This window comes from Schistocerca cancellata, chromosome 6 (assembly GCF_023864275.1).
Source record: "Schistocerca cancellata isolate TAMUIC-IGC-003103 chromosome 6, iqSchCanc2.1, whole genome shotgun sequence".
In the NCBI taxonomy this organism is placed as follows: domain Eukaryota; kingdom Metazoa; phylum Arthropoda; class Insecta; order Orthoptera; family Acrididae; genus Schistocerca; species Schistocerca cancellata.
This window is the reverse complement of record NC_064631.1, coordinates 494318506-494390594: the sequence shown is the minus strand read 5'-3', so window position 1 is coordinate 494390594 and position 72089 is coordinate 494318506.

Genomic DNA, 72089 nt, shown 5'->3' with positions numbered 1-72089 from the left:
GGGCACTTTTGTCCAATTAAAGGACATGTAGAGGAAGACGGGGAAAATACGTTATTTCTCCTTTTGCCACTGTACTCGAAAGGTAACAGGTAGGGCTAACTGAAGAATAACAGTAGGCACAGCACTTCAGTTGAAATGAAAAGGAATATAACGTTTTTCCACTACCAGAAGGAACTGTAAGGAGGGATTTTATCGTACAGCTGCCTTTCAACCGAGTATATATATATATATATATATATATATATATATACTTTTAAAAAAATCTCACAGGATAGATAAGGATAGTTCTCGGATAGGACAAATTTATTGTCTGTAATATAACATACAGTCACCATTGATGTTTATTTTACAATTTCCATTGCCAATTTTAGCCCATATGAACAGGTACTCATCAGCATTTAATTTCTTCTTCTTTCTAGTACTCAACACAAATGGCATACTTGGAACAAGTGTACCATAAGGCTGTTTAGCCAAGAGTCCTGTTGTCTCAGCTATACTCCATGTCTTCCAAGTCAAAATGTTAGCATCTGGAAATCCTTCAAGGCCACCATAATCTGCATGATTGCCCCATACAACAGCAAGTGTCAGCCATGTACTACCTCCAAACACTGCTTGAACATCACAGGTGAAGTTCAGATGGAGTCCACGAAAAACATTTGGACCTCCAATCAATTGTTGTTTATTAAACTGTCCAGCCAAGTCAATATCAATGGCCTTCAAACTGCGATACACAGGAACGCTGCGCCGCCAGCGACGACGCCATGCACGTCGCAGAGGCATTGCTGTGGCACGTTAACACAAGTGTGTGAGTGTATATATATATATATATATATATATATATATATATATATATATATATATATATATATATACACACACTCATTTAAAATATGGGAATTATGAACTTAGCTTAAGACGAAATTTACGTTAGGCCACAAATATATTTAAAACTGTGGTACTTCATACTCAAATTCTGAATTGAGCACCACATACTCGGATATGGGAATACTTAAGTAAAGGACCTTATTAAATTTTTCATTCTTAAATCTATCGCTAAAAGCATCCAGGTCGGTTAAATGCTTGTACAACTGAATATATTCATAGAACATCAAATAAACACATAGGAAACAATATAGAAACGTTAATTTAAACATATGTGATGTTTATGTATGTCAAATATATAGTGAACAGCGGAGTACATTTTTTGAGCGTTATCCACCTTGTACATAACACGTTAGGGAAGATGTTCCTAAAGAGACTCTAGTGTTTTGCCATTCATGCATTCATGATACTACAGTCGGGAAAAGGAGAGCCTTGAACTGCCTACTTCTGATGAACAAACCACATTTCTACTCATTTCAAAGAAACGGAGTCAATACTGGACTCTGCCGTGATATATAAAGTGTGTTACAATTACCCATAGTAGGAAAGAAGTTTGAAAGAGATTGAAGAAAATAAGAGCACCCATATTAGAAGAGCACGGTAGTTCATATTATTTCGTATAGCGACATACACATATGCGTTAGGAATTTCGATGGCGATCAAAACAGATGCCCGTATTAGAAAATTCTTTACAAAGAATGAAACAAACATCACGTAAGATCATTAATGCAAAGAGCTGCTACCATATCTGCAAAATACCGTGAAAGAAAGATGAAACGTCGCAGAAGGAGGAACGTTTGGGCGATCTCATCAGGCTCACAGAACAAAAAAACACGAAAATGTCAGGGACCTCTTGAAAATGTGTGAGAGGAAGAATGCCTTCCAAACGTCAGCTAGAAGACGTAAACAGAGCGCTCTGGTGGAGCATCGACGGCTTGCGGGACAGCTCTGAGGACGATGCGAATACGCAAGCAAGTAAACAAGTAAGTTAGCGGGCGGAAGGAAGCCATCAATAAACTCCACGAGAGAAAGCGGCACACTAGGGCCAAACATCATATAAAGCTTATGGAAACTATATCAGTGTAACAACACTGACGCTGCAGCTTCAGTATTTGGTACATCGCTGCTGCTACATTGTTACTAGCAGGTGGCATCTACACTGTGCCTCTTCACATCGATTCTGGAGTGGATCACTTGCAGCTATATGAAGCAAGGCGGGAAATCTTTGCATCGTCCGACGACATAAACAAGAATCGGGGTTTTGGAGGGGGGATACGCTAGGTGGTAATGAATTCATCCTGCGCATGCAGATCAACCACACTGTGGTAAGGAAGATTAGGTAATTTGTGGTAAGCTTCTATGGGACCAAACTATGGAGGTCATCGGTACCTAGACTTATACACTATTTAATATAATTTAAACTAACTTACGCTAAGGACAACACACACACACCCATGCTCGAGGGAGGACTCGAACCTCCGACAGGGGGATCCCCAAAAAACGTGACAAGAACTATGGTCCTGAGAAATTTGGACTATAGAGCAACCTCCTAAGCATCGCTGTTGCGAGAATTACGAAGACAGTATTAAACATTATAATAAGTGCAGAGGTATTAAGCAGCAATTCTTCATCCGTCCCTTTCGAAACAGGAACGGGAAGAAATTGTGATATGCTGGACAATGGGAAGCGGTTTCTGCAATTAACTTAACAGAGGCTTGGAAATTATCCATGAAATAGCCATTTTATCATGCTACTCTCAAAAGAAAATACGTTAACTAGATTATTTGAACTTAGACATGAATTCATTCAGTTTTTGAAGATTCACAACCAAACTGATTTGTGTGCGGAATTACAAATGGTTTTAATTTTCTCTTTAAATGGCCAACATGAAGAAAGGGAGGTGGGTACTAAACTGTTTTATGATCAACGGTCGTGTAATTGTTCTTACCATGATGTGTAATGAGTTGATTCCCTGGTTAACAGTAAACGATAACTTGAAATTTACGTCCAGTAAAACCAAAAGCACAGTTCTCTCCCCACGCTGACGCTCCTAGCGTATCACAGTTTTCGATAACAAAACTGACAAGTAGATGAAAAAACATTTGAAGTCTGTTTGGTTTTAAGATAACTCATCTGCACTTGAAACACATTAGGCTCCCAACAATATAGCGTCAACGCAAACTCACTTAATCATTTGAGACCCAAGAAAACACTTACTTTAGGAAAAACACTTAGCTTCAAGGTAGATTTAATTTAAAATTGTGCATCATTTGACCAACATCATTTAAGTTAATGTGTTTCAGGTTTCACGTGTTTCAATTCAAGATATATTCCGTAGAATTGTATAATAAAATAAAGAAGACTGACATAGTAGATTAAAAATTGTTGCAAGTACTCAAAATATTTGGAAAAGCGAAAAACTTAAAAGTGACAGACGTCCGTTGTAATTCATTGACTACATAACAAAGCGGACAGAACAGATGTGAACAACTACTGCGGTATCTCTCTCCTGCTAACAACTTGTAAGGTCTTCTCAGAAGCTCTAAAGAATAGTGCGGAACTACAAGAGAATCCACTATTCAGGGAACACCAAGAGGGTCCAGGAGCGAGCGATCATGAGCTGAGCCATTGTGAATGAACTCCATCCTTTAAAATCGTCGACTTCACGAAGGTGTACGACTTAATTGATTGAATCACTGGACTTCAGATTCTTGCAGAAGTCAGCTTAAATAACAAAAAAGGAGTTTAGGAGAGACTGATGCAGGAGTGAGAACTGTGGCCTCTTTTGATTAACTGAGGGTTAGCAAAGACGGTCCGAGTAAGCCGAAAAGTAATAAACATATTTGGAGTAGTTCACACGGTAAGGTTAGCCTACAAGTAAATCCGTCATCCAATCGACTTTCTAGCCTTATCAGCAGGTGTTGTGATCTGTTGAGACTCCATAGATCAGGCAGCAAAACAACATTAAGCCCCGAAGACAGAGGCCGCGAAGTTTGGGTTTCAAATTTCTTGTGAGAAAACTCAGTTTATGACAGACGTAAAATCAGGACCAAGAGAAGTAGGACTAGAAAAATTGTTCAGGCAGAAAATTATAAACCACCAAGTGAGTGGACAGAGCCTAACACGTCCGAAAAACAAATTTTGTGTCACGCAGTTGTAAAATATAAGCTTACTAAAGGCATCTACAACGAGGAATCGATGTCTTTAAACGCCAGAATTAAACATTAACGCACTGTCATCGGGTCGAACGGTCTGTATGTGACAGTGACTCTTACAATGAACAAGAAAGGTCTAATGGAGAAACCTGACGCCGAAGATCTAAAGACTGTGTGACAAATCCTGGGTCCCGCGAAAGAAAATAGGGAGTACAGAAGGCGTTACAACCACCAATGATGTAGGCACATTAAGAAAAGTGACATGGAGTTAAAATCTTCTGGGCTATTAGGCCGCGTCATGTTTCTTCTAAAATGTTCGACGTTTCGACCCCTCTGTTGGGATCTTTCTCAGGATCTTTTGGTGTTCTCTACTGCTAGAACAACAGTAGTGAACATCAAAAGATCCTGAGGAAGATCCCAGCAGAGGGGTCGAAACGTCGAACATTTTTGAAGAAACATGACGCGGGCTACTAACCCAGAAGATTTGAACTTCAGTGACAACGGCCACGACAGCCTGCAGACTTACATAAGTGACATGATTCGGAAAACAAGGATAGCCTTTTATAGATAGGTGACGTGAACTAGCTTAGGAAAGATAAAGAAATTAACGCATCTTCAAGATAAGGAAACGAAAGGGCGTTGTTCACAGAAATTATGTGACCCCAGGTCTAATGGAACTGAAAATCTCTTCTAAAGATACCTAGGAGCCTTTTGCTCACAGGACACTCACCGCAGACAGATGCCTGTCGTGAGTGAACCCCGTGCTCGGCGCTACAAAACGTACAACTCGGTTACCTGGGTGACCACGCTCAGACTCGAATGTTTGACTCGACCACTGCCACTGCGTGAACCGTCGGATCTCCACACAACGCCAACCCTGGAAGAACTACTTGAAAATTCTGTTCCTAATCCACTGATTCCCAAAACCGCTCGACCTGGAGCACTTAGAAAATTTCAAACTGCTAACTGCTCGCTGCCAGATGTCATCACACGAATCGTGCAAGCAAATATTGGCGCATCCTCTCCCTCCTTCAGACGGAGGAAGATCACTCTCCCAGTGGGAGTGGGCTGCCGCCAAAAATTACTCACTCCCCTAGTATGTCTTCTGAAATCACCATCTAACTCCCTGTCGTGAAGCGCATTTTCGGCATAGGCGAAAAATCATTTCACTTTGGAATCCAAAAAACTCAAATACGAAACAAAAACACAAAAAAACACCAGCTGCGCTTGTGGCACAGTGTTCAGCACCCAGCAACGTGGGGTTAAGTAAGCCTCCGAGGGGAAACGTCTTTCAGTCGTATATGATCAGATTCTCTTAAAAAGAAGAAGAAGCCCCTGAAAGCCCGACAGGGAACAATTACCAGGGTACCAGATTATTCAAGCGATGAAGCTCGATAGTTGAAAAAGGGCTGTCAAGCTATCATTGGGAACAGTATACCAGAGAGCATTAGCGGCATGACTCTGCCCCGGGGTGGCGAATACTCGTCGTCCCCGGTCTTCCGCAAGCTCTCCCATGACGTGAAAGCAGTTTCCAGACCCAGTGAAAGCCCTGTAATTGTGCCTACAGTGCGAGGCTTCCACCTTTCCGGAACTCCAGTCCATTAGGCCAGCTCCTGCAGTGACTCTCGGAGCAGCGTGTATCCCATTGTGGCAACACAAACAGATCACGAACTTCTAGTCAACACAAAGAAAGACCTGTCATCTCTAATCATCCTGTCTAACTAGATACCGAGGCAATCAGTACACCATCAATTCACAAAAGTCATAACTGCCTAGGACCTTCAAGTTTACATAATAACACGCTAAAATGCACACATTCTAAAGAGTTGAAATAAAATGTGGCTAACTCGCAGCACTTGTCTTCTTTCGTTACGCTCCAAATATGGGTGGGGAGTATCACACTTACGTTTGGTTAGTGGACCATGCATAAGCAAAAATTAAATGAAAGAAATTTAGGTATTAGCTCAGTTATCGCAAGTATCAGTTGAAAGTATCGGGTCAACTTTTACCCAACCAAAAGTAACAAATGAATTGTGCCCCGCTCGACAATATTCTCGATCCTTAGTAAGGCCAGTGTTTAAAATTTTAAATACAATCAAGGATCTACGACGGAACCTCTGAACCACTTCAACGTTTGGTATCCCATTAGAAATGCAAAAAAAGGAAAAATGGACATAAATGTTTAATTTGACTGAAGGTCTCCACAGAGGAATTTTCCTGCAGGAACACGTTTAGTTATGGTACTCTCGCCAGCACTTATAAATGCTGGAGATATATAACATTTTTCATTCATAGGCTGTTATTTTTCAGCAACTGTAGCATATGTTTCAGAACACAATTCAGTCATTAGTCGCAAATATACGTTTACCTTACTTTATCGGCTTCACTAGATTAGTTTTCAATCTTCAGAAGCTTAAAACAGTAGGGATATTGTAAATCTTTAGACGCTGTCTGTATATTTATGTACAGTATAAGAAGGTTGTCACAGAGACTTACTTAATATTGGTCTAGCAGACGCCAATATCTTCTTCATAGAAGCACAGCGTTATGATATGTACCAAAGTGAACAGATTGTACGTCATTATTGTAATATTGTAAACAGTGGTTGACAGCTTTATAATTTACAATAATTGAATCACATCAATCTACATGTGAAGCTGTTGCACCAGCTGGAAGAAATATATCGAAATGCTTGTAATAGGTATAACTAAGATTTAAGAAAACATCGCTTTTAGTACTAATTCATAAAAGGAATGTGATAATTTCCACGTCTTCTAAGAGATGCAATGCAACAAAACGGTGTCTATTTTTTAATACAAGTTAATCATTCAACGAAATTTTGAATTTAGACAGGAATCTTCATAAATTTGAAATTCTTCTAAACGGCTCATAGGGTGGACAAGGAGAGGATTTAAGACCCTCTTTCTTGAGCACTTGCTGAACAAAGCCGTGGGAATTCATATAAATCACCTTATGTAGGACATTACAAAATCGAGAAACACGGTTCATCCTCCACTCTTACCTAAAATGGAGATGTTGCAGATAGTTGACAAGGATTCGTGATGTGCCCTTCGAAATTGTCATAATAAGGCTTATTCAAAGAACAGTGCCATTTAAACAACGAAATACATTATAGACCGTACGCCATGCGCTCTTAGAAATTGATTGAAAGGATCAGCCTGAAAAATGACATCGATACGCAAATATTTCGGCATACCTCGATATCCTTCGCACAGCCATACGAAAGAAGCAAGTATCAACCATTGCCACTTTCAAGATTCAGTTTTAAATAAGTCATTTAATCCTTCACCCTTTTCGGAACCAAAAACCTTTTATCATTTTCTTTTGTTTTTCCTTTATCGTATCAAAAACAAGGAACTCCATATTTTTATATCTTCCAGAGCACTATGAATTAAACAGAAACGATTGTGTGTACGTTTGGGAAGTTTTCTGTTAATGCCTCAACTTTCTCTCGTATTAGGAAGTTGCGTGTAACGTATACTCAGCCTGTAGCGTTATGTTCACTAAAACTCTTTATCGGCTTAATTCAGAGCTCAAAAGTTGGAGACGTCTTTGTCACTGTCCGGAACTTTAAAGTAATAATAATGAATAAATAATAAGCAATAAAAGGATATTACCTTTGCGCTACGCTTATGATAGCGCCAAGAACGTTGGCGGTAAGAGCGCTGTTTATAAGGGCGAAGGTTAAAGAAGAAAACGTGCTATTGTTGTATAGAACACCGCGAGAATTCTAAACGAAGTGGTATCATCAATCATCAGAATTCTGACCGTAAATGCAGCAAAAAAGCCAATTTCTTTGCTACTGCTGGTATTCCTGTTTTCAGTCGGCTAGTTTCTGAAACTTCCGACAACCGCAGGCGTAGGTAGCGTTTGTCCGATGGAGGTTTGCTACCTTGTCTCTACAGGAACAATAACAAATCCTCGTCCTCCTACATTCATACCAGTGTAGTTCATGAATGCAGATATATTTATGAAACCTACTGTCATGGAAGTATTTTAATGATGCCAAGAGATGATGTACCTCATTCCTGACGACTTATTTTCTGCTTTCCCATAATTTGCATATGTTGTATATCTTTACTGCAATTGAAACTGTATAATTTACTGTAATCGTCATCCACCAAAGCTCGCTTACTCCCATGACACTTAACTTATTATGTCTTCCAAAGCAACAGTATGATATTTCAGTTGTCCATAACAACAACTTCAATATAAACAGATAATGTCATGAAATGTTTGTGTGTAATTAGAGTGATATTAACACTAAACTGAGATTGGAGGGCTAAAATGTTGTTCGGAAAGAAATTCTTCGTTGTTGAATGCTAGTCAAACGAGAATAAATATCTTCACGAACTGCATCGAAGCACGAAATACAAGTATAAATAATTGATGCTCAGCAAATTCGCTTACAGGTGCCGGAGTCTGCTCAATACGCGATTGTATGTGCCTGCAGCTGTTATTAGGAATCCTGTGAAAAAAGCCTCCATTCTAATAGATGGACGGTACACGTGTGTAAGCTAGCTGCTACCACAAAGGTCATTGGTCGTAAACGATACATAAACAACTCACTTCATAAACAGTACTCGATTACCCCTGTGCTTCTCGACGTGTGCAGGCCTGTGAACAAAAATAGACGTCTTGCCGCTGAAAGGGACTGATTTGGAGGGACAGGTGCCTTTTAATAGAGCGACTCGTAGTGGACACACAGAATCGCCTGTGTTCCCTGTTGGCACGCTGACGGTTCACATGCACGGCAGAACGCAATTGTTTTGTTTCACGTTTGTGACTGGGAACGAGGAGTTATCTCATTCCATAATAATGTCCATTGTCAAGGAGTGCGTTAAGCCACAGCGGACACTACAATGTGCAATGGTTAGGTATTCACCGGATCTTAATCCCATCTACAAACAGGCAGCTGCAGACACAAGCTTAGTTGGCTTCCACTCATCCTTTACGTCCTGCAACACAATGGGCGTTGAAAACAATAGAAGTGCTTCACTGTCCTATAATGGTGTACTGTGAGAAGGTAACAGCTATCTTTGGTGACTGATTGCTGCCAATCTTAATTATTTTAATTGTCGTTTCGAAGATGTGGTTCGTAAAATATCGTCTTCTCAGAAAAGGCTGTTGTAGTGCTTTCAACAATAAAATGTGTGTCTCTAAATTTAGCTTTGTGAGATTACGTATAATATTATTTGTCTCCACGAGGCACCCTTCGACACGCAAGTCGCCGAAGTGGCATCAACTCAAACTACTTGCACCAGGCGAACGGTCTACTCGACAGGATCCACAAAATATTTCCATTATTTTACCAGGCACCCTACCGTGTTCGACGCAGGGTACTGTTGTCACTTCCCCCTCACCCGTTCCAGTCACAATGGTCCCAGGGAAGAACAACGGGCGGCCGTTGTGGCCGAGCGCTTCTAGGCGCTTCAGTTCAGAACCGGGTAGCTGCTGCGGTCGCAGGTTCGAATCCTGGCTCGGGCATGGATATGTGTTATGTCCTTAGGTTAGTTAGGTTTAAATAGTTCGAAGTCTAGGGGACTGATGATCTCAGATCTTAGGTCTCATAGTGCTTAGAGCCATTTGAACAATTTTTTTTAAGAACGACAGCTTGTAATCCCCTGTGCAAGCTCGCTTCTGTATGCAGGCTTTTCGGAAAGTGAGATCTGATAGGTCGCGAAAAGGAAACGACAGTGAATATGAGATGAAGCTAGGAAATGTCTGTAGTATGGCTGTCGATCGTGTCACGGCGCTCTTTTTAGTTCTGAGCACGCAGTGAGAACGTAAAAAATGCGTACAACAATAGTGTCTCCTACAAAATATGGGTATGCACTGTGGGTTTCCTCATGAATTCATGTTACCACACATAACGTACCTGTCATGCATTTCCTTCTCAGTTCTCGCCTGCACACTGCTGGGTCAACGAGAACGCTTTTGTACCGTTTTCGATGGGAATTGTTTGATCACCTACCATACACCCACGACTGGGCTCTCTCTGACGTTCATCTCTACACGCATGAACAGCTGTCTATGAAGACTACATCCTGGCACAGAGAACCAACAAAAGACCAGCGTAGAGTAGTGGCGGAAAGACCAGGCGGCTGCTTTCTATGATTAGGGTATTGGGAAGTTGGTAAAACACTACTACAAATGTCTAAGTCGGAGCGGCGAGTATGGAAAGAAGTAACTAGAAAGTGTAGCAAACTATCGCAAATAAAACTTTCTTGATTTTTGCTGTGGTTTCTATTTCGTGACCGATCGGATCCTACTTTTGAATGGCCTCAGCGATTTCTCCAATACATCCGCCGAAGGAAGCAATATGTTGGTCCACTCTTCTAGCGACGTACGCTCTCAGATAATTAGCAGTAAACTAGGCAGTGATTCGCAGCCCTTCTCTTGTAGCGTTTTCGCTGTAGTGGGATGAGCTCCTCCATGAATCTTTCGTGTTTACTACATAAACCTCTAAAGAAACACTATTCTCTTCCTTACATCTTAGCTATTTCGTCTACTAATCCTACCTGGTACGTATCCTAGTTTAACGGGTAGTAATCAAGTACTCGTGGCGCTAGGCTTCGTGTCAGCTACCTCGTTCGTGGCTGTAGCGCCCTTCCTTAGAATACTGCCAATGAAAGTCAGCGTGGCATCTGTTTACTTCCGGTTAGTTTAATGTGGTAGTTCTGCTTTTAATGGCTCCGTGTGCACGTTATCATGTATTAAATTGATATGACTGCCTCCAGTGATTGTTCGGCAATCATGAAGTTATACAATAATAGGTCTTTTCGCCTGTGCACTTGTCAACTACCAGTCGCTGGACCAAATGTCAATACTCTACAGGTCTTCATGCACGTGACCATAATTTTCAAGCATTTTGACTTCTCACTATACAATTGCATCACCCACGAAAAGACTAGTGCAACTTCCAAAGTTGTCCCACTCTGTAAGTATTTTAAGTGTGACCCAAAGGTAATATTCTTTTATTGCTTGTTATAAGTTCATCATTCTTACTTTAAAATTTCGAACAGTGACAAATACATATGTAACATTTTAGCTGAATTTTAGGTAGTGGAAGCCAAAAATACCTCGAGGAAGTAACTCAGGGGGAAGAGATATTTTTGGATGAAAAGTTGTAGGCTAACATGCAGGGGCAGATCAGAATAAAAGCTCCAGTTTTCAGTGATAGACTGTATCAGCAGTGGCTTTGGGGGTTAACCTAATCTGTTGTGAAAATGCAGTAGCAAAAGACTTCACAGACTGTACGTTTCTCGAAACATTAACGTTTCAACCAGACTGATATACAAGGTAGCTTATCTACTAGCGTGTTGTTCGACCGCACCTGCTCACAGATTCTTAGTGGAACCAAAAGTAAGTGACTTCGTTTAGTGACTCCTCGAAAGCATCGTACGTGATGCTACTGTCAGACTTTGCTTTATTGCAGAGTTTTGTGGGAACTCAGTAGATCTGTCATCTATTATCTGCGTAGAATGAAACGCGAGGTACCTTCCTGCAAACGTATTTTGGGGCTAATGGTTTCCTCTTTCATTCAGAGGAACCGATCCAACGATCCTCGCCATCAAGGTTAAAACGTATAATTATCTACTGAGCTGAAGTTCATTAAAGTGAACATCATACAAAATACTTCCGTACCTTTCGTAAACAAATAACTTCTGCTACCCAACCACTCTCTCCTCTTCTATTTCTGAACCTCACCCTCTCTGCCCTTTCGCCTCGCTGCCTCGTCTTCGAGACACAAATCATCACGCAATTTTTTTAATACAAACTTAGTTATGATATGAAGTGTCATATTTAGTATGGAATTATACCTAATTGGGTTTCCTTATTTTTAAGCCATAAAATTATAAACAATTTCCACCATTTGGCTATCAAGTTTCGGAGACAGATCTGTTGAAAAAAGGGGGGGGGAGGAGATAGACTTTTATACGTGTCTTACAGACCTGGAAAAAGCGTCTGATAATGTAGCTTGGCTTGAGTTTACAGCTATAATGTTGTTGTTGCTTAGTAATCAGTCCAGGGACTGGTTTGATGCAGCTCTCCATGCTACTCTATCCTGTGCAAGCTTCTTCATCTCCCAGTTCCAACTGCAACCTACAGCCTTTTGAATCTGCTTAGTGTATTCATCTCTTGGTCTCCCTCTACGATTTTTGACCTGGCGCCCTCCTATACTAAATTGGTGATCCCTTCATGCCTCAGAATGAGGGAAAATAGAACGGATTTGAAAATCAGACAACTTATAAACTCATAATACATAAATCAGAAAGCGTCAGTGAATGAGAGAGAAGATAATACACCAGAACAGGTAAAGGGCCTAGGACATGACTGTTGTGTGTCTCCTATACTACTGAATCTGTACCTAAATATACGATCTACCACTGCGCATATCACAACAAAGGAGTGGCAATGGAAGGACGGAGATATCTATCAAGAAATTAATTACTCGTTATGATGGATAACATTGAAGCTATAGGGGACATACGCGGTAAGGAATGAATGTCCGTAAAAAGAAAACTCTAGTAACGGCAGTAAGAGAACAAAGATGATGCTAAACGGACATGCAGAAAGCTTTATATATCCCGGAAGAAGGATAGATACCGACTGAAAGAGCAGCATTTAAATTAAAACCAGAATGTCAATGGCGAAAGACTCGTATTATAAGACAATTTTCTGTAACAATATTGATAAACATTTGAGGAAAAGACTAATAACATGTTTTGTATGGAGTCTTCACCTATATGACGCTCAAAAATTGAACATTTAGGAAGAAAAACAGAGCAAGGCTTAACATCAAGTCTTTCGATTGAACGACACTTTGACAACCAGCGTGTCCCAAACTTACCCAAAATACCCTACTGTGAAAAGTTTAACGAGGATTTAGAAGCACATATCGTTTCTGGTGAATCACTGTGGAGAGACATCTAGATTAAATGTAGATTGAAGATTTTCCGTGGTTTGCCCAGATTTCAATACACTGAAATTTCTGTTTTCAGGCATGTGTTTCACTACTATGTCACAAGACCAACCGTAGAAGTGCCGAAAGCGTGACATCGACTTCTCTTGCCTCTGGTGTACTGGCCACGTTGGGTGTGGATTTCCGGTTGGTTTCCATTTATGCGATCCTCATTTTTTCTTGGCATCTGCTCGTCACACTATTCTTCAGAAATTAATAAATTACGTAAACAACATGATATACAACAGATAAAGTACACAAATTACCTACCATTGGATTACAGTGATACAGTAAATGTAAAATGTTAGCGTAACCAGTGAGATCGAAGTGTGGTTTATGACATAATGAAATTTGTGGCATTTCTAGAGAAGCAGTTTTATCCTGAAAGTACAGGAGTCCACTAGTGCTTCATACTATGTGAAGATATGTTGCAATTTTGTCGAGATGCCACTGGAATTGAACCATGCATCATCTGTTTGAAAGATCAAAGTTTATTCCATAAACAGCAGTAGACAAGCAACAAACTGTCTTCCGTCCATTAGCAGTGGGTGGTCAAAAATATGAGCTCACAAAAAACACAACACAACATGCTTAATACGGCGTATGAAAACTTTTGGCATTCAAAACAGCTTTCTGCCGTCTTGGAATAGATGAATAAGGGTCCTGTGTGGTTTTAAAGGCAATCTTGCACGGTGAATCTTGCCAAATTGCGGCAAAATCAGGTAAAGATGATGTAGCTGGATAGCGATCATCCCGGCGGAGGGTCGAGTCCTTCCTCGGGCATGGATGCTTGTGTGTTGTTCTTAGTATAAGTTAGGTTACCTTAGTTTAAGTAGTGTGTGAATCTAGGGACCGATGACCTCAGCAGTTTGGTCCCTTAGGTATTCACCTCTTTTTTTCATAGCGATCACATACACTTCTCTACTGACCACAGAGGCTAAGTTGTCTTAAGATCAGATAGTCAAGGAAGATGCGACAGTTCATGCCTCCTGTTCACAAAATCAGTGCAGCGCGATGAGAGCTGTGTGAACAGGTTCCTTGTCGTCTTGGAAAAGAGCATTACAATTGGGGAGCAAACTTTGTACCACATGATGGGCCTGGCCAACCAAAACTGTCACCCGACTCTTAACACTAATACCACCTTGCAGATTAATCATGGGGCCTATTGAATACAACGATGTAAATGCCAAAATCATCACTCGATCTTCAACCCTTTTCATGATTGGTATGTAAAAGCAGCCACAATTGGAAACAACGTGAAACAACGTGAAACAACACTCATTAGACCGAATGACATTCTTACTGATAATTGTATTACAGATGAGTGCTTTTGTAATTCCAGTTCGTCCTAAGATTTCCGGCATATGGAGGACTCTTCGTGTCTTTTTTTTATTATTTTCTTTACTTGTCCTGGCTGCAGTAACTTCTGCAGCTGCCGTCTCCTTATTTTTCGTCTCATCTTCTTCAGTGGCCGTCTGTCGCAGTCATGCGGCACACACTTCCGTCCACATTGTGATTCAGCGTATCATGTTTTTCCTTTTACTCTGTATTCAGAGTAATTGTTCGATACGGTGTTTCTCGAAACACCGAACACTTGGGCAATCTCAGTTGCGAAAGCAGCCCTCATATGATCACCAACAATTCGTTCACGTTCGAATTGACTTACCTCCCGCATAATGCATTCACAACTACACAGAACACTGATCAGTCCAATCTCTGTACGTCAGTACTGCCGTTGTTCACATTGCCGGCGTGAATAAAAGATGAGTCGTTACTGAAGAAGATTTCGATATCTCAACAGCTTCACTAAGGGAGCACCATCGTCGTAATATAGCTGACTGGTCGTTTCTTGAAGCTGATCGCTTTGGCGTTGGAGAAACAATAGACGCCTGTCGCTATTTATGCCTTTGCATGAAAAATTTTATCGGTCATCTTAAGGAGTAACTCTACATTATTATGACTTTCGTTATTTCCTTTCCCTTTCGTCCCCTGTCTCTATTGGCAAATGAAATAAAGATTAAATCTTCCTTCTCATTGAATTTGCCATCTCTCGCGGTATTTCCATTGATTAAAAACCGTCCCACGATTTTTCAATGACTTCCACACGTCTCATCGAACTCGTGCTTCAATGAATTCTTACAAGGCTACTACTTCCCATTTAAGCAACTACTGTTGACAAACTGAGCTCATCCTCCTTTTGCAAATACTTCCAAGATGACAGACCATTAAGTCTAAGCTTCAGTTCTATAGCGTATTTATGATCTGGGATGTCACAATACGTTCATAGCAGGTCGTTTAGCCGTTCACGGGTATTGATCAACACTCATTACAGCTTTTGGCGAGCACAGCGCAGTTTCTTGGCCGATCTCCAGTTGTTCGAGAAATGTTGTGCCCCGAACAAGAAAAGAATGTCCCGTGGCAGTGCCAGAGGACATGTAAAGCGATTCGAATACTTAACAAGGGTTAAATCGATTGAGGCTGCTGAAATGCATGTCCCTTTAGCTATAAATAAAAGGCTGAGGATTTGAATATCTACCCACTGACTACATCGATGAAAATGCCGACTTAAAATTTAGTATTTCCACACCGGAGCTGTGGTCTGAACTCACAGTCTAATTATTCAAATGACATCAAGGAATGAGTGATCCTCATTCATTAGTTGGTTCTAATTTGCACTGAAATCACTGATCAAATATGTCCGTGTTGATTACAAATAAACTTGTTTTTCGATAAATTCAACTTTTAGGAAACGCGTTTATACTTCTTTTACACCTGTACATGCCGACGTTATGGTAAACTGGTAAACAGTGAGACATCGCAAATTATAGCTCTCATTTCACAGTGAAGACAATGTGGACTCGTAAAAATGACAACTTCTAAAAGAAAAACGGCTGCGCTGCAAACAACAGGAAATCACAGACTCCGCAGCACTTTGTGACAACGGAGCCAATAAAAAAGTACCTCTTATAATGCTGCCAACCGAGATACGCCTGGGTAAGAAAAAGAAGAAAATATTGTGTTTGCTTAAGGAAGGACCTATACATGAAACCAATATACTGAGTCCGTTGGCACCAAGACGTGTCGTCGTTATGTGAAAATTCTACCACTTCTGTTTGATACTTTCTTAATATTACGTAAAATGTCAAATTTTCAACCGCATTCGCCGTAACGTAAAAGCTAGAGCCGGTTTTTGTTCTTCTACGCATTGTCAACAAAGATTTCAACCATATGATAATATAGGTCTTGCAAGATTGCCAGGTTTTTACTGTTAACTGTCAGGGGCGATTCTAGAAGTCGATCAATGGGGTGGGGTTGGGGGGCTAATGGGGGAAAGAGGGGGTTTGGGAAAAAGGAATACCGCTTAACAAAAGGAGGGTTGGGGTCCTTCACCGACAAACTGGTGAAATTTAGTTTTGCTTAAAGCAGTTTTTGGTAACCGTTTTGGAGTTCATGGTGAAAAAGTGTTTTAATAAATAATAAGACGCCCATTTTAGCTTAATGATATTTATAGGTATAGATAGTGAGCTATTTGCTGCTCTTATTCCTTTGTTAAAATATGTTTGAAATACATTGTATCCTATATTACTACATAATTATAAAAAATGATTTAATCTGTTGGTGTAATATATTCACTGATTCCTGAAATCATTCTATGCAGTGAAATATGATACTCAATTTGGAGGGGGGGGGGGACTATAACCCCCATAGATCCCCCTCCTTTGCCACCGCCCCTGTTAACTGTCTTCATATATTGTGTGTCTCCCAAAATCAATCAGCGGATTCCGTAATAAGAAGCTACATTTCAAAATATGACTAACTTCATCTTCCTCATTATTTATGACCATCTTACTATCGTAATATAGTGTGAGGTGGGTATAACGTATTTAGAATGACGGTACTGTATCGATGTGCGAATGTAGTCATGTTACAGCGAAGGCTATATCGAATTTTATGACTTATGTAAGAAAAGATACTTCGAAGGGAAATTCAAGGGCATAAACATTTGTGCCGCAATCCACTTTCACGCCGTCAGAGACAAATATTTCATAAACGTTTGTCATTCACCATCAGTTCTGACCAACCTCCTTTCCAGCAGGTGATCCGAAATGCTGTTGATACTTTTTCGTGAGAGATTCTTTGTTCCCTAGTTTCTGAATAATTCTTAAATACGTTTCAGCGCAGCCTAGGACGACGCAAAAGGATTGAAATTTTTGTATGACATCGCCCTTGCTTTTCTTTTCTTTTTAGATATGAAATATATAGCCAGGCTAAAGCCGTTACTTGTAATAAAAATAACTTTGCAAGTGAATACAAACATTACCGCAATCTTGGTAATGCAACAACGTGTTTAAGAAGACTGTGATCAGTGAGAGACTTATGATAATAATTTATCTCGTGCATTTTTTGTGTCGTATTTGATGATAATGTCTTTTTCATCCACTGATGTACGGCGTATGTGTACTACGATTTTAAAAACCTTTTTCACTTCCTCCCCACTCTTCGGTGAATGTATTTATTTTATATTCGTCTCTCTTTTGAACCTTACAGTTTTCTGCTGCGGAGATAGTTATAACTGACACCAGTAGAGAGTAAATACAAAATTACACAGCTGCTGGCACAAATATGCTGTTTATCAAAATATTTAAGAGCGGTAGGCAGTCACCTGCGGAAACGTTTATAAAAATTACACTCTGACAGATGGCATAAAAATGAAGCGTGGAAACTTGATTTTTAAGTTTCCCGTAATACTTTAATTACGTTGCTTTACTTATTATTTCAACTGCAATACTGAACACGGTCTCTCATTGTTATGTAGCCGATTAGCTGACATATTAACGAGTCATTAATGATTATTTCGTATACTGGAGAGGGCAGTTCTTGCACAAAATCCTGCACCGCAACTGGACTGATATAGAAGCAGCATGGCTCAATATTTCTGCATGGGACTTACAACTAGTTGTTGAATCCATTCCACGTCGACTTGCTGTGCTACACCTGGCAAAAGGAGGTCCAAAACCATATTACGAGGTATTCCCAGGACTTCTGTCACCTTGGTGACGTGAGATGGATAGTAGCAATCTTCGTGAGCAATGTTCCACATGGTCATATCGCTTAACCATCTTGGCGGACCACCTGCCGTGTGGAAATTCCCAGTGGTGCTTGCTGCTGATAACGGTGTCGCGACATTCAGTGTCCAACACCTGTTTCTCCAAAGACTTTGTACGTGCTTGGCGCACTTACTCGTTTCTGTTAACGTGCCAGTCTCACAGAAGCGGAGAAACACTGTTGTAAACATCTTACGGTACGACTGCTGTCGGTAGGGGTAGTTATTCCCGAACCTCCATGCCAATGCCCATTCTTTGTCATGCAAGCCTGATCTTGGTACATAATAATAATTTCCGGCGAATAGCTAGTATAGTAAATGATCTATTATTAAAGGTTTAGCATGTTACATTTAATATCCTCGGTCTTTCCTCTGCAGTGTTGTGTAACTACTACCATCTCGTTTACGTCTACATTGGGCTACATCTCATATAATGGTGTTAAGACAGATGCAAATTTCCATTATACACCCGACATTAATTCTTACATACGTAAGTTTCGAATATGATATTACTCTCAAAAAATGTTCAAATGTGTGTGAAATCTTATGTCATCAGTCCCTAAACTTACACACTACTTAACCTAAACGATCCTAAGGACAAACACACACACCCATGCCCGAGGGAGGACTGGAACTTCCGCCCGGACCAGCCGTACAGTCCATGACTGCAGCGCCCTAGACCGCTCGGTTAATCCAGCACGGGTGATATTACTCTATAAAAATTTCTTTTCCACCTAGGTTCTTGCCGAGAATATTTCCATTAATTTACTTAAGAGTCTTATTGCTATCTTCACTTGAATGTAAGCTGCTATCATTTCTGTAATCTTTAAGGGAACCGTTCCTATAAGCCATATGTATCATACGTTGTCATATGACGTTAACATGTTTTATTTACCTTAATAAAACACATATCTATCAGATGTACTCGAAAATATGCGTGGTATATACGAAAATATCGTTTGTTATTACATTTTACACGTATTGTATATTCGCAGATGCAGTACTTGCATTCTAACGAAAGCCGAATTTTGTGTTGTTTAACAGCGGTTAATATGATATGGAAAATGAATCTAATGCACCTACTCAATTTACTACAAGTCCAATTTAAAATGATGCGTAAGTTTGTTTGAAGTAGGTAGTATTTACTACATGAAAACTGTTGTTTTGAGTGCTAGTATAGATTCATTTATATGATTCTGGCGCACCTGTGACATTGTCTTACAATCTGATGTAAAACAAGTTAGTTCCAGGTCAATATTATGTACTTAAATGTATTTCAATTCGTTACACCTAATTACTTAACATTACTAATAATACAAATTTTGTTATTATTCCGAATTACACTGTATACAACTTAGATGTAATCTGCTGCCATTAAGTCACTGAAATTAGAAGGTACGTTACCATTTCGCTGTTTGTTGCTACCCAGCAAATGTCTACTGGTCTTATTATAATTATCATTACCAGTTTCTGTATACATCACATAATATTTCAACATAGTAGGGTTCGCATGTGCGGAATTCGCTATAAATATCATGTGTGCATCAGGTCTCTTCAGTACTTCGTTTACTCAGCTGATAATGGCTGGACGTCTCTGGGCCGGAATATCGTGGCGGAATGTTGATGGGACGCGGCTGCAGACCCGAAAACTACTGGAAGAATACTTCAACAGTTATTCATCTTCTTCAGTTACTGTATTGTAACTGCAATTCCACCTGATGGCACGTAGTTTACCTGTACAACCCCAGCACATAACATCAGTCAGTATTCTGCCTGCTCTGTAGCGGGCATATTACCATGCTGTTCACATGTGTTGCGTGTCAGGGATAAAATCCACTAGTTGGTAATAAGCGCTCTTCATATACAGCTACTAGATGAAGTAATGCTATTGTACATTGTTTACGACGATCTCATATATATAAGTAAGAACTACGTGGTTCCCACTTTTTCAGTGGCATACTGACACATTGCGTAATATGTTCTATTTGGAGTGTAGATTTTTAGGTGACAAATAAATTATCATCGAGCTGTCCATCTACAAAGGAGATTGGCTATGATCGCTATTATGCTCAGATATGTATTTTATCGATCACCTGTCTGCCTGGTGATTAGACACAACAATATTTGTCTTGTTTGGTATTTACTGACTTTGCGTAATCTTCGTCATAATTACAATTTGTGTCACACTACCCTCTCTCATGCACAGTTTCAGCTGTTTCAGCTGAAACTACTTATCAATGATTGTAAGTAATTTTTACTGCCTTGAATAATAAGAGATCATTTTGAATCAAATAACAGTGTGCAAAACGTCTCGTCTACAAGGGAAATCCAGATAATGCACGTAAAAATTCTTAACGTACAGAACCTTCTAGAATGTCAGCTACATCACAACCACGGGAGGTTCTTAGATAGGCTATCTGCGGTGCCCTGATGTTGGTCGTGCTTCCAAATTACGAATGGGACTTAGCCACACCTCATGTTACTCCGAAATGTTTTGCTTTTATGCACTAATTTGTTAACTTTTAGTATTCTCCTTTTCCGTACTATTATTGAGTATTGATATGCACTTCCGACAGTTGGAATGTCACATTCCCACCAAGCTCAATATATTTGATGTTTCCGGAGACCACTTTGTTCTTTCATTCGAGATACTCTTGGATTCTCTGGAATTCTGACATGTTTGTAGCCCTTGCAATGTTTCCGTAAACAGATTCCTGGAAGGGCCGACAGTTTTCACGTTCCCGTCCCTGAAAAACATCCGACTGCACCCTCCGCCTTTGAGGAACTCTGTTCCAATAAATTCACCCTTTCGCGTTCGTCCGAGCTTCAGACTCTATTACATTGCGTTTTGCTGAAGTCTGCCAAATAAACGAGCGGCAAAATAAAGTTCAACGACTATGCTATCATATAGGTCTGTTCTCATATATTTAAAATTATATGTTTTTTCTTCCGCTGCTGCTTAGTTAACCGTCATTTAGTTTATTATGTTTCATACGATTGCTGAATTTCGGCTTTACATTCGACTATATGCGGCTGAAAGGTAGTTCCCAAAACAAGAGCACAAATGTTCAAGCACCCATATTTAAATGTCTGCTAACTAAGAAGCTGTTTTTCATAAAATTTTCTTAAATTATATCGATAGTCTCTGTCACAGATATGTTAGATAGTGGTGAATCCCAATTGGTTCGGATCCCAGACTGACAAGCCATATTCAAGTATTGGTCGAACAAGGTTCTCGTAAACTACACCCTTTGTTAATGGACTACGATTCCTGAGAAATTTTGCAATAAATATCAGTCTTACAACTGCCTTATTACAGATTAATTCTATATGATAATTCCGTAAGCATACTCCTCCATATTTTGTGGAAGTAACTACTTCCAATAATTATTTTTCAACGGCGTATTTGTAAAATAATGGCTCTTTCTGTCTCTGTACTCGCACAACAATACTTTTGAAGGTCAATTGTAGCTCCCTGCGCCAAGCATCTGTCCTCTGCCTGTGTTCCTACGTTTGACTAAAATTTCGTTGCTACATTTATCATGCTATAGTATCAACCACGAAAAGCCTCACAGAATTTGTGACCGCTACCGGGTCATTTACATATACTGGGAATAGTAATGTGCATGTCCACAATTCAAACCGTCTCTATATTTATATACTAAAGTTACCCTTTAGGTTAATATATACATAGACCTAAGCTGTTTGTACTACATGAACCATTCCCCACATTTGAAGATCTGTATAGTCACTCAGCCTGGCTATTAAAGTTTCATGTTTCTATAGTGAACGTATGCCTTTATCAGATGAATAACTGACCTTCACAAATTAAGATTTGATGACATCACGGATGTACGTTACTTTTGTTTAACCACCATACGAGCATTAGGTTCCCCAGACCGGTTTTGGTCGCTGGTAGCACATTCATAACGTTAGACGACCCTGTGTGCACAATACTGATTGTAAACAGAACATTGTTTCTTCTGTGTGGTTTCCTTGTATCCGTTCTGTAACTCGCCGCTTTTTTGCTGTTACAAACTGTTTGAGAGCTAGCATCCCAAAGATATTCGTGCTCACATGTGGTTCATCTTCGTCGAAATGTCTTGGCTCAAACTCGTCTAGGGATTTAACAGCACGTATCTCATTACACCCGCTAAATTAGACACTTGTGTCCCTTTGGTTAAATTGTCTGGCTGATGACAAGTTTGCGAAATACAAAGTTAACATAACGTATAATACCAGTAATAATAATGTTGTTGTTGTGGTCTTCAGTCCTGAGACTGGTTTGATGCAGCTCTCCATGCTACTCTATCCTGTGCAAGCTTCTTCATCTCCCAGTACCTACTGCAAACTACATCCTTCAGAATCTGCTTAGTGTATTCATCTCTTGGTCTCCCCCTACGATTTGTACCCTCCACGCTGCCCTCCAATACTAAATTGGTGATCCCTTGATGCCTCAGAACATGTCCTACCAACCGATCCCTTCTTCTGGTCAAGTTGTGCCACAAACTTCTCTTCTCTCCAATCATATTCACTACTTCCTCATTAGTTATGTGATCTACCCATCTAATCTTCAGCATTTTTCTGTAGCACCACATTTCGAAAGCTTCTATTCTCTTCTTGTCCAAACTATTTACCGTCCATGTTTCACTTCCATACATGGCTACACTCCATACAAATACATTCAGAAATGACTTCCTGACACTTAAATCTATACTCGATGTTAACAAATTTCTCTTCTTCAGAAACGCTTTCCTTGCCATTGCCAGTCTACATTTTATATCCTCTCTACTTCGACCATCATCAGTTATTTTGCTCCCCAAATAGCAAAACTCCTTTACTACTTTAAGTGTCTCATTTCCTAATCTAATTCCCTCAGCATCACCCGACTTAATTCCACTACATTCCATTATCCTCGTTTTGCTTTTGTTGATGTTCATCTTATATCCTCCCTTCAAGATACCATGCATTCCGTTCAACTGCTCTTCCCAGTCCTTTGCTGTCTCTGACAGAATTACTATGTCGTCGGCAAACCTCAAAGTTTTTATTTCTTCTCCATGGATTTTAATACCTACTCCGAATTTTTCTTTTGTTTCCTTTACTGCTTGCTCAATGTACAGATTGAATAACATCGGGGAGAGGCAACAACCCTGTCTTACTCCCTTCCCGACTGCTACTTCCCTTTCATGTCCCTCGACTCTTACAACTGCCATCTGGTTTCTGTACAAATTGTAAATAGCCTTTCGCTCCCTGTATTTTACCCCTGCCACCTTCAGAATTTGAAAGAGAGTATTCCAGTCAACATTGTCTAAAACTAGAAACGTAGGTTTGCCTTTCCTTAATCTTTCTTCTAAGATAAGTCGTAAGGTCAGTATTGCCTCACGTGTTCCAGTATTTCTACGGAATCCAAACTGATCTTCCCCGAGGTTGGCTTCTACTAGTTTTTCCATTCGTCTGTAAAGAATTCGTGTTAGTATTTTGCAGCTGCGGCTTATTAAACTGATTGTGCGGTAATTTTCACATCTGTCAACACCTGCTTTCTTTGGGATTGGAATTTTTATATTCTTCTTGAAGTCTGAGGGTATTTCACCTGTCTCATACATCTTGCTCACCAGATGGTAGAGTTTTGTCAGGACTGGCTCTCCCAAGGCCGTCAGTAGTTCCAATGGAATGTTGTCTACTCCGGGGGCCTTGTTTTGACTCAGGTCATTCAGTGCTCTGTCAAACTCTTCACGCAGTATCGTATCTCCCATTTCATCTTCATCTTCATCCTCTTCCATTTCCATAATATTGTCCTCAAGTACATCGCCCTTGTATAGACCCTGTATATACTCCTTCCACCTTCCTGCTTTCCCTTCTTTGCTTAGAACTGGGTTTCCATCTGAGCTCTTGATGTTCATACAAGTGGTTCTCTTATTTCCAAAGGTCTCTTTAATTTTCCTGTAGGCAGTATCTATCTTACCCCTAGTGAGATAAGCCTCTACATCCTTACATTTGTCCTCTACCATGCCTGCTTAGCCATTTTGCACTTCCTGTCGATCTCATTTTTGAGATGTTTGTATTCCTTTTTGCCTGCTTGATTTACTGCATTTTTATATCTTCTCCTTTCATCAATTAAATTCAATATTTCTTCTGTTACCCAAGGATTTCTACTAGCCCTCGTCTTTTTACCTACTTGATCCTCTGCTGCCTTCACTACTTCATCCCTCAAAGCTACCCATTCCTCTTCTACTGTATTTCTTTCCCCCATTCCTGTCAATTGTTCCCTTATGCTCTCCCTGAAACTCTGTACAACCGTTGGTAATAATAATATCGAGAGCTAAATTAACGACCCATAAATGATGTAGGCAACACAGTTGCGATTTGGTTAGAATAATTTTTATTCAGAAAGCAAACTAAGAGAGAAAGTGGTCGTATTCAGAGTTACTGTTACACTCGAGCGCATATCCATTTTACACAGTTCGATCATTCACAATCTCATCGCAAAATACAAGTTATCTGCGCGAGAAATTAGAGTTCACACCAGGCCTGCTCACCGCTCATAGACTAAGTCCCGCGATACCACACAAATCGAAATTTTCTAAGACGTTTCACTTCCTAGCTCCCTAAAGACCGACTGTCCGCTTTCGTGTCTCAATCCGAACTGTGCCCTTTGGTGTCTGCAGCCGAACTGGCCGCTTTCGCTTCTGCACCAGCACTGTTCCCTTTGGTGTCTAGACCAGCACTCTTCTGTCCGTCCCCGGCCGCGTTTCCTGCGTGCCGAATATCGCTCAACTGACTAGGGCAGTTCCCTTTCCTGAAACCGTCCACCCCATTGGCTACAGCTTGTCTACATTATTTTACATTTGCACATATTTAAATAAGCAAAGCTTGACCACTTCCATGTTCTAACTAAAGTAACAACGATATCCATTACATAATAAACCTTAAATTCTTTTCCATAAGGGCAATATCACTTCCATCTTACCTTTGAATGCCATGGCCAGTAGCCTTACACCAATGTGCTTTCTGATAATGCACTAAACTTTACACCAAATATTCTGTTACCTAATGATTCAATATGGTGTCATGCTGTCATTGTTCAATGTGTTTTGTATGGAGAAAATGATGATCTGATGCTTAACTGAAAATACTGATAATTTAAATTTACTATATCTTTGAAACAAATAAAGTTACAGAGTTGATATTTACAACATTTGTCATTTCAATGGTGCGCTTTTATATGAAACGTCTTCGTTAAGGTCGACTAAAGCGTTCAGATCTCAGCATTCAGGTCTTTGTTACAAAACTTGTGAATTTCACTTTAACAGTAAAGACTAAACTATTATAGATATGAACCATATTCAAGTTTTATTGGGATCTCCATGAAAATTTATGAAGAATGGCAGATTAAAATTACAGTGGCTCCATTCCCTGCATTACTACAGAATTAAATAGTTTACATAAATGCCCCCTTTATGGCCGATCTTAGTCCGCCATAACACGTGACCGCAATCGGCTTCTACTGGGCTTCCCCATGACGTTGGTTCTCGTCTGTCTCACTCGCACACTGAACTGAAGTGAGCCACCATCTAGTGCAACACAGCTGATTTTTACAAATATGCTCTTCATGTAGCATTGTCAACGTGTTCAATGTGTACGGTCCTACTTTATGATGCATCAAGGGAGAGAAGGATATGTTTTAGGATTTACTCAGTTTCAAAATAGTGAAAGTAGCTTGCTCCTCGACTCTACATATTCTAGAGGACTTTAACACTCGGGTTATATCACATTAACATTTGCCCGACTTGCCTGCGTTATCATAGAGTGCGAAAAATGAATTAAAATAGCCAGAGACTTCTACAAGTCTGCTGTTTTTATAGAATTTGAATTTAAAAAACCATATTTTCGAGTAAAGGATCAGGATGGTTTGCGAGAGGCAAAGAATAGGGCTCACCAAACATCCAGGAGGTGTGCAAATTACTAGTGGCTGCATTTATATGCAGAGATACAGAGAGTGACGGATTCTGAGGTCACTAAGGCGATGTTTGATGGTATTAAGTAAGGAATTAGTCCAACCATTAGAAAAACAGCTCCTCCGAAGTCCGAGGCAGATGAAATCATTACTGTTGAATGCAAGCAAATGGAACGCTGGGTTGAATATTACCTGTGTTGTATACAGCTGAAAATTAAGTTAGCAGGGATGCACTTGACGGCCAGTTATGGAAAATTAGATGCGACGTCTACTACGGAACATTTCAGTAGAGCAATAGAGTCATTTTCTCACAAAAAGGTGCCAGTTATAGACGTTATCCCTGCAGAGGCTATTAAGTACAGTAAGTCTGTCCTTAAAACTCCTATACTCACTTCTCACAACCAGCTGAATAGAAGGTTACGTCCCATTGAGTATGCGGAATTCGAAGATTGTTACTCTGTATCAATAGAAAGTGGATAGAAGTGACTGCAACAATTACCGGAGCATTGCACTGCCAGGTAGGCATACGTAAGGGTCATCCTAATGCGACTGCAAATCCTAGCTTCCAGGGTCTACACAAATTCATTGGTTCAGACTAGGCCGATCAACTGTGAATATGGTCTTCACTCTATGGCAGTTGCAAGAGAAGGGTGTGAGTCAAGTTACTGTAGAAAATAAGGTGCCCACTTAAACTACTGCGAATAACTGTCTCTCTCCACGAGAAAAAGTAAGCAACAATCTGATTCAACGGCAAAACATGGGAGGAATTCGTTGTTAATACGGATGTGTGTTACTTCCTGCTCTGCTTTTTCCTTCTACTGAGATTTGCCTGTGGAGGTGTGAGGAGGGAGTGTATTGGCATTCTATTTCCGGAGGGAAATCATTTTAACATTACCCGCCTCAAGGGAAAGACCAAAGAAGATACAGTTATTATTCGTGAGTTGTTGTATGCAGGGGATGCAGCTCTGGTAGCGAATACAAAAGATGAACTGCAGTATCTAATCAGCAAATCATTACCCGCATGTGAAACATATGGCCTCACCATCAGCCTCCAAAAGACTAAGATCATGGCGCAGGGCACCACCAATATTCTATCCGTCAACACTGACGGCAGTTCTCTCTACTTGAAATCTACAAAATATAGCAACTTGTCTGTGGACAATGATATTACAAACACAATAGCACAAGCATAAACTGTCATGACTAGATTGAAAAATATAGTACGGAACAATAGATTGCTCATAATAAAAATTAAATTACAAGCATGCAACGCTTGTGTTATCAGCACTCTGCCCTACGACTCTGAGTCATGGACAACATACTCTTGCTAAGCGCGAACCTCGACTGAACAGTTTTCATCTGCACAGTCGCCGGAAAATACTTCAGATCCCTAGGAAATATACAGTACGCAATACAAGAGTGTTACAGCTCTACAGCTCGCAAACACAAGCAGCATTTATGCAGTCCTGAGCCTCCGACTGCCGGCCTTGGTGGCAGAGTGGTTCTAAGCGCTACAGTCTGGAACCGCGCGACCGCTATGATCGCAGGTTCGAATCCTGCCTCGGGCGTGGGCGTGTGTGATGTCCTTAGGTTAGTTAGGTTCAAGTAGTTCTAAGTTCTAGGGGACTCATGACCTCAGACGTTAAGTCTCATAGTGATCAGAGCCATTTTTTTTTTTTTTTTTTTTTTTTGAGCCTCCGACTTCGGCTGAGGCATGTGAGGCGCATGGATCCTGAGCGAATTGCGAAAAAACTGCTCTGTGGAGAACTTCAGCAGGTTGTGAGGCCATTGAGAAAACCGCACTTTCACTTCGAGGAAGCCTGCAAGAGAGACGTGACCAAGGCCAGCACTTATTCAAGTACTACTGATGACTATGTCAAGTGACAACTTCCTGTGTGCAATGAGATCGCAGACAACAACATATCAGAAATAGGACAAGACGCAGGGGTACAGCAACTTATTTTCGGAGTCCCTCATGTTTCATGTGGTTAAACTGCTATAGGGATTATCAATCTGCAGTGGGACTTTCAAGGCACAGTTGACGTAGCAAACTCTAAACCAAGTGTGCTACACCATCATCCTTCGTGGATGGACGCATGTCACCACAGTCCTCATGTGAGTTTATGAGGCATTGCTGCTCTCGATGGTATCAGCCTTACATCTGTTTTGCTTATAGTACAGGGTCAGAGGTTTCACCTGCACCACCTGTCACTGACACAGGAGTTGCATGGGTACCAGGGGCCTTAGAAAGTGTTATGTTCTCCGACGAATTCACGTCCACAAATTATGGCGTAATGAATTGTCATAGTATGCATTAGTGAGCCACAGAAATTCCTAGGAGGGCGCATTCTGTCGATTGTCAAGAGTTGTGGTGCCTTAACGTGTGGTTGGAAATCCTTGGGGATGAAATCATTGGTCCACACTACTTCGCAGGTACAATGACAGGTAAGATGTATTGAGCTGTTATAGCCAACTAGATAAGGTACTCTCCTTAAAGATGTTCGTCTAGACATTAGTGACTATATGTGGATGCCCCACGAAGAGGTATTAATTTCTCTTTAAGTGCCGAAAATGTACTATACTTCTGCTAATGAATCAGTTGTAGTTAGTGCAATTTTCAGTGTTTCGTGCACTTCATTGAACGATTATTCAAGGAATTTTCTTTTTACAAGTGAACATATCACAAACCGATGTGTTGCCTTTAAATGTATGACTTCTATAAATCGCCGACATTTCATTTCTCAATGTATGCTGGCAAGTAAACGCACTCGAACTTAATGAAAATTTATTGACTCAAGTGACTCGAGAAAGTTCTCTGAGTGAAGCAAAGTTTTGGGTTAATCATTTAGTGCATGAGGGGTTTCGTTGACTGATGAAATTACCATACACTTCTTTGGCATCTGCTGTCAGATTAAGTTCAAGAAAGTATTTTTGAAGAAGCAAAACATTCATCTTCAGATACTTGATACCCTGCTATATTCTCTCGTATTTCATAAACAGCTGATTCATAATTAACTAATGCATTGGATACAGTGACAAAATTTTCTGTCTGCAACTGAACTGTGTCAACAAAATATCAACACGATTCATAATCGCATAGACAAAATATAAAAGAAACAAAAACTTGTGGATTGTGAAGTTAATTGCCTTAAGCAAATGATTGTAATATTATCCCAAGCATCCTCTTCCTTAGCCTTATCAAATCATTAAAATGAGTATAACCTGTTTCCTCGAACACTGTTTACAATGCTAGACAGGAAGATCCATGTAGTTGAACTAACTGAAGAAATTTTCTTGTTGCAGTAATCCACGTCCCTTCGCTTGCCTGCCGGGATAAATGTTGTAAATCCAGCAATATCTGCATAGAATAACGTAACAGAGTTTACGTTTTCACTATAAGCATTCTGAATAACCAAACTCAGTTGGTGTTCATAACACTGAGTGTACATGTCATATGGGAAGGTAATCTATGTCGGTGTCTGTACACCACCGCCACTGCCGCTAATTACTAGGGCAAGAGCACCATCGTATGCCTGAGCAATAAGTTTTTCTCTAACACTGTAAGTTTTCAGACTTCTTTTTCGAACCTCACTAAGCCCACAGGCGATTGTATCATTAACGTTCTGTAAGTAAAGGTATTACTCAGCAGGTATCTTTTCTTTAATATACTGCAATGTAATGACAAATTGACTTTTGCGTGTACAGTTTGTTGTTTCGTCGTTCTACGCAGACACAAAAGTGTCAGCATAGATGTTTTTAATGTTCATCAATGTAAACATAATACATACAGTCTAAAATGTCGTTTTTGTAGTGTTCACCCGTGGTGTAGTGGTAGCGTCGTTGATCAGTAGTAGATACGTTGTCGTTCCAGGATTGTATACCCACTAGTGCTGAAATATTGATTAATAATTAGAATTGGCAGCCGAAGACATCAGGCATAACAAGTTAACCTCATTCTGCCAACGGCCTAGGCAAAGGGGGGTGGAGGAGGAGACGGAGGACCAGGACACTCTCTTTGCCTTGTGATGGGAAAATGACTCGAAAGACGGAAGAATCAGCAGTGATCAACAGTACGAGAACGCAGATGGCAATGGAAATCACTGAACTAACGACACATAACGTGTATCCAAGGGACATAGCGATCAACAGTACTAGAATGCAGATGGCAATGGAAATCACTGAATTAATGACAGATAACTTGTACCCACAGGACGTGTGACCTATAATTGAAACATTTTATGATGATCTCTCCATTGTCAATAGGTTCTATAACAGCAACCCATTCGGATCTCCGGGATGGGACTACAAGCGTGAGGGTGACCCTTAGAAAAACGTAAGGATAACGTTCTCCGAGAAGCTAGAATGAGGTAAGGAAGCTAGAAAATCTAAGAAGGGAAATGCAAAGGCTCAATCTAGATATAGTAGAGATCAGTCAAGTGAAATGGAAAGGAGACATGAATTCCTGGTCATATGAGTATAGAGTAATATAAGCAGCAGCAGAAAATCGAATAACGGGATTAGGGTTCATTATGAACAGAGAGGTGGGACTAAGATTGCGTTACAGTGAACAGGTCAGTGATAGGGTTGTTCGTATTATTTTGGATGGGCGCTATACAAATGGTTCAAAGGGCTCTGAGCACTATGGGACTTAACATCTATGGTCATCAGTCCCCTAGAACTTAGAACTACTTAAACCTAACTAACCTAAGGACATAACACAACACCCAGTCATCACGAGGCAAAGAAAATCCCTAGCAAAACAACACCAACAACGATGGTTCAGTTATGCATGCCAAAATCACAAGCTGAAGATGAAAAGACAGAAAGTACATGAGGAAATTGAAAGGGTAATACAGTACATAGAGCGAAATGAAAAGAGGGGGCGGTATACTTGCAAAACAGCGGGTGATACGTGGATATTTCAGCGAGACTATATCATGGTCAGACAGAGATTCCGAAATCAGATACTGGATTGTAAGGTGTACCCACGCCCAGATATAGACTCAGATCACAATAGAGTAGTGATGAGGTGTAGGCTGAAGTTCAAAAGATTAGTAAAGAAGAATCAATGCGCAAAGAAGTGGGATACGGGAGTACTAAGAGTTAGCAGGACACGTTTTATATTCTCTAAGACTATAGATACATCAATAAGGAATAACTCTCTAAAAGGGGAAATCACAGAAGTTGAGAGAAAAACATAGGTACAATGAAGGTACCTGCGAGGAAACGATGGGTAACAGAAGAAATACTTCAGCTGAACAATGAAAGAAGGAAGTACAAAAACGTTCAGGGAAATTCAGGAATGCAGAAATACAAGTCGCTGAGGAATGAAATAAATAGCAAGTGCAGGGAAGCTAAAATGATTGCCAGAGGACTAACTCAACATATAGGAAAGTCAAAACAATCTTCGGTGACATTAAAAGGAAGGTGGTAGCATAAAGAGTGCAACGGAAATTCCACTGGTAAAATTAGAGGAGAGAGCAGACAGGCGGAAAGAGAACATTGAACGCTTCTATGACGGGGAAGAATTGTCTGATGTGATAGTAGAAGAAACAGGAGTCCATTTCAAAGGGATAGGGGTTCCAATATTCGAATTTAAGAGTGCTTTAGGGGACTGAATGTCAAATAAGGTAGTAGTGGTAAAAGAAATGAGGAATGATGCAACGAAACGACTCTTGACGATGGTGTGGAGAGTGTATGAGTCTGGCTACATACCATCTAACTTTCTGAGATATAACATCCACACAATTCTGAAGACTGCAAGGGCTGACAAGTGCGAGAATTATCGCACACTCAGCTTAACAACTCATGCATCCAAGTTGCGAACAAGAATAACATACAGAAGTGTGGAAAAGAAAGTTGAGGTTTGCTAGATGACGATCAGTTTGGCTTTAGAAATGTTAAATGCACCAGGAAGGCAATTCTGATACTTCGGTTGATAATGGTCGCCAGACTAAGGAAAAATCAAGACACGCTAATAGGATCTGTCGACCTGGCAAATGCGTTCCACAAAGTAAAATGGTGCAAATTGTTCAAAATTCACAGAAAAATAGGGGTAAGCTGTAAGGAGAGACGGGTAATATACAATATCTACAAGAGCAAAGAAGGAATAATAAGAGTGGACGACCAAGAACGGATTGCTTTAATTAAAAACGGTGTAAGACAAGGATGTAGTCTTTCGTCCCTACTGTTAAATCAGTACATGAATGAATTAATGATGGAAATAAAAGGAGTTTTAGGAATGGAATTAAAATTCAAGGTGAAGGGATATCAAAGATATGATTCGCTGATGACATTGCTATGCTAAGTGAAAGTGAAGAAGAATCGCATGATATGCTTAATAGAATGAACAGTCTAATGAGTGCAGAATATGGATTGAGATTAAACTGAAGAAAGACAAAAGCAATGAGAAGGAGCAGAAATGAGAATAGCGAGGAACTTGCGTTAAGGAATTCTGTCTCCTAGGCAGCAAAATACACAATAACGGATGGAGCAAGGAGGGCATCAACAGCAGACTAGCACTGGAAAATAGGCATTCCTGGCCAAGAGAAGTCTACTAGTGTCAAACATAGGGCTTAATTTGAGGAATAAATTTCTCAGAATGTGCGTCTGGAGTACAGCATTGTATGGCAGTGAAACACAGACTGTGGGAAAACCGGAACAGAAGAGAACCGAAGCGTGTGAGGTGTGGCGCTACAGACGAATGTTTAAAATTATGTGAACTGATAAGGTAATGGAGAGGAGGTTCTGCGCAGAATCGGAGAGGAAAGGAATACGTTAGAAACAGTGACAAGGAGAATTGACAGGCTGATAGGACATCTGTTAAGGCATGAGGGAATGGCTTCCATGGTACTAGAGGGAGCGGTAGTGGGCAAAAACTGTAGAGGACGACAGAGATTGGAATACACCCAGCAGATAATTGAGGATGTAGGTTGCAAGTGCTACTATCAGATGAAGATGTTGGCAGAGGGAAGGAAAACGTGGGAGGCCGCATCAATCAATTCAGATGATAGATGACGCAAAAAAATAGTGCCTAACGTGTACTTACTGTTGTGGCGTAGCCAGAGCCACGCCACTCTGAGGTAGCCGAAAGGCACGCGATGTAATGCAGACGGGCGTGAATTCTGGAACAGGATAACTATTGAATGGTAGCAAGAAAAGTACGTAGTTGCTTTATACTTTACTTTTATTCTCTGATGAATACAGCGTTCTTCTTGAGACATTTATACTATAACTCTCAAAGTAGGTAAGGCTAATGGCGCCTTGCTAGGTCGTAGTCATGTGCTTAGCTGAAGGCTATTCTAACTGTCTCTCGGCAAATGAGAGGAAGGCCTCGTACGTCTAGTCGCTAGCAATGTCGTCCGTACAACTGGGGCGAGTGCTAGTCCGTCTTTCTAGACCTGCCATGTGGTGGCGCTAGGTCTGCAAGTACTGATAGTGGCGACACGCGGGTCCGACATGTACTAATGGACCGCGGCCGATTTAAGCTACCACCTAGCAAGTGTGGTGTCTGGCGGTGACACCACATTCCTCCCCCGCAAATCGGCGAACGGTCGTGTTATAAGGCTTCCGCCCGCCGTGGGGAGGGCCCCATGTTGACGTATGCGATGAGGTGGGGAGCCTAACAACAGGCGAGGCTGTGCCACCCGCACCCGGCCATTCGGTCCGAGGGGAGCTAGGAAACGCCTGGAAACCTACTCCAGGGTGCACGTCAACATGCGGCGCATGCGCCTGTAATGAAACAGGAGGGCCCGAAGGGTCGACCTCCATTGCGTCGGGGTATCCGACGCGCGATGACGCCATGTGGTCCGGAGCGGGCAAGAGGTCCAGGGCGGACGACAGCTGGTCACGGGAAGCGATCGGCGGTGCGTGACCCAGGGAGGCGGATGGCGGCTGCAGCGAAGCGTCCTCTGCGGGCGGCGCCGGCGGCGACAGCAGCGGCGGCTGCGGCGGCGCGACGCCATGGGGCAGAATGGAAGGCATCGTCGGTAACACCTGGGGATGAGGCGAGCCAGTAGATGGGTCCCCAGGGCGCTGACCGGACGGCTCCGTCGCTGAAAGCAGACGGGGAGCGGCAGAACCCAGGCGACGACAGAGGCGCAGCTGATTGAGATGCCGACGCACCTCACCAGAGGCCCCCAAAACCACATACATCGCGCGGCCGAGGCAGCGAAGAATGCGCCCTGCGAGCCAACGCCGTGAACCGCGATAGTTACGATAGAATACAGCGTCGCCAGGAGCAAAAGCAGGAGTCTGCCGCTGCACAGGAACCTGATGCGGCGGATGCAGCAAAGACATCAAGGTTCGATGAGGACGACCGTGAAGCAACTCAGCCGGCGAGCGACCATCGCGGGGCTGAGAGCGATACGAAGACAAAAAGAGCAACAACGCGTCCTCCCGAGAATGCGACTCTTTCAACTTCAACATCTGTGACTTGAAAGTCCGGACCAAACGTTCAGCGGCACCGTTTGACTGAGGCGAAAACGGCGCGGATGTCAGATGTTGAATACCATTGGCCTTGCAGAATGACTGAAATTCTGCGGACATGAATTGTGGACCATTGTCAGAAACAATAGTCTGCGGAAGACCTTCAATGCAAAAGATAGCAGACAACGCTTGGATGGTGGCAGAGGACGTCGTGGAAGACATCCGGACAACAAAAGGAAAATTACTGAAGGAATCGACAACAACCAACCATCGAGCATTCCAGAATGGACCAGCAAAATCTATGTGTAAGCGTTGCCAAGGGGAAGTGGCTTTCGGCCATGCAAAGAATTTCCGCGGTGGTGCGGATTGTTGTTCGGCACACGCCATGCAAGAAGAGCACATATTCGTAATCGCAGCATCGATTCCGAACCAAGTACAGTGCTGACGAGCAAGCTGTTTCGTACGCACTATACCCCAATGTCCTTGGTGGAGAAGCTTTAAGACAGAGGACTGTAACGAACGTGGGACCACGACCCTAGACTGATCATTATCAGAACGCAACAACAAAACACCACGTCGTACAAGAAGTCTCTCCTTGTGAGCAAAAAATCGGCGAACCAACGGATCCTCGATCCGCGACTTCGACAAGGGCCATTGCGTAGCAACAAAACGCAAAACTGGAGCAAGGACAGGGTCAGCAGCCGTGGCTGTAGCTACACGACGAAAATCAATCGGAAACGATTCGACCACGTCATCGGTTTCCGCATCAATGAACATGCAAGCAAGTTCGGAAGAATCGAATGCTTTATCCTCGGCAACAGGCAAACGGGACAACGCATCAGCGTTGCCGTGCTTAGCAGTGGACCGGTACAAGATATCGTAGCGGTACTGCGAGAGGAAAATAGACCAGCGAATGAATTTCTGCGCTGTACGTGGAGGTACAGGCTTGTTCGGATGAAAAAGCGATGTCAAAGGTTTGTGGTCTGTGATGATGGTAAAGTGACGACCATACAAGAAATCGTGGAACTTCGTAACACCAAACACGAGAGCCAAAGCTTCTTTCTCTATCTGGGAATAATTTCTTTGCGCTGACGAGAGCAATTTGGACGCAAAGGCAATAGGGCGATCATGCGAACCATCTTTGTGCGCAAGCACAGCACCGATCCCGAAATCCGATGCATCTACCATCAACAAAAGGGGTTTCTGGGGATCGAATGGCGTAAGGCAAGTATTTGAAAGCAACGCCGATTTCAATTGGCGAAAGGCGCGTTCGCATTCCGTCGACCAGACGAACGGAACACCTTTACGGCGTAAGCGATGAAGCGGAGCTGAAATGGAAGAGGCATTGCGCAGAAAGCGATGATAATAATTAATTTTTCCCAACACACTCTGTAGCTGCTTCAAAGTTTGTGGTGCAGGCAAGTCCTGTATGGCACTGAGGTGCTCTGGACTCGGATGTATGCCGTGGGCATTAATTACATGGCCCAGATATGGCAAGTCACGAGCAAAAAACACACATTTGTCCTTCCGCAAGCGAAGACCATTCTGTCGCAAGACCTGAAATAGTGTTCTGAGATGTTGTAAATGTTCTGCTTCTGTCTTTCCTGAGATCACTATATCGTCCAGATAGTTAGCTGCAGTAGGGACCGACGCACAAATAGTTTGTAAATATTGCTGAAACAATGCAGGGGCGGATGCACACCCGAATGGCAGTCTTTTGAATCTGTACAATCCAAGATGCGTGTTAACCACCAATACGCGCTGGGATTCTTCGTCCACCGGTATTTGCAAGTACGCATCTGCTAGGTCCAACTTTGAAAAATATTTTCCCGGGCACAGTTTGTCAAAAAGATCTTCCGGGCGGGGCAAAGGAAAAGTAGCAGTCACTAGTTGTGGATTCACTGTTGCTTTGAAGTCCACGCAAAGTCTCAATTTGCCGGAAGGTTTTTGCAAAATCACTAAGGGTGAGGCCCAGAGAGAAGCCTGCACACGTTCAATGACACCTTGCGATTCTAAATCTTTTAATGTTCTTGCGACCTCATCACGCAATGCGTGGGGAACAGTGCGCGCTCTGAAAAATTTCGGTTGCGCGTTGACTTTTAGTTCCAAATGTGCTTCATAGTTCTTAGCGCAACCAAGGCCCGGTGCAAAAATGTCTGCAAATTCCTCACATAGACTAGAAACACTGGCTGAAGGCACAGTCTGGTTCACTGAGAGAACCTGATTCACAATAGACAAGTTAAACAATTGAAATAAATCTAAACCAAACAAGTTCACTGCAGCAGAAGAACGAAGAACGTAAAACGACACAAGTTTCGTTTGTCCCTTGTATGTTGCAATAAGGCTGCACTGTCCTAACACAGGGATATGCTGTCCTGAATAACTAGTGAGCTGAACATGTGTGGCACGCAACGGCGGTGCGCCCAGTTGTTTGTACGTGGCGTGATTGAGCAATGAAACTGCAGCTCCGGTATCGAGCTGGAATGGTATCACTTGTCCGGCAAAGTCCAAATCTACAAAAAGTTTATTGTCCTGCTGACGACAAGAGCGACTGTTTTGTGCAACGTGAACAGACACTGGTACAGAATCACTTGCGACGTGACGGGATTGCCGTCGACGTCGACGCACACTTTTTGTGGGACGAACACAGTCACTGTTAGAAAGAGTAACACTGGGCGGAGTGGCATTAACTACGTGAATGTCCATGGGCGAAGGTTCCCGAGCCTGAGTGTCCGTGGTTCGATTCCGGCGCGAAGCAAAGGGCCTGGAACGGTTGTGATTGTCTGATCTAAGCTTTTTCTGGCAAACACTTTGAACATGTCCTTTCTTGTGACAGTAAAAGCAAAGAGCTTGGCGTGACGGGCAATTTTCACGCGAATGTCTAGTAGCACACCGCGGGCATGATTTCACTGCATTTGCGGGCTGGCGAGGCACACCTGGTTTAGAGCGCGGCGTCAGCTGCGTCGAAGTGCGCGAGGGCCGGTTACCGGGCCGCGCAGCGCGTCCAGCGGGCCGGTTAATGTTACACACTGCTGGCGAAGCTTCAAAAGATTCCTGAGCACAGTCAAGTGTGTCTTGCCTATCCAATATGTCTATCACTTGTTGAAGGGAGGGATTAACTAGTTTCAAAATCTGTTCTCTTATGCGAACATCAGAAACATTCTGTGCTATTGCATCACGCACCATTGTATCTGCATAAGGAAGGCCACAGTCACACTGAAATTCACAATCCCTAGTAAGGCCTTGCAAAGTTGCAACCCACTCCCTATTAGTTTGACCGGCCGTACGTTTTGTACGAAAGAACGTATACCTTTTTGCAACCACATTAACTGTTTCTTTGAAATAGGCAGCTAAAGCCGACACAATTTCTTCGTAGGACAGTGTAGCTACGTCGCGGCGGGGAAACAATTTCACTATCACACGGTACGTTTGCACACCGACACAAGACAATAAGTGAGGCTGCCGCTCGTTACCTTGAATTCTGTAGGCTGCCAGATGAAAATCCAGCTGTCGGGAATATTCCGCCCAAGATTCTTGAGTGGAATCGAACTGGCGAAACGGCGGTGCAACTGCATGTTGTGGCTGCGGTAGCTGTGACGCGGCGGCGGCCGCATCATTTTGCAGCGCACGTTGACCCTGGACGAGCTGTCCCAGGGCATCCAATAACGCCTGCGTCTGCTGATTCTGCAAGCGATAAAATTCGGACAGTACATCTGGAGATTGTGGCGAAGCCATGACAAGCAAATCAAATCAGAGCAAAACAAGTAGGAAGAACACGTTGACTCGTCGCGAAACTGTTGTGGCGTAGCAAGAGCCACGCCACTCGGAGGTAGCCGAAAGGCACGCGATATAATGCAGACGGGCGTGAATTCTGAAACAGGATAACTATTGAATGGTAGCAAGAAAAGTACGTAGTTGCTTTATACTTAACTTTTATTCTCTGATGAATACAGCGTTCTTCTTGAGACATTTATACTATAACTCTCAAAGTAGGTAAGGCTAATGGCGCCTTGCTAGGTCGTAGTCATGTGCTTAGCTGAAGGCTATTCTAACTGTCTCTCGGCAAATGAGAGGAAGGCCTCGTACGTCTAGTCGCTAGCAATGTCGTCCGTACAACTGGGGCGAGTGCTAGTCCGTCTTTCTAGACCTGCCATGTGGTGGCGCTAGGTCTGCAAGTACTGATAGTGGCGACACGCGGGTCCGACATGTACTAATGGACCGCGGCCGATTTAAGCTACCACCTAGCAAGTGTGGTGTCTGGCGGTGACACCACACTTACTGACAAAAATACTAGAACTGTCTGAGCGGTCGTCTAACACAGTGTCACGATTTCCTAGAAGAGGAAGCAGACCTAAGAAATTACCACGGTTTCCAGACTGCCGTGTATCATTGTGAGCCATTAGTACTAGCTAATGAGTTTCACACAACGTTAGGCACATTTATACTCAGTTTGATATGTGTCTATTCATCGTAACTAATTCACTATGCAGTTGAACTGACATTTTATAAGCAGAATCAATCTGAGCAGCAATGTGATGGCAGTAAACGTATTATATTTATAAGCATTTTCCAAATGTAGCCTGCTTTCCTCACATGTAACTTAAAAGCTTTACACGCTTACGTCCCTTCACCACCAAGTAACATACAATAGAAAGAAATAACTTTTACTTTTGTAGATTCATGTATTGCAGAGAGTTCTGTTCTTGTTTCCACCGAATTGAGACATAACGTAATCATTTAGCTAACGTTTTGATTTCTAGATTCATTCCATACATAATAAATTAAAGGCCGTTTTTAGCAGATAATCTAGTTTAGTTTTCTCATTCTCAAATCTCCGTAAGAACACCCGTCTTTCAGCACCTCACCTCCAAAGTACGAAACATTACAGAGAGATGTCCTCATACGCTCTCAGCCACGTTTCCCGTTGAAGAAGGCTGAAGAGAGGGGGGGGGGGAGGATATAGGAAATGCAGAAAGGGACGTCACAGTAGCTACAGGTTGGTGCTACGGGCCCGTGTCGTCTGGCCCTAAGCATTGTGGCAAGAGCACGACAGTGGTACCACGACAGACACACCAGGGTTCACCTGTGTGCGGGAGTGAAGGTGGATACGGGAGCTAGTCTATGTAGAGGAGCTTCAAGGTGGTTCGGAAAGTTTCTTCGGCGAGTGATGAGGTTCAGGAAAGGAAGTACGTTGGTCACGACACTCTGCCTGTAGTTTTAGCAGCCGGCAATGTGTGGACCATCTTAATCTGGCCCTCGGCGTTGGATGAGGACAGGAAAACAGGTCTGCCACTGTGGAAGAATATGCAGTGTGGAGAAGAGTAGCGGCAACAACTTGCCAGTTGCTCGGAGTAGTGAAAACTGGGCCTCATTAGCTCTGGTCTGTTTCCTCATAGTAAACCATAATCAGGTCATACTAATACTGTTCGACACCATTCAAAAAATTTGCAGAATAAAATTACGTCACAAAATTTCTAGTGGGGCTCTGCCCCTCTGGCACTTAAGAATGCCCCATCCACACACATACACACACACACACACACACACACACACACACACACACACAAGAGAACACACAGAGGCTGATAAGCCAAACATTATGACCAGTGCCTACCGCGACGTTGTACGCCGCCTAGGTGCGTTGCGGGTATGCGACGCGGTAACAAAAGTGTGTTAGCGGAGCACACACTGATGGAAGTTTATTCTAGACCCGATATCGACTGGAAATGGGGAAATCTATTGAGATAATCAACTCTGAGAAATGGTAGATTATTATTACACATACCCTGCAAACGAGTGTCCCGAAAACGGCGAAGCTGGTCGGATGTACACGTGCTGTTATCGTGAGCATCAATGGAAAGATCTACAAGGACAGTGAGACAGAACTAGGCGACAAAAGTTTGACGTTCACGATTCATAACGGATCGTGGCGTTCGGACGCTTGTCCGCTCTGTAAAGTAGGATAGACGGTGATCTGCGGCATCTTTGCAGAAATAGCATAATGATGTTTCACGTACAAGTGTTTCGGAGTAGTGTTCGTCATACATTTTTGAATATAGAGCGCCGTAGGAGACGACCCTTAGTGTTCACTTGTTAATCCAACTAAGATTAATCTGGACATGGGACCATCGGGATTCGACCGTTGAGTAATGGAAACGTATCGGCTCTTAGGGTAAATCACACTTTTGGTACACTAGGTCGATGGTCATCTCCACAAACCCCTTCATCGAGGTAAACGGCGGCTTAAAACGTGCAGCGCACACAGGTTCGAGCAGTATTACGCTATGGGAGATATTCTCCTGCGCTTGCATGAGTAGTAATTGAAGACACACTGACAGCTGCGAACCACGTGTACCCGTTCATGCTTGATGTCTTCCCCGACGACGGTGTCACGTCTCAGCAGTATAATGTCCGTTTCTTGGAGACAGAACCATACTACAGTGCTTTGAGGAGAATTAAAGTCATCCAATGTCGATGTCTTGTTGAACAAATTCTTCTGATGTAAATTCTATGGAGTCCATCTGAGTCGCTATCGGGCCCCATCACCGAATACGCATGTCAGCGGCCCTTTATTTACGCGAATTACATTACCTGTGCGTAGACATCTAAAGCCACATACCTTCACAAATTTATTAACAAATTGTCGGAGTTCTGATACGCAGAACCAGAGATGTATTTCGTTCTGAAGACAGATACACAAGCTATTAAGCAGGTGGTCTAATGTTTTGGCTCATCGGCGTACATTTATCGATGGCAGGCAATGGAAACACACGGAGTTACGTGGAGTTACGAGGTTTTCATTGCCTACACTAATATCCAACAGTTTACGTTTATAGCAACACAGAATGAAAGAAATGTTGTAAGAGTCAAAGATAGACAAAAAAGGAATTTTTTAATGCAGAGAAATTAGTATACAACAATAGGGAAATCAGATAATAATCCTGCAGGAAGTAGGATGAAATATACGAACAAAAGAATGCTTCATGTCTGGAATTAATCCTGGCAGATAGGACCACGAGAAATAAAAATACTTTTTTAAATATCTTCATACAACACGTTTTCAAGATCATACTGAATATAAATGACAAATTGTATTAGTTAATAGAAAAAGAAAGACGTTTTGCGCCACTCCTTGGAAATTTAGAGTATGACATTCAAGGAAAACATATATGATCTTTTAGAAAAACAGCACATGGGAACAAAGTGGAGAAAGTTAACCTGCACTAAAATAATATCGTCAATGAAACATAGTTAGGATACTTGCAGAACGTATGGACAGGAAAGAAGAAAATATTGTAACGGCTCGACCACATGTCAATACAGGTCGAGTCACGTTGGAAGAACGAGGCAGATGCAGTGGGGTCCATGAAAAACGGAAAGTATTCATCAGATGGTGAAATAAATTCGGAGTATATTTCACATGTCCTGGAAAATCATGCGAGTGTATTCCAAATTTTATAAAGCTGTTATGGAAGAGTGGTCATAATCCAGAAAGTTGACAAAGCTCAGTAGCCTTACCTACATAAAAAATAAGACTCAAATGACCGTAAAAACAGTGGAGGTACACCCAGCTAAATGCTATGTGTAAAACATATTGTCTAAATGACGGAACAGTTTTGATCACCGTAGGCTGCCAGTTTTAAACCTTTAAAGCAGCATGCATATAAATTATATTACTGCCCGCTTTCAGCCTTAGGTCATTATTAGATGCAACACATTGGCGATTGCGTGACACATTTAAAAATTATTCTCGTGTTATGTTTGGGAAACAGAACTTGTAAACGTGACACATATCACCAATATAATATATGATAACTGCTTTTGGCCGACAGTTACCAGTAATGTAATACACGCTGTGAGTTTGTGAGTTAACGAGCATTGCGCTCTCATTTAAATATATGGCCGAAAGAGTCAGCCTACAGGAATTGTGAAAAGAGCCCTGTCGTCCAGGACCGCGTGCCACAAAGGGCGTAGATTCACCACGAGAGGGGGAAAATCAGAGGCGTCTGTTGTCAATCGAGGCCCTAGCGCTGTAGTGTGCGAGTGAGACAGACGAGAACCTACGTCATAGTGAAACCCAATAGCAGGCTTTTGTGGCCAAGGACACGCAGCAGTGTCAAATATGGTGGACCCAAGATCGGCCATAAACTAAAACATTTATGAAAACTATTTAATTCTGCACTAGTGCAGGGAGTCAAGCCACAGAAATTATAATCTGTCATCCTCCATAATTTTTCATGGTGATAACAATAATACTGGAATATTGATCACATCTATAAAAGTTCATGATTTACTGTTAAAGTGAAATTAACAAATTTTTTTGTAAACAAGACCTCACTGGTAAAATCTGAATGCTTTGGTCGACCTTAACGATCCACATTTCATGTAGAAATTTATTAAAGTGTCAAACGTTGTGAATATCAAGTCTATAGCCCTATTTGCTTAAAAGATACAGTAAATTTAAATTATCAGTATTTTATCATTTAGGCATCAGATCATCACTTTCTGCATACAAAACACAATGAACGATGACAATATGACACCTTATTGAATTATTAAGTAATAGAATTTTTGTTGTAAACTTCGGAAGGCAATTGTTGCTTTTGTTCTTTTTTTATTTATCAGAACGCACAAAGGTACAAGGCTACTGGCAGTGACATTCAGAGTTAAGAAGGAAATTGTCTTGGTCATATGTATAAGAATTTAACAATGAATATTGTTGTTGTTGTGGTCCTCAGTCCTGAGACTGGTTTGAAGCAGCTCTCCATGCTACTCTATCCTGCGCAAGCTTCATCGTCTCCCAGTACCTACTGCAACCAACATTCTTCTGAATCTGCTTGGTGTATTCATCTTTTGGTCTCCCTCTACGATTTTTACCCTCCACGTTGCCCTCCAGTACTAAATTGGTGATCCCTTGATGCCTCAGAACATGTCTTACCAACCGATCCCTTCTTCTAGCCAGGTTGTGCCACAAACCTCTCTTCCCCCCAATCCTATTCAACACCACCTCGTTAGTTATGTGATCTACCCATCTAATCTTCAGAATTCTTCTGTAGCACCACATTTCGAAAGCTTCTATTCTCTTCTTGTCTAAACTATTTATCGTCCACGTTTCACTTCCATACTTGGCTACACTCCATACAAATACTTTCAGAAACGACTTCATGACACTTAAATCTATACTCGATGTTAACAAATTTCTCTTCTTCAGAAACGCTTTCCTTCCCATTGCTAGTCTACATTTTATATCCTCTCTACTTCGACCATCATCAGTTATTTTGCTCCCCAAGTAGCAAAACTCCTTTACTACTTTAAGTGTCTCATTTCCTATTCTAATACCCTCAGCATCACCCGACTTAATTCGACTACATTCCATTAACCTCGTTTTGCTTTTGTTGATGTTCATCTTATATCCTCCTTTCAAGACACTATCCATTCCGTTCAACTGCTCTTCCAAGTCCTTTGCTGATTCTGACAGAATTACAATGTCATCGGCGAACCTCAAAGTTCTTATTTCTTCCCCATGGACTTTAATACCTACCCCGAATTTTTCTTTTGTTTCCTTCACTGCTTGCTCAATATAGAGATTGAATAACATTGGGGAGAGGCTACAACCCTGTCTCATTCCCTTACCAACCTATGCTTCCCTTTCATGCCCCTCATCTCTTATAACTGCCATGTGGTTTCTATACACATTGTAAATAGCCTTTCGCTCCCTATATATCGCCACCTTCATAATTTGAAAGAGAGTATTCCAGTGAACATTTCAAAAGCTTTCTCTAAGTCTACAAATGCTAGAAACGTAAGTTTCCCTTTCCTTAATATAGCTTTTAAGATAAGTCGTAGGGTCAGTATTCCCTCACGTGTTCCAGTATTTCTACGGAATCCAAACTGATCTTCCCCTAGGTCGACTTCTACTAGTTTTTCCATTCGTCTGCAAAGATTTCGCGTTAGTGTTTTGTAGCCGTGACTTATTAAACTCATAGCTCGGTAATTTTCACATCTGTCAACACCTGCTTTCTTTGGGATTGGAATTATTATATTCTTATTGAAGTCTGAGGGTATTTCGCCTGTCTCATAGATCTTGCTCACACGATGGTAGAGTTTTGTCAGGGCTGGCTCTCCCAAGACCGTCAGTAGTTCTAATGGAATGTTGTCTACTCCGGGGGCCTTGTTTCGACTCAGGTGTTTCAGTGCTGTGTCAAAGTCTTCACGCAGTATCATATCTCCCATTTCATCTTCATCTACATCCTCTTCCATTTCCATAATATTGTCCTCAAGTACATCGCCTTGTATAGACCCTGTATATACTCCTTCCACCTTTCTGCTTTCCTTTCTTTGCTTAGAACTGAGTTTCCGTCTGAGCTCTTAATATTCATACAAGTGGTTCTCTTTTCTCCAAAGGTCTCTTTAATTTTCCTGTAGGCAGTATCTATCTTACCCCTAGTGAGATAAGCCTCTACATCCTTACATTTGTCCTCTAGCCATCCCTGCTTAGCCAATTTGCACTTCCTGTCGATCTCATTTTTGAGACTTTTGTATTCGTTTTCGCCTGCTTCATTTACAGAATTTTTATATTTTCTCCTTTCATCAATTAAATTCAATATTTCTTCTGTTACCCAAGGATTTCTACTAGCCCTCGTCTTTATATCAACTTGATCCTCTGCTGCCTTCACTACTTCATCCCTCAAAGCTACCCACTCTTCTTCTACTGTATTTCTTTCCCCCATTCCTGCCATTTGTTCCCTTACCCTCTCCCTGAAACTCTGCACAACCTCTGGTTTAGTCAGTTTATCCACGTCCCATCTCCTTAAATTCCCAGATTTTTGCAGATTCTTCTGTTTTAATCGACAGTTTGTAACTAATGGATTGTGACCCTGGAAATGTCTTACAATTTAAAATCTGGTTCCTAAATCTCTGTCTTACCATTATATAATCTATCTGAAATCCGTCAGTATCTCCTCCAGGCTCTTCCATGTATACAATCTTCTTTAATGAATTTTATTGTTTCTTTATTTAGAACGTGAAAGAGGTGAAGTGTTGATTATTTAAATACCTTAGAATGGAAAATAATGTAGAATAAGCTGTAGCCAATCAGAAGGGCGGCTTCAGAAAAGGGAAGTACCCTAGTTAGTTGAGCGACGAGATTCGGCGTGGGACACGTGGCCGGGCTCGTGCAGAGGGAGTGCGCGTGCAGACGCGAAAGCAGACAGTTCAGCTGGAGACACCAAAGTGGTTAGGATTGAGACGCGAAAGCGGACAGTCGGTCTTTAGGCAGCTAGCAAGTGAAACGCCTTAGGAAATTTTGACTTGCGTAGCATCGCGGGACATGGTCTCTGAGCGGTGAGAAGCCGAGCGCCTGGTGTGAACTCTTAACTTTTCGCCTAGATAACTTATATTTCGAGATGAGATTATGAATGGACGAACTGTGTCAAATGGATATGCGCTCGAGTGTAACATTAACTATAAATAAGATCCCTTTCGCTATTAGTTTGCTTTCTAAATAAACATTATTCTACCCAGATTGCAACTGTGTGGCCTACATCATCTATGGCCATTATTTAGTTCCCGATATTATTTTTACTGTTTTTATATGTTATGTGGACTTTGCATTTCGCAAACTTGCCAGCAGCCAGACAATTTAACCAAAGAGTTACAAGTGTCTACTTTAGGGCGTATAATGCAACACGTGCGGTTCAAATCCCAGACGAGTTTGAGCCAAGACATTCCGACGAAGAGGAACCGCATATGAGCCCGTACAGCTCTGGGATGATGGCTCGCAACGCTGAGGGGACAAAAGTTCGACATCCTTTTACCGTGCGTAGTGCCGCAACTCGCTGTGGAATCGACTCAGCAAGTCGTTGGAAGTTTCCTGCTGGAAAATTGAGCCATGCTTCTTCTACAGTCATTCATAATTACGGAAGTGTTGACGGTGCATGCTTGTGTGCACGACCTGACCTCGCGATTATATCCCGCAAATATTCCGTGCGATTCATCCTAGGCGATCTGGAGGTCTAGATAATTTGCTCCGATTGTCTAGAATTTTCTCATATGATGCACTGTCATCCATAAAAATTCCATAGCAGTTTGGCAACATGAAGCTCATGAATGTTTGCAGATGCCCTCCCAGAAGATGAACGCCACCATTCCCATTAAATGATCGGTTGGACCAGAGTAATCAGTCAATTCCTTGTAAACAAAGTCCACACAATTATGGAGTAACGACCAGCTCTCACAGTGCCTTGTTGACATCTTGTGCCCAATGGTTCTTGGGGTCTGTGCAAGTCTTGAACGCTACCAACAGCTCGTAACATCTGAAACCGGTACTCAAGTGAGTAAGCTACCGTTTTCCGGTCGTTTAGGGCCAAACCGATATTATCGCGAGCCCAGAAGAGGCACTGCAGTCGATCTTATGTAGTTAGCAAACGCAGTCGCGTCGGTCATCTGCTGCTGTAGCTCATTGAGGGTAGATTTCGTCGCAGTGTCCTAACTATAGGTACGCCGGGCGTCCCACGCTATTTTCTGCTGTTATTTCAAGTCCTGTTGCTTGTCTGGTAGCACTGATCTTGGGTATGCAATACTAGCGCCATTTGTATACTGGGTGTTACAAAAACGTATAGCCAAACTTTCAGGAAACATTCCTCACACACAAACAAAGAAAATATGTTATGTGGACATGTGTCCGGAAACGCTTACTTTCCATGTTAGAGCTCATTTTATTACTTCTCTTCAAATCACATTAATCATGGAATGGAAACACACAGCAACAGAACGTACCAGCGTGCCTTCCAACACTTTGTTACAGGAAATGTTCAAAATGTTCTCCGTTGGCGAGGATACATGCATCCACCCTCCGTCGCATTGAATCCCTGATGCGCTGATGCAGCCCTGGAGAATGGCGTATTGTATCACAGCCGTCCACAGTAAGAGCACGAAGAGTCTCTACATTTGGTACCGGGGTTGCATAGACAAGAGCTTTCAAATGCCCCCATCAATGAAAGTCAAGAGGGTTGAGGTCAGGAGAGCGTGGAGGCCATGGAATTGGTCCGCCTCTACCAATCCATCGATCACCGAATCTGTTGTTGAGAAGCGTACGAGCACTTCCACTGAAATGTGCAGGAGCTCCATCGTGCATGAACCACATGTTGTGTCGTACTTGTAAAGGCACATGTTCTACATATACATCTACATCTACATTTATACTCCGCAAGCCACCCGACGGTGTGTGGCGGAGGGCACTTTACGTGCCACTGTCATTACGTCCCTTTTCTGTTCCAGTAGCGTATGGTTCGCGGGAAGATCGACTGTCTGAAAGCCTCCGCACGCGCTCGAATCTCTCTAATGTTACATTCGTGATCTCCTCGGGAGGTATAAGTGGGGGGAAGCAATATATTCGACACGTCATCCAGGAACGCACAATCTTGAAACCTGGCGAGCAAGCTATACCGCGATGCAGAGCGCCTCTCTTGCAGAGTCTGCCACTTGAGCTTGCTAAACATCTCCGTAACGCTATCACGGTTACCAATTAACCCTGTGACGAAACGCGCCGCTCTTCTTTGGGTCTTCTCTATCTCCTCCGTAAACCCGATCTGGTACGGATCCCACACTGATGAGCAATACTCAAGTATAGGTCGAACGAGTGTTTTGTAAGACACCTCCTTTGTTGATGGACTACATTTTCTAAGGACTCTCCCAGTGAATCTCAACCTGCTACCCGCCTTACCAACAATTAATTTCATATGATCATTCCACTTCAAATCGTTGCGCACGCATATTCCCAGATATTTTACAGAAGTAACTGCTACCAGTGTTTGTTCCGCTATCATGTAATCATACAATAACGGATCCGTCTTTCTATGTATTCGCAATACATTACATTTTTCTATGTTAAGGGTCAGTTGCCACTCCCTGCACCAAGTGCCTATCCGCTGCAGATCTTCCTGCATTTCGCTACAAATTTCTAATGCTGCAACTTGTCTGTATACTACAGCATCATCCGCGAAAAGCCGCATGGAACTTTCGACACTATCTTCTAGGTCATTTATATATATTGTAAAAAACAATGGCCTCTCCATTTATAACAACATGCTGTGTTCTGTTTGCTAAAAACTCTTCAACCCAGCCACACAGCTGGTCTGATATTCCGTCGGCTCTTACTTTGTTTATCAGGCGACAGTGCGGAACTGTATCAAACGCCTTCCGGGAGTCAAGCAAAATAGCATCTACCTGGAAGCCTGTATATAATATTTTCTGGGTGTCATGAACAAATAAAGCGAGTTGGGTCTCACACGATCGCTGTTTCCGGAATCCATGATGATTCCTACAGAGTAGATTCTGGGTTTCGAAAAACAATATGATACACGAGCTAAAAACATGTTCTAAAATTCTACAACAGATCGACGTCAGAGATATAGGTCTATAGTTTCGCGCATCAGCTCGTCGACCCTTCTTGAAGACCGGGAATACCTGTGCTCCTTTCCAATCATTTGGAACCTTCCGTTCCTCTAGAAACTTGCGGGACACGGCTGTTAGAAGGGGGGCAAGTTCTTTCGCGTACTCTGTATAGAATCCAACTGGTATCCCGTCAGGTCCAGTGGACTTCCCTCTGTCGAGTGATTCCAGTTGCTTTTCTATTCCTTGGACACTTATTTCGACGTCAGCCATTGTTTCGTTTGTACGAGGATATAGAGAAGGAACTGCAGTGTGGTCTTCCTCTGTGAAACAGCTTTGGAAAAAGGTCTTTAGTATTTCAGCTTTACGCGTGTCATCCTCTATTTCAATGACATCATCATCCCGGAGTGTCTGGATATGCTGTTTCGAGCCACTTACTGATTTAACGTAAGACCAGAACTTCCTAGGATTTTCTGTCAAGGCGGTACATAGAATTTTACTTTCGAATTTACTTAACGCTTCACGCATAGCCCTCCTTACGCTATCTTTGACATCGTTTAGCTTCTGTTTGTCTGAGAGGTTTTGGCTGCGTTTAAACTTGGAGTGAAGCTCTCTTTGCTTTCGCAGTAGTTTCCTAACTTTGTTGTTGAACCACGGTGTGTTTTTCCCGTCCCTCACAGTTTTACTCGGCACGTACCTGTGTAAAACGCATTGTACGATTGCCCTGAACTTTTTCCATAAACACTCAACATTTTCAGTGTTGGTACAGACATTTTCGTTTTGATCTGTTAGGTAGTCTGAAATCTGCCTTCTATTACCCTTGCTAAACAGATAAACCATTCTCCCTTTTTTTATATTCCTATTAACTTCCATATTCAGGGATGCTGCAACGGCCTTATGATCACTGATTCCCTGTTCTGCACTTACAGAATCGAAAAGTTCGGGTCTGTTTGTTATCAGTTGGTCCAAGATGTTATCTCCACGAGTCGGTTCTCTGTTTAATTGCTCGAGGTAATTTTCGGATAGGGCACTCACTATAATGTCACTCGATGCTCTGTCCCTACCACCCGTACTAAACATATGAGTGTCCCAGTCTATTTCTGGTAAATTGAAATCTCCACCAAAGACTATATCATGCTGAGAAAACTTATGTGAAATGTATTCCAAATTTTCTCTCAGTTGTTCTGCCACTAATGCTGCTGAGTCGGGAGGTCGGTAAAAGGAGCCAATTATTAACCTAGCTGGGTTGTTGAGTGTAACCTCCAGCTATAATAATTCACAGGAACTATCCACTTCTACTTCACTACAGGATAAACTACTACTAACAGCGACAACCACGCCACCACCGGTTGCATGCAATCTATCCTTTCTAAACACCGTCTGTGCCGTTGTAAAAATTTCGGCAGAATTTATCTCTAGCTTCAGCCAGCTTTCTGTACCTATAACGATTTCAGCTTCGGTGCTTTCTACCAGCGCTTGAAGTTCCGGTACTTTACCAATGCAGCTTCGACAGTTTACAATTACAATGCCGATTGCTGCTTGGATCCCGCGTTTCCTGACTTTGCCCCACACCCTTTGAGGCTGTTGCCCATTCTGTACTTGCCCGAGGTCATCTAACCCAAAAGACCGCCCAGTCCACGCCACACAACCCCTGATACCCGTGTAGCCGCTTGTTGCGTCTAGTGGACTCCTGACCTATCCAGCGGAACCCGAAACCCCACCACCCTATGGCACAAGTCGAGGAATCAGCAGCCCACACGGTCGCAGTACCGTCTCAGCCTCTGATTCAGACCCTCCACTCGGCTCTGCACCAAAGGTCCGCAGTCAGTCCTGTCGACGATGCTGCAGATGGTGAGCTCTGCTTTCATCCCGATAGCGAGACTGGCAGTCTTCACCAAATCAGATAGCCGCCGGAAGCCAGAGAGGATTTCCTCCGATCCATAGCGACAGACATCATTGGTGCCGACATGAGCAACCACCTGCAGATGGGTGCACCCTGTACCCTTCATGGCATCCGGATGGACCTTTTCCACATCTGGAATGACTCCCCCCGGTATGCACACGGAGTGCACATTGGTTTTCTTCCCCTCTCTTGCTGCTATATCCCTAAGGGGCCCCATTACGCGCCTGACGTTGGAGGTCCTAATTACCAGTAAGCCCATCCTTTGCGACCGCCCGGATCTTGCAGACTGAGGTGCAACCTCTGGAACAGGACAAGCAGCCATGTCCGGCTGAAGATCAGTATCAGCCTGAGACAGAGCCTGAAACCGGTTTGTCAGGCAAACTGGAGAGGCCTTCCGTTCAGCCCTCTGCAATGTCTTTCGCCCCCTGCCACACCTCGAGACGACCTCCCACTCTACCACAGGTAAGGGGTCAGCGTCAATGTGGACAGTACCCGGGCAGCCACAGTCGTAGTCCGATCGGGGGATACGTGGGACGAGCTGGCCGTCCGTGGAAAACCCCCATCCGGACCCCCACAGTGATGCCCATTGGCAACAGCCTCAAGCTGTGTGACCGAAGCCAAAACTGCCTGAAGCTGGGAGCGAAGGGATGCCACCTCAGCCAGCATCCGAACACAGCAGTTGCAGTCCCTATCCATGCTAAAAACTGTTGTGCAAAGAACGTCTGAACTAATCTACAGAGAGCACAAGCAAATCGACACACAATTTAAACGATTATTAAAATAAAAGATTGCCTAGTAAATGCAGTAATGCTGCTACCTGCGCACTGCTGACACACTGCTCGGCGGCGGAAGGAGACTACGCGATTTTACACTATTCAGGCACTAAAACGCGATGCTAAACTCTCAAATACTATAATACGCCCGAAATTTATGAATTAAACAATGCAAGTACCAAAAACACGCAATAAAATTAAGAATTAAACTATGTAACAAATAAGTGAGCTAGCCTGCCGTTGTGGCCGAGCGGTTCTAGGCGCTTCAGTCTTGATCCGCACGACCGCTATGGTCGCAGGTTCGAATTCTGCCTCCAGCATGGATGTGTGTGATATCATTAGGTTAGTTATGTTTAAGTAGTTCTAAGTTCTAGGGGACTGATGACCTCAGATGTTAAGTCCCATAGTGCTCAGAGCCAAAATAAGTGAGCTAGGAGTATACGACTTTCTGCTGGCAGCTGCTTATCCAACGGCGGCAGGGAGCACACTGGCTGTGACCAACCGACAGCACAAGTATAGTATCCCGTATGAAATCATGATATCGTGCTCCATTGAGCATAGGTGGAAGAACATGGGGCCCAATCAAGACATCACCAACAATGCCTGCCCAAAAGTTCACCGATAATCAGTGTTGATGACGTGATTGCACAATTGCGTGCCGATTCTCGTCAGCCCACACATGTTGATTGTGAAAATTTACAATTTGATCACGTTGGAATGAAGCCTCGTCCGTAAAGACAACATTTGCACTGAAATGGGGATTGACACATTGTTGGATGAACCATTCGCAGAAGTGTACCCGTGGAGGCCACTAAGCTGCTGATAGTGCCTGCACACGCTGTACATGGTACGGAAACAACTGGTTCCCCCATAGCACTCTCCATACAGTGACGTGGTCAACGTTACCTTGAACAGCAGCAACGGTGACATTACGGTTATCGTCAACTGCACGAAGAATTGCCTCGTCCATTGCTGGTATCCTCGTCGTTCTAGGTCTTCCCTAGTCGCGAGTTATAGGCTGGAATGTTCCGTACTGCCTAAGACACCGATCAATTGCTTCGAACGTCTTCCTGTCGGGACACCTTCGTTCTGGAAATCTGTCTCGATATAAACATACCGCGCCACGGCTATTGCCCCGTGCTAATTCATACATCAAATGGGCATCTGCCAACTCCGCATTTGTAAACATTGCACTGACTGCAAAATAACGTTCGTGATGAACACTAACCTGTTGATGCTACGTACTGATGTGCTTGATGCTAGAACTGTAGAGCAATGAGTCGCATGTCAACACAAGCACCGAAGTCAACATTACCTTCCTTCAATTGGGCCAACTGGCGGTGAATCGAGGAAGTACAGTACATACTGACGAAACTAAAATGAGTTCTAACATGGAAATTAAGCGTTTCCGGACACATGTCCACATAACATCTTTTCTTTATTTGTGTGTGAGGAATGTTTCCTGAAAGTTTGGCCGTACCTTTTTGTAACACCCTGTATATGCAAATCGCTATCCCATGACTTCTGTCACCCCAGTGTACATGCATGGTCCTTTAAGGGAATAAATTTGATAACCTACTCTGCTTCAATGGAGCAGTTTCTCACAGAACAGCAAAGTAGCTTTAGAGTGGGAAGGTAATGCACCGAAAGCGTCTTCTTCATATGAGAGACAACAGAAAACCATCCAGAATTTATCTCCTACTGCATATCGCTTTTGTGGGTTACGATAAGGCCTTTGACTGGGTGGTGACACGTAGTTTATGGGAATTTCCCAGCATTTAATAAAATCAATTCTGGGTTTGTATGAACGCTACAATATCAAGACAGGCGTCGACTCTGTCATTAACTCAGGAATGAGAGGAACAAGGAGTCAGACAAGGGTGTCCCTTAACATCCACATAAACAGGGTGAGTTACCTAATACTTGCACCGTAAATAATGCAGAAATGGAAACTGTTGTCGATGTGCTATTTTCACAGACTGTACTGGTAGTCAGTAGCTCGTATTGTTACGTAATCAACAGACTGTATAATACTTGTAAACTGCACTTTTGTATAACCATACACTTCTTTAAATGGAATAATGCCTATTGACATTAACAAACCAAAAGTAGGTTAAATTATAATGTCAAGGAGTCTGTTGCAGATTCTCATTTGAGTCGTTTACGAGATATTGTTTTCACACACTGACAGTTGTGTAAGAGTCGTTCAAAAAGTAGTGCCCCAAATTTTTTTCTCAGGGTATATTCATTGTTAAGAGTCAGAATTTGGTAACAATATAGCTCAACGTGTATGGTCCATTTTCTATTTTTCTACGTAGTCTCCATCATTTTCTATGGCCGTACGCCAACGTTGTGGAAGAGCATGTATTCCATGCTGATAAAAGCTCTTGTCCTGTAGGGGTAGCAATGTTTTCACTGCACCAATGGTTCTCTCATCATCTTTAAGCAGCCTAAAGATATGGAAGTCTGAGGGTGCCAGGTCTGGACTGTAGGGTGGATGAAGCAGTGATGTCCAACGTAATGTTGCTATGTGTTCCCGGCTTCTAAGACTTGTGTGTGGACGTGCGTTATCGTGTTGGAGCAAGACTTATGCTGGATTCTTCTTCAAACGAACACGTCGGAAACGGTTATGGAGTTTATTCAGAGACTTCACGTATAGCTCTGAATTGATGGTTGACCCTCTTGGCATCACATACAGAAGAATGGGACCATCGCAATCCCAGAAGACCGTCACAATTACTTTTCTGGCAGAAGGGTTTGCATTGAATTTCTTCTTTGTGGTGAAAGAGGATGAGGCCATTTCATAGACTGCATTTTTGTTTCCGGAGCAAAGTGGTGCACCCTGCTTTCGTTCCCCGTAACAATCCGTGACAAAAAAGCCTCCCCGTCGGTCTCAAAACGCTCCAGCAATTCAGATGAAGTGGCCTTTCTTTGATTCTTGTGGTCCGCTGTGAGCATTCGTGGAGCCCATAGTGACCACCTATTTGATTAACCTAGAGTCTGCGTCATTGCAGACGCACTTCCAATGATGAGTGACAACTCTAGAGCCTATTGTCGAGTTGTCGAGTTGTGATGCGCCTGTCGGTACGAATAATGGCATCCGACCGATTCAGCATGTTTGGAGTAGTGGCTGTGAAAGGACGTCCCGAGCGTGGCTGATCATGGAGCTCTATTTCTGCATGTCCTAAGGCTTTAACTTTCTACACCCATAGCACGAATCTACTCCAATCAACCGCCTTACACTGCACAAAAATGGTTCGGATGGTTCAAATGGCTTAACATGTGAGGTCATCAGTCCCCTAGAATTTAGAACTACTTAACTCTAACTAACCTAAGGACATCACACACATCCATGCCCAAGGCAGGATTCGAACCAGTAACCGTAGCGGTAGCGCGGTTCCAGACTGAGGCGCCTAGAACCGCTCGGCTACACCGTCCGGCTACAGTGCAAAAAAAACGTTTATGGATCTTCACCACCATTTCTTTTTCAGCACACAAGAATTCAAAAACAGCACGCTGCTTGTAACATGAGTCGTATGTAGATGCCATTTTGACGCATTACTATGGCTCAGCAATCCGCCAGAACGGTTCGAAACTTCACCGGCGCACAGAACAAACATCAAATGTGAAGCACTAAGAAGGACTTTTGTCTATGTATGTTACGAATAATTTGCGTGGCGTTACTTATTGAACGACCTCGTACAGAGCCTGTTTTATCACACACTGAAGGACAACATAACTAGTTATGTGGATTCTTACCAGTAACGAGACAATGGACCATAATAGGTTGTGTTCAAAATGACCACCGGCAGCGACAATACATGCTTCCGGTCTGGTATGGAACAACTGTTACACACGTGCTAGCATTTCAGCGGAAGATATCCGAGTAGGCTGCAGTAACACATCATTGCATACCATCGAGTGTAGTTGGTACGTCCTTGTAGACAGCGTCTTTCAGCTTTCCTCACAGAAAAAAAAGTCTGCAGGTGTCAAATCCGGGGAACGGACCGGCCAAGGTACAAGTCCTCTGCGTCGGGACTAACGATTTGGGAACAGTGCGTGAAGATATCTACAGTACTGCTTCCACTTTGGTCTAGATAGTCATCATGTTGGTTCATATGTTCCTCCTAGATTGCAGAGGACCGTCTTCTAGCATCTGTAGGAGATGGTCATTAGGAGGCTGCGACACCTGTGAGCGTTCAGTGTTTTGTCTATGAAATACGTGCCTATGAGCTGATGGTTCACTATCACATACCATACGTTTACAATACGAAGCAAACGTCGATTTCGAACAAACCAACAGCGCATGTTTTGGCGGTTTACCGGGTCGTGATTGGTGAAAGTGGCTGCATCACTAAACAAGATACATGATACATCTGGAGTATCCAGTCTCAATGTTCATGTACTGAAGTTAACACGTTTCTCGTAATCTTTTCCATGCAGCTCTTGACGGAGAGAATTCTGATAGGGATGGAACCCATATCATGGAGAATGCGTGGATCACTTGCCTGACTCATGCCACGTCCACCTGTGACTGCGTGCGAGCTATCTTGCGGATCAAATGCAGCAGCAGCATGAACATAAATTTCCGCCTCTTCTATTCTCACTTGCTTCCTTCTTTAATGTTGTCCAAGTGTTGCACCACCACTTTCAGGTACCTGGTTCAAGAGGTCGATAAATATAATACTACTGGCTATTAAAATTGCTACACCACGAAGATGGCGTGCTACAGACGCGAAATTTAACCTACAGGAAGAGGATGCTATGATATGCAAATGATTAGCTTTCCAGAGCATTCACACAAGTTTGGGGCCGGTAGCGACACTTACAACGTGCTGACACGAGGAAAGTTTCCAACCGATTTCTCATACACAAACAGCAGTTGACCGGCGTTGCCTGGTGAAACGTTGTTGTGATGCCTCGTGTAAGGTGGAGAAATCCGTACGATCACGTTTCCGACTTTGATAAAAGTCGGATTGTAGCCTATCGCGATTGCGATTTATCGTATCGCGACATTTCTGCTCGCGTTGGTCGACATCCAATGACTGTTAGGAGAATATGGAATCGGTGGGTTCAGGAAGGTAATACGGAATGCCGCGCTCGATCCCAACGGCCTCGTATCACCAGCAGTCGAGATGACAGGCATGGCTGTAACGGATCGTGCAGCCACGTCTCGATCCTTGAGTCAACAGATGGGGACGTTCCCAAAACAACCATCTGCAGGAACAGTTGGACGACGTTTGCAGCAGCATGGACTATCAGCTCGGAGACAGGAGCGCCTGCGATGGCGTGCTCAACGACGAACCAGGGTGCACGAATGACCAAACGTCATATTTTCGGATGAATCCAGGTTCTGTTTACAGTATCCGAGTTTGGCGACATCGCGATGAACTGTGGTATCGTGTTGAAGCTGCATGGGTATCTGTACCTGTACACCCCATCCAAGCTCTGTTTGACTCAATGCCCAGGAGTATCAAGGCCGTCATTATGGCCAGAGGTGGCTGTTCTGGGTACTGATTTCTCAGGATCTATCTACCCAATTTGCGTGAAAATATAATCACATGTCTGTTCTAGTATAATATATTTGTCCAATGAATACCCGTTTGTCATCTGCATTTGTTCTTGGTGTAGCAATTTTAATGGTCAGTAGTGTAATTCTCGAGATGGTTGACGTCTACTGCGATATATTGCCACGTACACCGTACAAGAACGAACTACACCCTTCATACACAGTGAGCATGTCGGTTTTCTCTGCATTGGTAAATACCATCGTCCACTCGAGACCTAATGCTTTGACAGTCACACACTAACTGAAACGTTGTATTTTAACAACCATTGCAAAATACCGATTATTTATCACTATAAGTCTTCAAAACTGCTGTCACCACCTCTGATCCGCTCCTATTACCTCGTTTGAGCAAAATAAAAATGTGAACACGAGTGTCATAGAAATAAAATTTTGTGCATGTTCCCCCATTGCAAATATATAAAACTGACTCGCCAAAAACGTCCAAAACTACAGCCGCTACATCCGTACTGTTCCGACCACGTCGCTTCGACGTCCAGAACAAAGCACGATTTCAAACTCTCTTGACAACGTGACACTGCGTGACTGTGTGCTAGTTGATTGGCTAGAGGCGTGTGGAACACGTTAAAGATTAAAACATGCTACCACAGTAGTCGCACAAAGAGGGAACTCAATCGGCACCACCTAGCGTTAACGACTACAGAATGTAAAATACACTCCTGGAAATGGAAAAAAGAACACATTGACACCGGTGTGTCAGACCCACCATACTTGCTCCGGACACTGCGAGAGGGCTGTACAAGCAATGATCACACGCACGGCACAGCGGACACACCAGGAACCGCGGTGTTGGCCGTCGAATGGCGCTAGCTGCGCAGCATTTGTGCACCGCCGCCATCAGCGTCAGCCAGTTTGCCGTGGCATACGGAGCTCCATCGCAGTCTTTAACACTGGTAGCATGCCGCGACAGCGTGGACGTGAACCGTATGTGCAGTTGACGGACTTTGAGCGAGGGCGTATAGTGGGCATGCGGAAGGCCGGGTGGACGTACCGCCGAATTGCTCAACACGTGGGGCGTGAGGTCTCCACAGTACATCGATGTTGACGCCAGTGGTCGGCGGAAGGTGCACGTGCCCGTCGACCTGGGACCGGACCACAGCGACGCACGGATGCACGCCAAGACCGTAGGATCCTACGCAGTGCCGTAGGGGACCGCACCGCCACTTCCCAGCAAATTAGGGACACTGTTGCTCCTGGGGTATCGGCGAGGACCATTCGCAACCGTCTCCATGAAGCTGGGCTACGGTCCCGCACACCGTTAGGCCGTCTTCCGCACACGCCCCAACATCGTGCAGCCCGCCTCCAGTGGTGTCGCGACAGGCGTGAATGGAGAGACGAATGGAGACGTGTCGTCTTCAGCGATGAGAGTCGCTTCTGCCTTGGTGCCAATGATGGTCGTATGCGTATTTGGCGCCGTGCAGGTGAGCGCCACAATCAGGACTGCATACGACCGAGGCACACAGGGCCAACACCCGGCATCATGGTGTGGGGAGCGATCTCCTACACTGGCCGTACACCACTGGTGATGGTCGAGGGGACACTGAATAGTGCACGGTACATCCAAACCGTCATCGAACCCATCGTTCTACCATTCCTAGACCGGCAAGGGAACTTGCTGTTCCAAAGGACAATGCACGTCCGCATGTATCCCGTGCCACCCAACGTGCTCTAGAAGGTGTAAGTCAACTACCCTGGCCAGCAAGATCTCCGGATCTGTCCCCCATTGAGCATGTTTGGGACTGGATGAAGCGTCGTCTCACGCGGTCTGCACGTCCAGCACGAACGCTGGTCCAACTGAGGCACCAGGTGGAAATGGCATGGCAAGCCGTTCCACAGGACTACATCCAGCATCTCTACGATCGTCTCCATGGGAGAATAGCAGCCTGCAGTGCTGCGAAAGGTGGATATACACTGTACTAGTGCCGACATTGTGCATGCTCTGCTGCCTGTGTCTATGTGCCTGTGGTTCTGTCAGTGTGATCATGTGATGTATCTGACCCCAGGAATGTGTCAATAAAGTTTCCCCTTCCTGGGACAATGAATTCACGGTGTTCTTATTTCAATTTCCAGGAGTGTATACGAAGCTATCAAAAGTCTATTTAACAATTTAGAGAACGAAAGCTGTAGAAAAACTGATAGTGCTATTTAACATGTATCATTCAATTTGAAGTAGGAGATATGGGTTTCTTAAAACCTTTGCTTGCATACAAATTAAAAGAGCAAAATCATGAGATAACAGAGAAGCTCCGCGTGATAGGAATAGTAGAGAAGGTCGTACAGTATAGAAAGCAATGGCGTGACCATCTACTATGAATGGATCACAGCCAGATACTAAAGGAAACTTTTGACTACAGACGTAAGGGTAAATGGAGCAGAGGAGGACAATGAAGGAAACGGCGGGATCGTGTTTAAATTGCATGGTTCCATAACAGGCAAAGATATAAGGGTTGCTTCGCAAAGAATATACTTATTACAAAGTATTATTTTGTCGAAACTGTCTATCGCTATGCCTCAGCTCGGCTATTGGAGAAACGAAAACATAGTCTAGATTATATTAATAGTCGCTAGATATCATTTGTTTTCTGCTTTGCTTGGTAACCGTTATATGTTTAAACTTTCTACTCACCAGCAGCTATCATTTTGCGTTGTCGAGTTTGCGAAGGGCAACCCCATGATTACAGCGCTAACGGGTTTCAGGTCGAGGTACCAAATTGATACTGCGAATGGGTGGAACATTCGCAGATCGTATCGACAGTTTCTAGATACAGGATGTATATGTAAAGCAAAGAGACCTGGGCGCCCTCGTGTTCCTGAAGAAAGTGTTGCACGAACTGAAACTGTTTTCCAACGTACTCCTTCAAAATCAACTCGTCGTGCCTGACGGGAGTTGAAACTGCCTACAGCAACCAATTGGCGTGTTTTGAGACGTAGGTTGGTTATGAAGCCGTACTAGTAACTGATGTTACAACCTCTTCGTCATGATGACAATCGCAAACGTGGGATATTTTGTAAAGACATTCGTGATGCTATTGACAATGATAACACTTTAGCCCAACGCATCGTGTTCAGTGATGAAGCGACTAACCTGTTAATGGTTACGTAAACAAACACAACGTTCGAATTTGCGGCCTACAGAATGCACATGCAGCCACTGAACATGTACTAGATTCCCCCTCATGTAAATGTGTTTTATGCGATATCCCCATCATCTGTTTTCGGCCCATTCTTCTTTGAAGGAAAAACTGTTCACTGCCAGCAGTATCTCGCTGTATTGCAAAACTGGTTGTCTCCGAGGCTGCACGAAGACCATTTTTCAGCTAGACGGGGCACCCCCTCACCGGAGTCGCTAAGTGCCTGAATATCTGAATGAGACTCTACCACACTGTTGGACTGATCGTCAAGGAGCTGGCGACTTACCACGTCTCAGCTGGGCTCCACGGTCACCGGATATGACACCCTCCGACTTCTACCTGTGGGGTTTCGTTAAATACAACGATTATATAGCACCACGCCCACAGAACCCTTGTCCGCCGCTCGTGGTCTCGCGGTAGCGTTCTCGCTTCCCGAGCACGGGGTCTCGGGTCCGATTCCCGGCGGGGTCAGGGATTTTCACCTGCCTCGAGATGACTGGGTGTTTGTGTTGTCCTCATCATTTCATCATCATCCAGGAAAGTGGCGAAATTGTACGGGCGCTGATAACCACGCAGTTGAGCGCCCCACAAACCAAACATCATCATCACCCACAGAACCTGTGAGAGTTGAAGAACCGGATCCGTACTGCCATAACATCAGTGACGAAGCACACATGCTTGCCCTAGTATGGGAGGAATTTGAGTATCGATGCGATATTGTTCGTGTTGCTGATGGAGGACATATTGAATATCTGTAATCTGAATTTGAGAGGTTCGTAATTATGTGTGTTAAGTTTCATATTCGTATGTCTTAAAGTTTAATAATGAATTCGAAATACATATATTCTCTTTGAAACACCCTGTATGACGATGACTTCTGCTTTTAACATTAGCAGCCATTTTTCCCCAGTTGCTACTTCGATTATAGATCGTCATGTAGTTCAGAAAATAACCGTCGTTTGCTAGTGAAAGATTCATTTCTACAATTTAAATATACATATTAAAATACACATATTTCGATAGGAAACAAAATAATGATTCTTGGCATCTCAGCTGCTCATTTAAATTACCTGTTTACAATTATCTGGTTACATTTTTCCATATTTATATTCATCATTGTCAATCTCAAGTATCTAAACCTTTTTCTGTATGTAGTAGTTGCTTACAGAACAGTTCTCCATTTAATACATCTCATTTAAACATTTCACTGCATATAACTTATAATGTAGCACACTATGAATGGTCCCACCTGTATGCTGTATGGATGACAGAGGGACAATGGGAACTGTACAAGGTGAGAGTAAATTATGGGATTGGGATGGTTATGGTGGGAAGATTTATACTGGGACACTGAACGTTGTTCTTTTTCTTTTATGTAATTAATGGGTTTTTGCGTTTAGCATAATTTCATTTTTATTTATGACATTCTGCAAGAAATATCCTTCTTGTAGAGCGAGAATTCCCCTTATTTTGTTGTTAGAATGTAACATTGCAATGTCTCTTTTTGAATAATTGTGGTGGTGATTTCTTTTATTAGGAGCTCTGCTTATGTGGGAATAGGTACATTCAATCTTGAGGCCTTTATATGTTTTTCGTACATAGTACTCAAACCAAGTAGTCATTCTAATGTGCTTCGACTGGCAGCTATTACATGTCATTTCATATATTCCAGATGTAGTGTATTTATCTTTCTCTTCGGTCACAGCGTTAAATTTCTTTTGTGTTATGCAACTTATCTTGAACACTATATAAACGTGATGTTTTTTGATGCTGTTAAAAGTATTCCTTGTTAGTTGGTTGTGTTATGTTATGGTGTAATAATTTGTTTTAGAGTAGAGGAATGAATTTTATTCAGTGATTTTGCATTGTGTATTATTGTAACTTATTAGTATGCCTGGATTGTTCTTACCTTTTTATTTTCGCTGCATTAGAATGGTGAAATTTATTTTGTAGCCCTGGCCTTCTAACAACAATTCCTTAATGTGGCGATTACCATTTAACATTTCAAGTATGATCAAGTGATCTCCAATAAAATGGACGTTCGGAATGATATAAGCCTGTCAGGCCGTCTTTGTGACTTGTCTGGGCCCCTTCTACGCTTAGAACCACCGGGTTGCCCTGGCATCACACAGGTAAGAAAATGTCACGTTACGGAATTTCACACAGTAATTTGCGTTGTGCCAGACTAATAATGCTAGGACTGACTATCTTTACTCTCAGTCTTTTTAAGAATTTTTATCATCCTCATACTAATAAAATATTTTCTATGCTTTTAGATGCTGGCGCATTTTTTAAACAAGTGTCTGCAACCAAATGAGCCACCTACCTCCCCACCACCAGTTTTTACGAAAATAATTAATGATGCCTATCTCTCCGCTCGTTTGCCAATGTAATGTAGAAAATATTCACTGAACAATGTATCTTGACTTGGGTCGGTAGTTACACGACCTTGTAATGTTGTGAGTATGCTTTACATACTGCCTTTATTAATATTAAAACCCCAAACGTTGAGACGCTGTATATTGCTCTTTATCATGTAGTTTGCACTTGATGATGCGATTCTTAACATAGAAATCAGTTGTGAATCAATAAACCAACAATTTTACAAGTTGTCGGTGGAATGAATTCTTCTGAACGCCTTGCATATAACTGAGGCGCTGAGAACTATAAGGGCCTAAAGCAAACCATCGTCGATTCAGCGACTGCAGTAGTAATTCATGTTCCTGACATATGCTTGTATTATATTGAACTAGTTTCACGTCCTTTTTTATCTATGGTTGTCGGCGTAATTTAGTGTCTATATCTAACACAGGAAGGTAGCCTGGCGATGGTGTTTGCTTTAAGTAGAAGTGAAAGACGGAGATGCCTATGTAGACAATGAGGTAAGTTTAGGGGTTAATTGCCATGTCAATTTTCGAATGATTCGGAAGAAGAAAAGACAGCTAACGTTGTAGAATTTTAGAAACTCACGAATTGCAATTTAGAGAACGTATTTCTCTTTAACCTTGTAGTTTAAGTAAAGTGAAAACAGAGTATACTAACAGAAAGTTTCTAAATGGGTATTAAGCTATGATTACTAATAATAATATTGTGAAAGTGTATGTCTGTCGAACACTATGTTGAATGCGTTTGCCATCTCACATAAACGCCTTCGAGTAGCTAAACAACCTGAATTTGGTAATCATCCTGTTAAAGTAGCTATAGATAAAAACATAGGTTTGGTTGTTGTATTATCAATACTATGAACAGTTGTTCATGATGTTTTAGATTGCGGTAGAGATGACAGTGAGATGAATTATGAAGAAGGCATCTTAGAGTTGACAGTAGTTGATCCATTTCCAAAAACAAATAGACTTAGTGGTTGAAAAGGAAAATTAATGAAGAAAGAATTGGTTTTGTTAGGCAACACAATTATTCTTTACCAATACATTAGAATCACCACTCAAACCATAAAATCCTTTTAAAAATATGCCGTAGGTCTTACCAGCGGTGTCAGGGTGTTGTACAGACTGTACAGAAAGACACATGAAGTCAATAAGGTTGTACGAGGTGCATTCAAGTTCTAAGGTCTCCGATATTTTTCTAATTAACTACTCACCCGAAATCGATGAAATTGGCGTTACTTCTCGACGTAATCGCCCTGCAGACGTACACATTTTTCACAACGCTGACGCCATGATTCCATGGCAGCGGCGAAGGCTTCTTTAGGAGTCTGTTTTGACCACTGGAAAATCGCTGAGGCAATAGCAGCACGGCTGGTGAATGTGCGGCTACGGAGAGTGTCTTTCAATGTTGGAAAAACCCAAAAGTCACTAGGAGCCAGGTGAGTAGGGAGCATGAGGAATCACTTCAAAGTTGTTATCACGAAGAAACTGTTGCGTAACGTTTGCTCGATGTGCGGGTGCGTTGTCTTGGTGAAACAGCACACGTGCAGCCCTTCCCAGACGTTTTTGTTGCAGTGCAGGAAGGAACTTGTTCTTCAAAACATTTTCGTAGGATACACCTGTTACCGTAGTGCCCTTTGGAACGCAATGGGTAAGGATTACGCCCTCTCTGTCCCAGAACATGGACACCATCATTTTTTCAGCACTGGTGGTTATCCGAAATTTTTTTGGTGGCGGTGAATTTGTGTGCTTCCATTGAGCTGACTGGCGCTTTGTTTCTGGATTGAAAAATGGCATCCACGTCTCATCCATTGTCACAACCGACGAAAAGAAAGTCCCATTCATGCTGCCGTTGCTGGTCGTCCATCAGCATTCGTGGCACCCACCTCGAAGACACTTTTCGCATTTTCAGGTCGTCATGCAGGATTATGTGCACAGAACCCACAGAAATGCCAACTCTGGAGGCGATCTGTTCATCAGTCATTCGACGATCCCCCAAAACAGTTCTCTCCATTTTCTCGATCTTGTCGTCGGACTGGCTTGTGCGAGCCTGAGGTTGTTTCGGTTTGTTGTCACACGATGTTCTGCCTTCATTAAACTGTCGCACCAACGAACGCACTTTCTGCACATCCATAACTCCATCACCACATGTCTTCTTCAACTGTCGATGAATTTCAAATGGTTTCACACCACGCAAATTCAGAAGACGAATGATTGCACGCTGTTCAAGTAAGGAAAACGTCGCCATTTTAAGTATTTAAAACAGTTCTCATTGTCGCCACTGGCGGTAAAATTCCATCTGCCGTACGGTGCTGCCATCTCTGGGACGTATTGACAGTGAACGCGGCCTCATTTTAAAACAATGTGCATGTTTCTATCTATTTCCAGTCCGGAGAAAAAAATCGGGGGCCTTAGAACTTTAATGCACCTCGTACTAGTCAAAATGAATGTTAATCGAGCAATTTTTAATACGGGATTAAATATTAGGCTAAAATTGTCACAGAGTGACACCTGGACACAAACTCAGCAAAAAGGCTGACTGGGACACTTTTGTTACAATTTTTGATCAATAGCAGGCTCTACCTACTCCCATACTAAGGACAGAGGCTGCGTTTTACCTCAGGAAACTGTTAGCTCACAACTTGATATTCATAGATGCTCAGATAATGTGGGATACATATGTGTCTAGAGTGAAAACGTAGCATCACGAGGAAGTGACGAAAGACCATCTTTTTTACTGAAAGTACTGAAGGAAATTTCAGATGGAGAAAATCGTTGATAATGTATTCAGACTCATGAACTGGACAGAATAAGACAATCACAATTCCTTCGTTCTCCGTTGGAGTAGTTCAATCTGGATAATTCAATGAAAAAATTAACTATTTTTTTGTTCCCGGACACATCCTTTTGCCATGCGAGGCCGACATTGGTCAAACTGAATAACATGAAGAGGAAAAATGTTTAAGTTCTCTCACCTGTGGTTGGCGTCAGTTTATACGAAAAGCTGGATTATCTAATTCTTTTGCATTCTGTAAAATGGAAGCTGAGGATTTCAAAACCTTTCAGAGTGTTACCAACCGCACAACCAAACCTTACGTTTATGTACACGCTACCAAAGTACATTTCAGAATTTTACAATGACGAAGTTTTCAACAGGTTTCTGAGAACTGTTCTTTAAAGTAACGTATTCTTCATTGGAGTCTTGTGAAGTCACCATTTGCAGACAACTAAGTCGAGAGAGACTATACTTTGTTATTTCCCCCCACTTTGTAGAAGACTTGCAAAATCTAAAGCACAAATTCGTAGGTGAGAGGCAAATATCAAACTTTAACTACAAAGACCTAACGAAACTACTATATCTCATGCCGGAAGTGGACAGACAGTTTTACCCGGACTACTAGCCTCAGAATTTGCCTAATGAAAACGACGATGACAAAGACTGTGAAGTACTGGAATAGTTCACAGTTGAATGTGTGTGGAGCATCTGGTATGTGTTCTTTAGTTTCTGATTATAGTTTCACGTTAATTACGAACTTTACAGCTGTCAGAAAGACACATTTCTCACTAGCTAATATACAAATGACAGAAAAAAAATCACAGCACCAAGAACTACTATTTAGTCATAAACGAAAGTTGGTAGGCATGTTTCTACTCCTGAAAGGTGATGTCTGTTCAAGTTTCGTGCAAGTCGTATAAGATGGCTCTAATAGCGCCACTAAGAGGATGCATATCAGATTTACTTTAGGTACACGCTGTACTGGTCGGGGTGTTGGTCACCTTTGACATTGGTGGTGGTGAGCTGATGTTAGTCAAGTATGCCCGTAACACGACGAGTACGCCGTTATCAATGACTCAGCGAGTTTGAACGAGGCCGTGTAACAAAGCTACAAGAAGCTGGATGTTCCTTTTGCGATACTGCAAAGATACGTGGCAGGAATGTAGCCACTATACATGATTGCTCGCAGCGGTGGTCAGGACAACGTACCGTCTGAAGAAGACCGGGCTTTGGATGGCCACGTGGCATTACAGAATGTGAAGACCATCGTGTTTGGAGCAGGGTTCTGGTGCATCGCACAGCATCTGCAGCAGAAATTTGAGGAGCAATAGGTACCAAAGTGACGCAACGAAGTGTTACAAATAGGTTACTTCAATGGCAGCTCCGCGCCAGACACCCTGTAGCATGCATTTCCAGGACTCCAAATCACCGCCTATTGTGACTCGAGTGCTGGCAAACGAGAGATAATTAGAGGGCAGTGTAGACGTCTGTTGTATTTTCTGATGGACGTTGGTTATGGCTTGGTATCACTGTTCGCTGTGTCTTGGTTCGATCGATACCAGTTTAGGGTCTGCAAGTAACATGTCCGTGTGCTAGACACACTGGAAATACACCTTCAGTTATAATCTGGATTATGATTTCGTATGGGTGGAGGAGCGCTCTTGTGGTTATCCTACCCACCCTAATTGGAAATTTATACGTCCATCTGATGATAAGACCTGTCGCGCTCCATTCATGAACATCATTCCTGGGAGCAATTTCCAACTGGATTACGCTCGCCCATATATCGCTCTTATGTTCCAGCATGACTTACAGAGTGTCAATATGTTGGCTTCACTTGTTCCATCGTAAGATCTGTATCCAGCCAAGCACTTATGCAACCTCACCGGACTCCAGCTTCATCCACACCCCGCATTTAATGTTTTTGTATTGACTGACCAAACGTACAGGAATGGAACTCAATCCCACATAATAACATCCAGAAACTGCACAACATAATGCATGCAAGTTTGCATCATTGCATTCAACATTACACCGGTTATTAGTGTAGCAGAATTTCATTTTGCAGTGCCTTATCACACGCTAACATTAACCAGTGATATTACACTGTTAATAACTTAAATAAAATATTTCCGAAATATCGTTACTCTGCATTAGTTATATTTTGTTATTCAGTTAGTACATGAAAAGTGTGTGAGTTTACATAATAATAATGATCCTAAATATTAATTAAAATTTCGTAGCACAAAGTGGACTCATAATTTTTTCGCAGGAAATGTACGATGCTGAGGTCTGGTTAAGAGACATCTAACTTTTGAGACTGGCGGTTTGCTTACACGTTCGATTTTCATAAGCATCTACTTTAATCAAATCTTTGTCTCTGCGCTTTAAGGCCGTACGGTATTCAACACTAGTGGGAACAAAGGCAGGCAGAGATGAAAGAGAACACCTCTCCCCCTCCCTCGTGGTGAATCCACGTAGCCGCTGTTATCGCCCGTCAAAAAGTTTTTCTCTGTGCTTTGGAGATGAATGGAAGGTGCACAGATTGAAACACCATGTCAACCTGGAGATAAGGCGTTTGCAGCGTGATACACGAGGGGACACTTGTTATGAAAAGCGATTTTAGCTTTTGCAGGTGCTCTCCTGACGAGAGATGTATGGGAACGAAACAGAAGTGTTAAGGAAACGTTAGCCAATAAGGAGGAGGTGACAGCTGGAAAGGACGTAAGATTCTATTCTTAACCGTCGATGTGTTGATTGCCCAGCGAAGGAATTTCAGCTGAAATTTAGTGAGTGAGCCATGGTGGTTGTGGGTGGTAGAGAATATTTCATAGTGGAGGTGCACAATAATTATAGGCGAGAATAAATTTATGAGATAACCAGTGGGGTGTGTGGCCTGTCCTAGGTACACAGCATTGGAGAACACAAAATGTTCACCTTAGAGGGATACTTGTATTCCGTACCTATAAGGGGTAGGTTTGTGGAGGTATGTGTCATTAGATGTCTACACACAGCCTATGTAATTCAAGTAAATAACGGGCCGCTGATTTCCGTAGGCGACCCAGATTGTTTCCGAAGGTCTTACGTCTGGAGAATTTGGTCTCCGAGACAACGTGATTTCACTGTAATGCTCCTCAAACCGGTTCTGGTTCCGAGAAACGAAGTATGATACTTGTGGAAAAAGACATTCCCGTCTTAAAAGACTTCAAGCGTGAAGGAGTGAAATGTTTCGCAGCTGTCAGTGTGTCTATGATTACTACCACAGGTACCATATAAGAGAAGGTCCCCCATATCATGATATGGCTCCCACACGCAAGAGTCTGTGGCACGATCTTGTCTAGCAAAAATGTGACTCACTCGGGGAGCTGTCAGGATTCCAAAAATCGACGATCGAATCTCGATCGTCCAGTGCCCAGTGCAGTGGTAATTACGATGTCGTTGGGTCAACAAGTGAACACTTAGGGATGGTCTGCAGCGAGAATCCACGTTCAACAACGTGCGATGAACGGTCCGTTCCGAAACAGTGGTACGTGCGCCAGCATTGTGCTCTTTCGGCTGAGATGCCACGGATCACACCTGCCGTTCTTCACAGAGCAGAAAATCCTCCGAACCAGCTTTTTGTGAAGAGTCTTGTACGTCCAAGCATTTAGCGCCTACTGGTAGTTTCACTGTCCCATAGATGCTCACGACAGTAGCACATGTCATTCGACTAGCCTCGCCGTTTTCGAGATATTCGTTCACAGGATTTACGTAGTAATAATCTGTCCTTTGTCAAAGTTATCTCAATGGATTGCCCAATTTCCATCACATGTCTTCGCTAGGGTAGCCTCCAGACAGTCAGTCAGTGTGTGGGTGTTATGTTGACGAGCTGTGATACGGATAGATCTGACAAGTACCCTTTGGCTCCTGAGAGAAGCAATTTCAACCCCAACTACTACTGAAGTCTGACAGACGCTCCTAACGCACCAAAAAGAAATGTCTGAAAAACTTTCAACAGTAAATATCTTCTGGAGTCGTCCGCTGTAAGGAAAAGGCACAAAATTGTTCTAGTTTCTTACGTAACTAGTGGGATGTTTGGGTACTAGAGTACTGCTAGTTAGTGATAGAAAAACATTAAACAAAGGGGAAATATTATTTATTGCAAAATTTAAGAATTCAAGTGAAACTTTTATTTATAAACTGATACACAAATTTACGGTTGTTTTGTTTTCGGAATAGGAGGTTACCTCATGTGGATAGGAATCCTGTTAATGACATTTATATACAAAGTGTGCGAATTCTCTTTTATCCCTTTTCTTTAAGAATGTTATTTACTCGGCAGAATGGCTGAGAGCCACGCATACTCTACTTGAATAATTGTCCGATTGAATTTTTCTAAGTATGGTCGAGGCTGTCGCGTGAGAAATGTAATGGAGTGACGTGAATGACGTTTGTTATTTCTAATGCTGGAAAGATGGGGCACGCCTACGCTGTAGCGCACAATACCGTGAGCTACGACGACGCTGCCTGCTTCGCTCGCCGCTGAAAAATAACAAAACCATCTCTTTCTATCTAGATTGACCTTCGCCAACCGAACTCTCACTACGCCTTGATGAAGTGAAGGACTCCTTCTCTGCCCCTAGTCTAACCGGTCAGATTACCAGTCCACTGTGACGCCACTCTATGTTCTCTCACAGGCACTAACTAATACTCTGTCTGTGTTCTTACCACACATTAAGTGTTACGGCCAACACAGTGAATAGACGTTTAATCACGAGCGATTCAATACAGAGTGTCACTCCGATTCGCTACCGACAGAGGTGCTCTCTCAGTGCAATACTGAGTAGAGACTGTTCCTCGCTCTCTGCATACACGCTCGAGCGCACTCACTCCCGCTACATGTTCCCGCTGCAGAACGACATCGCGCCATGCAACAAGTGAAAGGGTATAACATCTGCAGTCTTTCCCTCAATCCTCCAGCTGATTGCGTTAGAAATAGTCCACCAATCAGCGTTACTCTTACAAATGGGAGAATGGCTAAGCCGACCAACCTGGAAACATATAGCATCTGTGTTAGGCGTTTACTGTCCACTTGCGAGAACTCGGAAACTGCTGGGGCTCTCCCAAATAGTACAGCGGGTTTCCCCTTTAAGGTGAAGATGCAGGCCATTATCTCTTATCTCTGGCAAAAACTGTTTTGGTCCATGGGCGGTCGGCTGACCAACATAGTTGCATGCTAACTCACCCTCCTATGGACTTTCCAGCGGGATTGTTGCCTCTGCCAAACAAAAACTCCTGTGGCCATCGTGTCTTGAATGTTTGTGTACGCAGGCCTCTACTTTATAATCTCAGTGCGCACTTGCAATTTATTTACTGGATTTGCATATCGATTAAATGTAAATATCTAAAATTGACTCTACCCTATCGAGTTTGGTCTCAAATGAAACGTCTTGATACGCAGAATACGATGGTGATGTCGGTATATGTAAGAAAAGAAGGTCAGGAGACCATGTCACCTTTCACTGCTTACATACTTCTGCTACCATGTCACGTACCTGCCACGCCAGCAGATGGCATCCAACGTCACAGTGAGAAATGGTAATAAGGGTTTGGCTTATCAGTGGACATGACATGTGGAGCAGCCTCAACTGCAGCATTGTCCAGGAGCATGACATTGAGACAGTTTCTAATTAAACTAAATTTACGTCGACAATAACATTCAGTGAGGTGACGAAAGTCATGTGAGGCCTCATAATATAATGTAGGACACCCTTTTGCTGGACATGGTGCAAAAACTCGCATTTGGCATGTATTCAACAAGTCGGTGGAACTCCCTTGCCGAAATATTGAGCCTTGCTGCCTCTAAGGCCGACAACTATTGCTGAAGTGTTGTTGGTGAAGGAATTCCTGCAAAAACTGACCTCTGAATTACAACGCATAATTATATGATGGGATCCATGTAGCACGATTTGACTGGCCAAATCGTTCCCTCGAACCGTCCAGATTCTTCTTCAAACCAATGATGAATAATCATGGCCTGGTGACATGGCACATTATCATTCATAGAAATTACATCCTTGTTTGGGATGTTGCTGCAGATGGACTCAAAGTAGCCGAACGTAATCATCTCCAGTCATGTAAAAACAGCCAACACCGCTGTGGAGGCACCACAAGCTTCGACATTGCCTTGTTGACAAGTAGGGTTTTGCATCGTGGTGTCTGCACCACACTCGAACCCTACCATCAGCTCTCACCATCAGAAATCAGGACTGATTAGACCAGGCCACGGTTTTCCAGTTGTCTATGGCCCAATTGATATGGTTACGAGCCTAGGAGAGATGCTGCAGGTGACTTAGTGCTGTTAGAAAAGGCACTCAACTCAAGAGTCTGCTGCCACAGCTCAATAACGCCAAATTTCTCAGCGCTGCCCTAACAGATACGTTCGTTGTACGTCCCATATTGATTTATGCTGTTATTTCACACAATTCGTTTTTGTGTTAGTACTACGGAAACGACGCTGCTTTCGGTCGTTAAGTCAAGGCCGTCCACCACATCCCTCAAATTTGGTATTCTCGGCACACTGTTCACACTGTGGATCTCGGAATACTGAATTCCCTAACGATTTCTGGAATGATATTCGCATGCGTCTACCTCAAA